Below are 68,487 nucleotides of genomic sequence, written 5' to 3'. Positions count from 1 at the left end.
AATTTTACTATAACTCATATTTTGAGGTTTAGCAAATTAGTATAGATTTAAAATGTGATAATTTGATTTTTAGCAAATTAGGTCTATTTTAGCAGGAGCAAAAAGTGCTAAATTCATGCAGATCAGTTATGAGTTATATATGTGATGTTCGGGGTCTTAGGCTAAGTATAATATTTATATAGAAAAGCCTATTTTTTATAACGGTAATAACTTTTAAATTTTTCACTTTTTTGTTTATAACTTCAGAGCGTAATTACACCACTTTGGTTAAATGAAACGACTTTCTAAATTAATTGATAGTTGTTCAACAAGGTCGAAACTACTTATATATTAATTTTCATAAGTGTGAGTATAATACTTATGGAGAAAAGTGCATTTTTCATAATAGTACTAATTTCCAAATTTTTTATTTCTCCGTTTACAACTTCAGAACGTAATTACACCCATTTGGTCAAATGAAATTGACTTTCTAAATTCATTAAAAATTGTTGTTTAGTAAGGTTGAAACTACCTACATATTAATTTTTATAGATGTAAATATAATACTTTATACTTATGAAGAAATTTACATTTTTTGTAATAGTATTAATTTTGCATATGTGCCAATTTTTGGAATTAGTCTAAATTAAGATTTTTATAAAAATTTAATATTTTAGTAAAATTAACATTACACAAATCTAAATTAAATATGTGTTACATATTTACGTAACTCAGATTTAATAAAAAATAAAAAAAAATTTTTTAATCGATATTTAAAAATAACGGTAATAACCACTTCTTTTTCCCCATCACTGCCCATTACTTTTCCATCATTTTTCTATTCACTTTTATTAAATATGACAAAAAAGTTTATAAGCAAATATAGCAGTTATTTTTAAGTGGTAAGTAAAAAAAAAAATTTAATATTTTATGTACATAAATAAGACATATTTTTTTATAATTTTTAGCTTTAATTTATTGTTTTTTCTTTGTAAAAAATACATGCAAATAAAAAATAATTATGATGTAAAATAGTTGTAAAATGAATAATAAGATATTCTTTTTTTTTCAAAATAACTAATTATATATTTGTTTTTTGAAGTTTGCTATTTATCACCGGCGGTGATCATCACCAGTATCACGTGATTATAATTAGCAAGTGAATTTATCGCAAAACATTCATTTTTATTTATTAAGTTTATAATCATGTTTATAATTGACAATAAAATATGGCTAGACGTTTAAAATTACGAACCTTAACCTCCAAAACCTAACTAAAGTTTGCACCCATTCGTTTTTTATTCTACAATCTCGTTAATCTCTAAACCTGCTAATATTAAACCAATCAAATGTTGTATAACGTACAGTACATCATTTATTCCCACAACGAGTGCATATATTCCCACAATGAAAGAAGTATCAGATGTGTTTTTTATCTAGCTACCATACCGAAGAAACACATTTACTGAACAGAAACTTTGTTTTTTGTGCAGCTTCTAATATTATGACCTTTTTCTAAGCAATAACTACATGTCTTAGAAAATGAAGTTATGTTTTGTTTACTGGTCATTTCCATTTGTGACTTATAACGTTTTGAAGGACGCCCTTTTGGCTTGTGATACTTGGGATTTGATATCTCTGAAATACTATTATTATCCACTATAACCAACGGTTCTAATGATTGCTGTTGGCAGTTATTCTTCGTAACATTATAAGAAAAGGTCTCTTGGACTTCATTGATATTTAGTCCTGTGTTGTTTCGATATTTCATTATAAATTAAGAGAGAAGTCCAGTCAGTTCTCCCGTTGCACTTTCCATTACAGCAATTTGAACACTAGTCTTCGCAACAGATATCGTATTACTGAATTCGATTCTTTTATCAACCTTTTTTTTAACAGTTGATGTATAAACATTTCCGCTTCGAATTTGATCAATGTAATACACCGGTTTGCTTGAGTAAGTCTTATTTCCTTGAGCAATTGTAACGTAATTTGATGTTTCAGGTGGCGTAGATTCAAATCAATGCGTATGAATGAAACCTATATGGAATAACACTTTATCAGATTGAAGTAGAACTCGATACTGATGTCGACATGTAGTGTTTAGAATCGAATATATTCGAATATACTCGAGTATTCATTTAAATTTATAAAGTGTATTCGAATAATATTCGAATAAGTTAAATTTCCTTTTATAGTAATGATTTACATAATTTTTAGCCTGAATTATGATTTTAACTCAGTCAAATTTAAAGATTTAATGCCCAATTAGAATTTTAACTATACTATATCTGGCTAAATGAATACTCGAATAACCACTATGCTTATTCAAATACTCAAATATACTCGAGTTATTCGAATAACTGTTACATGATTCCAAACACTATCGACATGGCATCCCTTGGTTAATAATGTACATGCATGTACAAAATGATGTTGAATCTGCAAGAATTGCTATGTAGTGTGGCTTAGCTGTTGAGGATGTCATTATTATATAGTAGACTTCCCATATTTCCTGGATTTTATTATTATCTATATTTGATAGAAGTTCTTGCAATCTGATTTGCGGAATGTTATACATATGTTCAACAATATCCTTCAGAATATCAGGTTCACTAATCTTTAATAAGTATATCAATTGGATTAGTATACTACTGAACATCATACTAAAAGTTTAAAAATTTGTTTTATAGCCACTCACCTGATCTATTGTGATTAATGTTCCTTGGTATAATAACGTCTGTTTTATTTATGCTCTCTGAAGTGACAATATATAGGCATTAAACACTCTTTTAATATAGAATCAATGTCTTTAAAGATGGTTTTGTATGTTGATGGAAGACCGATTGACGGATTTGACCCATAATAATTATTAAGACGGCTGTAATGTGCTTCTTTGTTTAATTCTCGTTCAACTTCTTTTACTAGCTTCTTTAAAAGTGTACTTCGGTCAAGGTGCTTTTTAAGAACACCATTAATGGATTCAACCTGTTGAGTTGACTCAACCCCTGCTGTAAATATCTTTCCAATGGAATACCTTGCCCATGACTCTCGACTTGGATAAAGTTTATTTTCAAGGTAAGCTTGACATGGCTCATATTTTGTGAGCATTTCTTTGTATCTTGATTCGAATTGACACTGCGTATAGCTATTGCGCATGTGGTAAAAATCCTCAATAAAATTATTGATTATCTCCCCACGCAATTTAGACTTGGCTTTCTTGAGTTTCTTCTTTACATTTTCTGTAATATGGTAGATACATCATAGCAAGTGTCAAGTTTGTGGATAAGTCATCTGGACAGCACCTAACATTGCCAGATCTCCATCTGTAAATAGTACAACAGGTGAGAGATTACTTGTGGCTTCTAATGTGCATTGCAATATCCATTTATAATCAGCCAAAGTTTCATATTTTATTAATGCTTGAGCGAGAATCTTTGTTTTAAAGTTGCTATCAATATCAACAAATAAGCTAATGGCCATTTCGTATCGATTTGTCTTGGCTGTATTGTCATGTATGACAACATCATGATATTTAGGCCAAAGCTCGTTACGTTGCTAACTTGTCATCCAGAACAGTTCAGTTAGTTCATTTGAAAGTCCTTCCAATTGTGTTTTAACAATAAAATCAGGATTCTTGTTATGTTGTTCTATAAGATATGAGAACATCATTTTTGCATCAGATTCATCATGAATTCTAACCCCTCAGAACTTTTGAATTGCATTATATAGATTCTTTTTCTTTATATGATGTTGAGGAAATTCTTTTAGAAGAAGATCATACTGTTAACCAGCACTTAAATGTCCATTGACGGTATAATGTTCAATTTTATCCAGCATTACTTGCAAAAAACGTTGATTCTTAGGTGCGAGCTCTATAGTTACTGGATCACATTGATGATTATGAACATTGTTGAATTTGCTAAAATGTATAGTAGCTGCGTATTTTCCAAAATAGAATGATGCTTGCCATAGACATTTTGTTTTGGTTGTAGTAGCATCATGATGTAAAGTAATATCCTCTACGTTCTTCGGTTTATTGGTTCTTGATTTCCAACAAGTATAGACACATCACCGAACAATCGTTTTGTCAACATCATCAAGGTCTTTACAGATTTTAATAGCAACAAAACCAGTTTGTCTTGCATGCTGATTGACAATTACATCAACTTTATTCCAGTCTTTAAAGGTATCGTTAACTTTTAGTATTGCTTTGTTAACATTCATATCATTGATATAATCTCCATTTGTAATACTTTCAAATTCGGGTGGTATATTTTCGTTCATATCATCTATAACTACCATGTTTGTAGTTCGGGATGATGACTGGACTTGATATTCAGACTCTATAAGCGGCATAAGGTAGAAATTTCTAAGTTTATCAAATATCAAACGCGTTTAATACTCCTTTACCTAAGTCTTTTCTTATTGATGTAGGTTAGGAAGGTAAAGAAAATTCAGACATCTATCAAACACGACACTCTTCCCTTCAAAAGTCCTATCAAACTTACAAGAAACTAGCAATAATAGACCTGCCAAGAGGCTGAGTGGAAAAAATCAATTGCGAACAATACTACAATAAACAATAACGCAAATTATGTGATAAGAGTAAAATAGGGAGAAATCAATTACGTGCACATGTAACACATGTTTGTATAACAATTATAATAAGAAGTTTGCTATTTACCACCACTGGTGGTCAGCACCGGTGTCACGTGATCGTATATATCACGTGACTTCGAAATTTCTTAATGCGCAGAAATGAAATTTTTACTATTGTTTCTAATGTAATAAATTTATACATTTAATAAAGAAATTGATACAAAAGCTAAATCTTTGTTTATTTTTTATTTGAGTGCAAGTGTACAACAATTAACTATTACACTATTAACCGCCTTACCCAACTAAACTAAGTATTCGTTTTCTTTATTGGCGGATGATTCAGCTTTGTATTTTGGACATCCACGGATATTATGACCTTTTCCGGAGCAATAACTGCATGTTTTCTGTACTGTTACATCATCGGGTTTTCCTGATGTAATACGATTATTTTCTACCGTCGATTTATACCGCTTTGGAGGTCGTCCTTTTGGTTTGTGATACTCAGGATTTGATATATCAGGAAGAACGGATAAAGGTTGAAGATTATCTTGAATAGAAGATCCTTGCGAATCCTGTAATGATTCGGTACCTGAAAAAAAACAAAGTTTTTAGTATTTTTGAAGCTTAAACCTATGCTATACAATATATGGTATCTATAGTATCCGAGAAAGAAATAATACTTACTCTTTTCAATGCTTAACCCGGTACTTCTACGATATTTCATAATAAATTGCGTCAAAATTCCGATTAATTCAGCTGTAACATCTTCCGTAACAGCGATTTGAATACTCGTTTTAGCTATAGACATCGCGGCGCCATATTGAATTTTTTTATTGACCTTTTCTCTGATCGTCGGAGTATATACATTATCTGTTCTTAATTGATTTATGTAACTCAATGGTATCGTTGTATGATTTTTTTCACCATTTACAATCGTAATAAAACCCGTTGAGTTGGTAGGCGGATCTGAACTTAAATTAAACCAACGTGTATGAATGTGTGAAATATGAAATATCGCGTTGTCTGACTGAATAAGCACCCTGAATTGATGACGGCATATCATTTCTTGATTGACAATAAACATACAGGTGCAAAGTAACGTCGCGTCTTTAAGTATAACAACGTAGTGTGATTTGGAAGTTTCGATGCAATATACGATACTTCCCAAATTTCAGTAATATCATTGTAAGATATACCATTAAGGAGTTCCCGCAAACGAATTTGAGGTATATCATGTGAATGTCCTAATATACCTAATACGCTGTTATTAAAATTGGTTTCTTCGTCTTCAACCTGATTAATTGAAACCAAATTAGCTTGATAAAGCAACGATTGGTTCATTTGAGCTCTATGAATTGACAAGGGAATAGCCAATAAATTCGCTTCCAATACAGAATCAAGTTCTTTGAAAATGGTGTTATAGGTTGACGAAAGCCCAACCGACGGATTTGATCCATAAAAATCATTAATTCGGGTATAGTGAGATTCCTTGTCTAATTCGCGTTCAATAGCCATTACTAGCTCTTTTAACAACGTGCCTCGGTCAACAAGCTTTTTTATAACACCATTTATCGATTCTACACGCTGTGTGCTTTCTATGCCCGCAGTAAATATTTTTGAAATACAATATTGAGCCCAAGATTCTCGACTAGGATAAATTCGTTTTTCAAGATATGGACGACATGGCTCATACTTGTTCAACATTTCTTGATATTTCGTATTGAATTGTTCTTCGCTGTAGCTATTCCTCATAGTGTAAAAATCTTCAACGAAACTCGACGCCATGTCACCTCGAAGCTTAGACTTGGCTTTTTTTTTTACATTTTCAAGGAGATGGTAAATGCATAATAAGTGGCGTGTTTGCGGATAAACTACCTGAACAGCTGCTATTATGGCCGGGTCACTGTCAGTAAATAAAACCTTAGGTGCAAGGTTGTTGGATGCTTGCAATGTACATTGGAGAATCCAATTAAAATCGGCCTGATTTTCATATTTAGTCAATGCTTGTGCTACAATTCTTGTTTTATAATTATTGTCTACAGCAACAAATAGACTGAGCGCCATTTCATATCGATTTGTTTTTGAGGTTGTATCATATACAATAACATCATGATATTTGGGCCATAGATCGTTACATTGATAGCTAGTCATCCAAAATAGCCCAGTCAACTCATTAGCCGGTCCTTCTAATCGTGGTATGACAACATAATCTGGATCGTCTTCTCGTTGCTTTAATAAAGACAAAAGCATCGTGGCGGCATCAGTTTTATCGTGAATTCTAACCCCCCGGAACTTTTGAATTGCATTATACAAGTTTTTTTTTGCAATATTATACTGGGGAAATTCTTGAACAAGCAGTTTATACTGCTGTTCAGCACCTAGATTTCCATTTGTGGTGTAGTGTTCGATTTTGTTGATGATCTGTTGTGGAAGCCGTAGATTTTTTGGTGCCAATTCGATGGTTTCTGGATCACATTGATGATTATATTCCTGTACAAATTTGGTAAGACGTATAAGATTCGACTTTTTCCCAAGATAAAAACTAGCTTGCCACGGACAATTTGTCTTGTACGATGAACAATCCCGGTGTAAACTAATATCTTCAACTTTCTTTGATTGATGAGTTCCAAATTTCCAGCAAATATATTCACGCTGTCGGATAATAGATTTATCAATAGGATCAACATCTTTGCGACTTTTAACTACTACAAACCCATTTTGTTTTGCATACGAATCAATAATCACTTGGACTGATTCCCAATCATTGAATAAATCGTCGATCGTTAATGCAACTTCATTTACGTTGACTATCTCACCATCCGTATCACTTTCATTATAACCGGATAATTGATTTTCCGACGCGTTATTGGTTTCTTTGGGCCAGGCTATTTCGTCTATTTCATTATCCATAAGTAGAGGTAATACAATATGGACGAGAGGGCTGGCTATTACTATTTTTTGATGAGAATTATATAAGGGAGTTGGACAGAGAGGGCTATTACTATTTTTTGACGAAAATTATATAAGGAAGTGTATTAGTGTGTATTTTAACCGATAGGGCTATATGATATTCACTGCAACCTAATAGAACAGTCACCTAATAAAGAACTACCGGACAGAGATAGAGAAAAAAAATGAGAAGGCCCGTGGGTATATGACAGAATACAAGCCGCAGCGATGATACAATACGATACGAAGCTACCATTGTTTATAGCGAAGTAACGCGCAGCAATTTTTTATTGTATATGATGTAACAATATGGTAAATGATGACGCGTCTAATGAATACTAACGCGTTTAATCAAGGGGCTAGACGGGCTAGACTAAATTGTTAATAAACAAATAAGCCGCATCCAGGGGCTATAATTTAATAGATAAATAATAAACACGTGACACCGGTGGTGAACACCAGTGGTGATACGTAGTAAATTTCTTATAATAATTATAATTTTACGCGATATATAATAACACATGATACCAGTGATGATCACCGCTGGTGATTTATAGTAAAATTATTGTTTTTTATCTTTTAAAATTATTTTATTAGATTTATTCTACTAAAATCCTTAAATGGCAAATAAAATCTTTTAAATAAAGTAAAAGAATTTGGGATTCTCTTATGAAAGCATTTTTTGGTAAGAAATAAAATTTTCAGATCAGACTTTATGCAGGTGACAAAATCGTGCATTATTATTCCTGGAGATATGCTAACGTCATCATTTTACATTCATTTGAAAGCTGAGAATTTGCTCTATCGTAAGAATCAAAGATCAAGAAAATTGGATCACTGGATGAGGCGTAATTAATGATCAAAGTCAAATCAAATTTAAAAATTAAAAATAAATATATTAGACATAATTATTCACAATCCAGTGATTCAATTCATTTGATTTTAGGCTTATTAGATAGACCTCAATTTTCTCTTTCAAATGAATATAATTTCATTCGTGTAGCTTGCATCTACAGGTATTTAATAAATTTTTTTATATCAGATTTTATCAAACTTATAAAATTTTATATTAATAATATAATTGATGATTCCTAAACATCTACATATATTAAACGAATTATTTTAAATTTATTTTAAAGATAAAAGTTGGCATCACCTTAGGGAGCAAAGATCATTCAAATTGAATCACTACATGTGAAGTAATTAATGATCAAATTTAGATAAAATTCAATAAATATACTGAACGTGATTACTGAACAACTAGTGATTCAATTCACTTGATTTTAGATTCATTAGATAGATCTCGATTTTCTCTTTCAAATGAATGTAAATTTATTTGTATAGCTTATTTCTACGAAGAATTATCAATGATTTTGTCATGAGAGTTATATTTGATCTTTTAAATTTTAATGATATCTTATATTAAAAAAAATTAAAAATTATATAATTAATTAGTTTTTTTTGCATTATCTAGTATAAATTTATTATTTTTATATAAATAATAATTTATATTTGCTTTAATAAAATTATTTTTGTATAAAAAAATTAGATTCCAAGAATCGGTCCATATGGAATTTTTCTTTTATTATTTATTATTAACTTTATTAATTGAATATTATTAATCTACTTGTATATTATGTTTAGTTTAGCTTCACAATGTATTGATTATATTTAAAATTGGATTTAATAAAATATATTTAATTAATAAATATATTTTATAAATTAAAATAAATGTATATCTAACGGGGGGTGATCCAATTAAATCTAGCATGATATATAAAGTGTAATCTAATTGGTTGAAAATACATGATAACACATGACACAAATTTTTTATGCAAAGTGAGATTTAAGATGCATCGCATTTCTGAAAAAATATTATAAATAAACTTCTCGAAGTGTTCTAATAAAGCCCTTATATTTTTATGAAAATTTTTATTGCAATGCGAAATCTAAGATATATCGCATTTCCTAATGTAAACTAAAACATATGATATAATTAACCCCTTATACGTTTATGAAAGATTTTTATGCAAAGCGAAACTTAAGATATATCGCATTTCCTAATGTAAATCAAAAAAAATATGCCATAAACAAACCCGTATCTCTAGTAAAGTCATCGTTAATAAAAACAAACAAACAACTTCATTTCTCTCTCTCATTTTTAATACCAACCGAAAAAAACTCAAACCAAACTATTATTCAGAAAGAATTTTTTTGTATCTTCCTTTTTAATAGATACTATAAGTCTAATGGATATGTATCCAGTTGCCATTAATATTGATAATATTGTACAAGAAATGGAAGGCGTTGAATATATTAATGTAGATGAATATATTAACGTAGATAAGGAAAACAGTGATAATTTAACAAGTATTAACTACATCTTAAATACGTATGTATCTTTACTATATTTATACATATTAACTAATAATAGTAAATATCCGATACTTACAGTTGAGACTGAGGATATTCCTAAAGATATCAAATTTAATACATGGGACGAAGTTCGATAGCTACTTTGATGATTATGGTGCTAGAAATAGATTTGCAATTGTTAAATATAGAATGGAACGAAATAGTAAAAGACAAGTTCATAAAAGAACCTTAGTTTGTGAATTCAGCGGAAAATATAAGTCCAAAAAATCGGTAAAAGCAGCATCAAAGGGAACGCAACGGAATACCAAAACAAAAAAATTAAATTGTCTATGGCATATAAATCTCACCTTTCCTAAACAAGCAACGCAAATAGGGGTTACAACATTTGTTAATCAACATAATCATAAACTTGTACCTAAAACTCAAGAATTTTCAACAAAATATCGAGCATTTACTAATGAAGCACTTAATGAAATTTTGTTAATGACAAAGTATGGAAGTTTAACACTTACAGCACAAAGGAATCTCTTAAAAGCCCGATTTTTAGATTTGCATTTTCAAGATCAAGACCTAGCCAACGTAATTTATAAATACAAAATTGCTGATAAAGTTAATAATGATGCATCTGCATTACTTATAACATTAATGCAAAAGAAGGCTGAAGACTTACGTTGGATTGTTGATTTTGAATTAGATAAAGACAATAGATTAACTCGTCTTCTTTGGATGTCTTCAGATCAGGTGGATCTGTGGCTTAGATATTATGATATAGTTATCAACGATAATACAGCTCGAACAAATCAGTATCAAATGCCATTGGGAGTTTTCATAATAATCAATAATAAATGTAAATCTCGTCTAGTTTGTCAAGTATTAGTAAGTGATGAATCTCTTAATATACATGTGTGGATACTTGAATGCATCAAAAAAGCAACTGACACTGGTCGAATGACAACATATCAGAGAAAATTCAGGTACCCGATTCTTCACTAATTCTTCACAGATATATATATTATACAATCCCGATACTTATTCCCGATTGGGCTCAGGTTCTTGTTGCATTTCTGGATACAACCGGGCATAAATACTTCATAAGTATTGGATTTCTATTGGTGAAGAATCGGGTTTCTGTTATTTTACAAATAAACGCCCAATATTTACCAAATTAATAACTGAATCTTTTGAAGTTTTAATAAACTATAAGGTGCAAATCGGATAAATATTATGTTAATATCGGATTTCTGATATTTTACTTATATTTATATAATATTTAAGTATTTATTTGGGTTATCATAAAGTATCGTTAAACGATACAATACACGCCGGGCAGTAATTGAAATCACGATATTTCAAATTGTTTTAATCAATTTATTACTATTCGTTGCAATATATTATATAGCAATATACTAATCAATTTTACAGTAATACATTTGCTTGCTATATTTAATCGTTGTTATATAGAAATAAACTACAAATCATTCTTGCGTAATAAAAATATAAACTACAAATTATTATTAATATACGTGCTCTTTTAAATCTAACATTGCATTAATGCATTAATTAAACCTGTTCATCAAGTTCGTTAGGTTCATCATTAATATTATCGATATTATCGATCTCATCTTGTGGTTGTACGTCGGATCCGTACGACTGCGATATCGACCAATCAGGGGCACCTTCAGGCGGTTTCGACTCGTCGATCCACGTTTTATCATCATACCAACGATGTCGTGAAAGTTTTACATGACTTATTTTCTCACCAACTCGGTCAGCCAAGCGAAGTAATTTACGTCCCTATAAAAATGAAAAAGAGATAATAAGCAAATGTATACAATAACTATACAATTGTTTTATTTGATACTTACACGACGTGACCTCCAGGGCTTGTCATAAACATGAAGAACATGTTTATCCGTTTCAATTTTATTCTTAGGACGAACATGATCTTCGATTTCTTTTTTGGTGAGCTCTTCATCAGTTTCAGAAACTTCATCACTGTGGAATCCTCCTTCATTAAATATGGTTTCACAGTCTTCCTTGAATTCTTCCCAAGATAATGATGACGGTTGAAATTAAGCTTTGCGAGGCATCATTAATATTGAACATATGCTCGATGCCTTTCTGACGTCGCTCTTTTTTCTATTGCAATCAGATATTAGTGATTAGGATAGAAAGGAACAAGATCAAGGATTTTAATTTCATATTTCGGATGTCTTCAGTACTTACATCTTTTCTTCGAGAATTCGTTCCTTTTCTCTTCTTTTCAAATCTAGTCTTATCCGGATCAAGGCTAACCATCCAGCTTTCTCTACGATGGCGGTGTAGATTCTGTAAGACCCATTTCAATTCTATATCTTTGTATTGAAACCTTCCGGCCAAGACTCTAGCGATCTCCTTCATGATGTGTTTTGAAACGTGTGGTGCAATTTCTACCCATTTTTTGGTATGATCCAATTGCAATGAATTATCGAGACCGCTAAGTATCTGCACGACCTCATCCTTAATTTTATAAAAAAATATCGATTAAAAAATTTTGCTGAATAACCAATAGTTACTTGATACTCACATGGAACAACTTATATTGATCTTCGTCCATATCTTCAAGCAAAACCCGAGCACGTCGACGATATCCAGTTTCTGGTTCTGGCGTGAGTGATGTATTTTGTCTACTCCTTGGAACTGGTGTTGTCTGAGGGGTTGATGGCCATTCAGCTTGTAGGTCGTTCCTTGTTTGAGATTTCTTGAGGGTCCGAACTTCTTCCGTAAGTGCAGTGATAGCTCTGCTTAGGGCTTCGATATCTGTAAATTGAAATCATGACATTATATTCAAAATATGTAAAATAAAAAACATAATTATTATATTATAACCATACCATCATTCCTATTATATCTTGTAGTTGAACACCCTCCTTGTTGACTTGGTGAACGACTATCTGAATAATTAGTCCTATTATGTCTTGTAGTCGAACGTCCTCTTTGTTGACTTGGTGAACGACTATCTGAATAATTAGAATAAGAAGAACGTCTAGACTTGTTCCTTCTTGAACGATAACGGTGACGACGATGTGGTGACATTGAGTTTGTTTGATGATGGTTGTAAGAGGTTAAATTTGTTGTAGATAAGCGTCTTAAGCTTATTTTCTTAATTTTGAAAGGTCTTCTTCCACGCATTTTTACCAAAATTTGTTAAAGGATAAAAAAAAAACAATACAATAAGGTAAAAGACGTTCTTTTATACCTTTATTTATTTCCACAATTAAAATATTATGATTATTAATAATATTTTTTTTTTCCTATAATTAGATTAAATGTAATGATTACGATTTTTTTTTTAATGATTTAGATCAAAGTATAATGATATGGCAGAGAAAAAAAATCAGTTCGTGGGAAGAAAGGGGTCTTTATATATATTTTTTTTTTGTCATATGAGGACCGATAGGTCTGTCGAAAGTAACGAAATAGTCTATTAAATAAGCTTTTTTTGATTGAATTTTTTTTTCCTTTTTTTCATGCCGATAAGTCTATTGAAAATAACGAAATAGTCTATTGAAGTATAAGCTTTTTTTGATTCAAATAAAGGAACTTATATTGATTTAAATACAATAAATACAATAAATTGATAGTAACCTAATATGGTCAACAATGTCAATTATCAATCATACTAATATATCCGTTCATCGAAGAACCGGAAATTCATTTTTAATAAAATTTTTTTATATTATTATTTACAATGACGAGAAAATACCGAAGAACAAAAGCTGTCTTTGTAAAGAAATCCTATAATTTTAAACAGAAAACATCAAATAAAGTTCCGTGTCATTGCAATAAATGTAAAGGTAACATGGTTGATCCACGTACAAAAAATAGTCATAGTTTAAAAAGGGATATTAGACCAAGAGGAGTTATTGAAGAAATTATAGATTTAAATCAAGTTTCATCTGATGACCTAAACCAAGATACATCGGTAGACCTCTTGAATGATCCAATGGAAATAGAATCACATAATTCAGATGATGGTCATCATGAACCTATTGTTGATGAGGAAAATTATTCGTTTCTTCCCAAAAAATCGAAATCATCAAAAGCCAAATCGAAAGATAAACGAAAACATATCGGTAGTGGAAATTCCAAGAATGTATCATACCCTATTGTTGTTATTGAACAAAGTATTTCAGATGATGATACTAGTGATGCTGATGATGAAGAAAACGATCAAGTTGATAATGACTTTGATCCTATCGAAGAAATACCAAATGAATCTTCATCCGGCTGGTTTGACGCACCGGAAAATACATACGGCGATGATCCAGAAGCCTCCTTCATTGATTTTACTGAAGACTTTCATTGGATTGTTTTATGGATCTTATTATATCAAGAGAGATATAAGTTATCCGATGTCACTACCGATTCTTTAGTCAAATTTTTTAGATATCTTTTGGTTCTTTTGGATGCAAACACGTACAATTCTTTTCCTACATCTTTGTATATGGCACGTAAAAAACTTGGCGTCTGTGCTCATATTGTCAAATTCGCATCGTGTGAAAAGTGTTGCAAATTGTATAATGTAACAGAAGTATCAACTAACGACCCTTACCAAGTTCCAGCCACAATTCATTGTACCTACGTAGATTTTCCGGATCATCCGATGGCAAATCAAAGAAAAAAGTGCAATGCTACACTTGCTAAGAAAGTTCCGGTTACTAACGGAACAATCTATCAACCTTCTTTAACGTTCCCTACTGTTAGTTTAAAACACCAATTACAATTAATGTATAATCGAAAAGGATTTGAGAAATTATGTAGAAAATGGGCGGACCGTAACGATTCTCAATTTTTGAATGATATTTATGACGGAAAGATCTGGAAAACCTTTCAGGATCATCGTCAAAATATACCATTTTTCCGGAAAGATGTCTCAGACCGCCACTTGCGCATCATGTTAAATATCGAACTTTGGTTCCAACCATTCGATAATTCAACTTATAGTATAGGAGCTCTATATGGTGTAATATGTAACCTGCCTCGAAATGAAAGATTCAAGCCATCAAATATTTTGACAATGGCTTTAATTCCGGGGCCAAATGAGCCTAGTTTACATCAACTAAACCATTATATAGCCCCATCATCGATCAATTAATCGAGTTATGGAATGGGATTGAACTATCGAAAACATACGAAAGCTCTACCGGAAAATCTATTCGAGCCGCAGTAATATGCTGCTCATGTGATATTCCAGCCGCGAGAAAACTCTGCGGTCATATCTCTGCGCGAGTGGCTTGTCATAGATGCTTAAAAAAGGCTCAATATGATGATCGAAATCAACCGAATTTTGGCGGATTTGATGATATTGATGAATGGTTTGTCGAAAGAGATATCAACCAGGTTCGAAGGGATGCGCGAGAATGGTTGAATTGCAATACTAAAGATGCTAGAAATAGTCACGTCCATAATACTTTAGTACGGTGGTCAGAAATGTATCGACTTCCGTACTTTGATTCAGTGCGATTTCTCACAGTGGATCCAATGCATTGTTTGTTCTTGGGTATTGCTAAGTGGATCGTGACCAGACTGTGGATCGAGGAGGGCCGATTGACACAAAAAGATTTAGAAACAATGCAAAAAAGGGCAAATGCAATAAAAGTTCCAGCAGATATCGGTAGAATTCCCTACAAAATTGCTACAGGTGAAGGCTTTTCAAGGTTCGCCGCTGATCAATGGAAGACTTTTATCTTAATTTATGCCACTTCCATAACATGGGATCTGCTTCAAGAATCGGATAAATTGATACTCGCCAATTTTGTCCGTGCATGCAATATTCTTGTATGCAGATCTATAACAACGAATGGGTTAGAAGAAGCTCGTAAAAATCTTCTAGAAGTGGCAAAGCTCATTGAAGAAAATTACGGCGCAGAAAAAATTACGCCGAATTTACATTTATGCTTACATATTTGCCATTGTGCGTTAGACTATGGACCATTATACGCGTTCTGGTGTTTCAGTTACGAACGCACGAACGGTCTATTAGGTAATTCCAGATTTCCGAACTTATCAATATAATTAAATCAATTTATTAAATAGTCTATATTTATAGGATCGTATCATAGCAGTAATAGAAGAATCGAACCAGAATTATTAAAAACCATTCAATTCAATTTCTCTTCGATCAGTTTTCTTCATGCGCCCAAGACCATCAACATTTATCGACTTGTATCACACTAATTACACCGAAAGAAACTACCGGCAGTCTTGTAATTCATGATGAAATTAATGGAATAGATTACCGGGAATTTTTATCAATGTCTAGAAACGTGGAAGAAATGGCCGGGAACAGGTTCGAACCTTTTCCAGGTACTTTTCTTAATCCTAAAAGGATAGACACCAACCTTTCAAAAGAAGTATTAGATTTGTTGGTTGAATATTACCGCAATGCCTATGGAAAAGATTTCGCAGCACTATCAGATATCCATGCTGCTCCTTCTGCTATACCGGTATTACCAAAAGTGAACACTTATGGACGACTAAAAATTGGATCCGAAGTTTTTGGGTCAATGTATTCTAAAAGGCACGTCACATCGGCCAAAATATTATCCCAATTTCTCCATGATAATACTAAAGATACTTATCCCGGTATTGTTCAATTTTATTTTGAACATATTATACATTTTCCGGAAGGTTCTGTAAATCATTCCCTAGCATTTGTAAAGTGGTACCTTCCGGCAGAAAATCACAAGACTAGATTTCATTGCACAATTAATGGCGATGAAAATTTGTGCAATATAGAACTATGGAAAAAAGAATTTTATGATCTTAGCAGGGATTGTATTATCCCTACATGTAGCAGTATCTTGGGTCGGTTTGTTGAAGGTTCTTTTTCAATAGGACGAAAAGAAACCCGGAAATATGTGTCAGTAATACCGATCAATAGAAAGTTTCATATTTAAAATTTATAATAATACTGTAATATCAATCATGTTTTATATTATGAATATTATAAATATACAAATAAATAAATATATAATAATTATTATTAAACCTTTAAATTTCTCGCCGTCTAATATCAATGTTCTATCGTATTATTATCGTACTACGTTGATGCTTTTACCGATGCTTTATTTATAAATTAAATGACAGACATGATAGATCGGGTGTTTATTTATTAGTCATCGGGAAATCCGAAGGTAATCAATTTGTTACTTATTATCAGCTGATCAAATTTGATATACGTTTAGAATCTATCGGCTTCTTATATAATAGAATCAATAGGCCTATCGGGATACTGATTATTTAATGATAAAAAAATAAGAGCCGGTTAAGAACCGAAACCTGATTGGTCCCGATTCTTAACTGGCTCTTAATACACCGATTCTTCATCATTTGAATTCCGTTGTGTAAACTCTCCAATTGTTATGTTTACTGATGCTGATCCAGCTCTTGATGCAGCAATTCCAATCATTTTTCCTGAAACATATCCAGCTTACTGTATTTTTCATATTGCGCAAAATTTACCTAAAAATTTGAAAGCAAAATTAGGTGAGAAATGGGACGATTTCATCAAACAGTTCTATCAATGCCGCAATAGTTTATGTAAACCACTATTTAAGCAAAAATGGAACAAATTACTTATTGATTATCCAATAGCAAAAGACTATCTTTTACGTATATTAGATCAAAATTCTAGATCATGAGCTCAAGCATACCTTCATAAAATTTTCACGGCTGGTATTGAAAGTACTGCAAGAGTTGAAGGTTATAATTGAATTATAAAGCAACAATTAAAAGCTAATAGTACCTTATATGAGATTGCTGATCGACTTAATTTAAGGCTAAAAGATGAAGAGCGATGGAATCAGTTTTACAAATACAAAGCAAGCCATTATAACAAATACTTCTTCTATGGCTGAGCAAGATTTGTTTCCTATAGTAACAAAAATTCTTGATAAATATCTTACTGAACCTATTAATAATACAATTAAGACAGAAATATCTCAATATTTATTTGTTACTGCAAATATGATTGAACTCAATAACGAAGAATTAAATTGTGAGCAGGTATGTTGTTACTAAATAATTGAGTTGCAATATACTTTAGTGTTAAATAATACCTTGCTATTATTAAAGGAAAATCCTCATAAATTATCAGATGGTTTTATTGAAGATCAATTTGACGCACATTTTATTACACTTCAGGCTATGATCGAAGAAATAGGACAAGAAGAAGTATTAGAAATATGGAAAGTTGTAGATATACGAAGTGAAAGAAAAAATCATGTACATTTCGTTATTATTGTCAATGCAATATTCTACCTGTGTTCTTGTCTCAAGTCTATCTCAAAGGGAATAATATATCGTCACTATTTTCGTGTTATGATGAATTTCAAAATCGCAGCATTTCACATCAGCATGATACCTCAGAGATGGTATAAAAATCTTTACCAAGATGAGACAAACCTGCAAGAAAAAGTAATATTTAACAATAAAAAAGATATTTATGATGATGAAACTATGAACAATAATACATTACCTGTACGAAAGCCTGTCACGATCCCAATAACTGTTCCTGTTCTTAAAAAGGCTGTTCATAAAAGAAATTTATATGGTCGTGTATGGGGATTAGCACGAACAGTCACTTTACTTGCAGTTGAGCAAGAAGATGATGAAATAACTCTTATTCTTCTAGATTATATTAGAAGAAAATCCAATCGAAATATGCCTGAAAGACTTCCAATAATAATTAATGAAAGATCCACTATTGATGAAGTATCTGATAATCCTCAAGAAATTCAAAGGAACTATAATGATACTAATTCTAGAATAGAGAATAGGAGTCAGATAGAAGAAGATGAAACTGAAAAAGACCGAGAAATTATAGATACAAACCTTCAAAATATGAAAATCTGAACAGAGTTATTACTAAAGATTGGCCGTCCAAGTGAAGGTATTTGAGTAGTGTAGAAAAGGAACAGGGTGCTCGAGAAAAGCCCAAAACTAGAGGCTCTTATAAGTGTCGTGTTTGCAATGGAATAGGACATAATGCCACTTTTCATAAAAATGCGAGTAATAAATAACAAGCCTAAGGGATAGGGGAAACGATTTTAGTTGTAGATTTACGTTATGTGATATGTTTGGCATTTTTTTTTCAATTTAGAATAATAAATGTAACGTGATTACTTATAAACTAATAAAAATCGTTAAATATTCATAAAATATGAATTGTCTTAAAAGAATAAATTTATTTTTTTTAAAAAAAATAGCCTACTCTGGAGTTCGGAGTTGTTCAGCAATTTTTTTACTTCACGTGAGAATTATATAAATTGCATCTCAAGGGTTAGATTTAAGCATTTTACAGGGTTGCTAGATATAAATTTACCCTATAAATTATATGTGTTATAATAAAAATTTAATTTGGTTAGAAGATTAATTTGCTTATTTTTATATAATTTTTAAGGTTAGATATCAACCATACTTAGCGATCATAGTAAAAACCTATGCTTAGAGCTACTAATAAAAATATTTTTAGAACCTTACTTATATAAGTATTTTCCAGGGGTTTTTATTTTATAATGTCAATATTTTTAAGTAAGAATTTTTTGTCAGGGTTATATGTAAGTCATGTAATATTATACTAGTAGTGCCATATTGCTATAGCGCTAAATTACAAATTTATATTAATATATTTTTTAAAAAAAATTAATTGAAAAAATATGGATTTTTTTTTATATTTGATTTAATAATAACTAAAAATTACCTAATAATTTTAAGCAATTATTAATTTTTTTGTGATTTTTTCAAATTTTTCAGTTTTTTAAGTTAAATAACTTTGCAAAAATAAATTTGATACTTTAAAATGGTTCGCACTATTTTTTAAATCACATATTCTAAATATATATATATTATCCTTTTAATCACATATTCTGAATGTTTATTTTTTGATTATTAAGTAGAATTAGACTTTAATTAGTTTATTGTTTATATATGACTAGCAATTAAAATTTAAAAAAAATGCAAAACTTGATGTTTTTTATTAATTTATGATTATATAAAAAGCCTATTTAATTCTAATTATTTGAATTTTGAGTTGATAATTATTGGCTAATGAAATTGTATAATCTGATCAATAACTCAAATATTATTTTGATCACTTTTTTTTTAATATATCTAGTCTTAATAAACTTTTAAAATATTTTATTATATAAAAATAAGGTGATCAAGGTTAACTGTTATTGGAAAAAATTTGCCATCCAACTTTTTATAATTAATAATTAGTAGTAAAATAATAATTATATGCTTAGTTTATTAATTAATAATATAAATTAATACAAAATATATAAAAATAAATTAAAATATAGAATAATTATACAATACTAAACATTGTATATACCCAGTTTATTCTCATATGATAGGAGTATAAAAATAATAACGAATTACAAGATAATAATTCATATGCTATTAATATATCACGTGACCAAATGATTCCTAATGATTTACATTGCCATCTAATTAATTATTAACTAGTACGTCCCGTAGGGGATTAATTCTCAAAATTCTATACACGTCTATTAGTTACCATCATGTAAATGTTGTTTTACTTTTATTTTGTAATAGTTTTGGGAGTACTACTCTTCTAGTAATAAAATAAAATAAATTATTAACTAGTACTCAATTTTGATTTCGATCACATGTAATGAATTTTTGATCAAAAACCTGAACGATCAGAATTGAACAGGCCTAGATAAATTAAAGCTCATTTGTTTTACTTTTGTGGTGAAAAAATTCACATTGTAACTGATCATACGGAAGTGAAATTTTATAAACTTTGGGACAATATTGTCTAACCATTACCGTTCATGTAACTGTATCATTTGCGTTGTTTCAGCAAACTTGTCGGCCTTCGGGTATGATCCTCTGTAAAATCAAATTTGGGTTGCCAAGATAACAGTCGGTTCAATTGATATTTCCCAGTACTATTCCAGTTGATTTGCGCCATATACACTAAAGAAACATAGTTGGCGTAACCTAGTACAAACTTCAATTTTTTAACGTGTTAATCTTATGAAAATTCTTTGACATGTGACGTCCATGTTTCTATATAAAAAAAAGGAGACTAATTTTTTTTGATTTTAATTTCCTTCTATTGACTATTTTTCGAAGGATCTGTTGAACATATTGAAAGATAAATTTCCTTCTATTGGACGTTTTTGAAGCTATTCTATTGGGATATTAATCATTTTTGAAGGAAAATTTTCTAGGAAAAATTGTCTATTGAGTATTATCTATTTTGAAGGAAAATTTATCTATTGGGTATTATTCATTTTTGAGAAGTTGTCTATTGCTAACCTAAAATGGCAACAGCAACAGAATTAACAGTAGATGCAAGATGTGAGATACAAGGAAAGATGGGAACAATTCGGTTTGTTGGACCTACTGAATTTGCTACAGGAAAATGGGTTGGTGTGGAGCTGGATGAAGCCTCGGGTAAAAACAACGGCTCGGTTAAGGGCAAACATTATTTTGATTGTAAGCCAAATCACGGAGTTTTTGTTAGAGCTTCACAGATAAAATTTTTAAATAGTGCTGTTAATTCACCACAAAGTCAAGTAAGCACCCCTTTTAAAGAATTATATAATTAAATAAAACTCGAGTGTTTTTTTTATTAATTAAATAAAATACTTCCATTGATTGAAATCTTTTAGAGCTTTAACTAATTATAATACTTTTTACATTTCCAGGTTCCGAGCTTTGCTCCACCAAATGACCCAAATATTAGTAATGGACGCTCAATTCTTCGTCCGCCCTCAATTGTAGGGAATATGCGAATAAACACTTCAGGTATACCAAACCATAATCGAAAAGGACCAAATTCACCAACAATGGGAAGATTTAGTTCTCGTGGATTAAATAGTCCTACGTTTTCTAGAAACTCTGATGCAAGTGGCATTGATATTAAGAGAAACGATACTGAGTTAGGATTTTCATCTACTGAGATAGAAGATGAAGTTGAAATGAATGATGAAATTTATGAAGAACCTTTAGAACATGATATATTGAATGAGTCAACTACTCCTGCACAAAAATCAGAAATACAAAAGTATGAAACTCCTAGAAGTGATATAACGAGACATGACATGATTTCTACGGCAAATCCTTTTTCTTTACAGGAAACATCAGCTGCCCGTGAACAAGTATGATATTCTAGTTGTTTCTGTAATATAATAGGACAAATAAATCGTATTTATTGATTAATTATGTAATTTAGACCGTACCTCTAAAAGAATATGAAGAGTTAAGATTAAAACTTAAGATATTAGAAAATAAACGCCAAGAAGATAGGGAAAAAATTAGGGAAACTGAAAAGTCGAGAGTTGAAGCGGAGCAATTTTTAAGTATAAAACCAAAGCTTCAAGGTAATCCTTTTATTAATATTATACGCTAATGTTATTTATCTAGTCATTGACACATGAAATATTTATTTATTATTAGCCAAAATGGGCGATATGCAGCAGGAATTAAAAGAACTTCGAAAACAATTGAAAGAGGTTAATATGGAGAAAGAAATGTTTGAAAGCAAATACAATGAAGCTGTTGAATCTATGGAAATGATGACTCTCGATAAAGAAATGGCCGAAGAAAAGGCCGAAAATTTACAACATGAAGTAAATTTATTGAAAGAAAAAGTAGAGGAAATTAGCGTAGATCTAAACGTTTTTAAACAAGAAGGCGGTAAGTCCTTTTATTCTCCAATAATTACTATTATGTAATTTACTAATTTTTAACTAACTCATCAGACATGATAAATGGTGAGGCAAGGCCCGCAGTAGAAATTATTCAATTAGAAAAGCATAATGAACGGCTAAAGGAGGCTCTTGTGAGGTATTACTATATATAAAACGATAAATTAATTTATGGTTTAGTTGCTAATTGGTATTTTACATATAGACTTCGAGATGTATCGAGTGAACAAGAAGCTGAGCTTGCCAAAAAAATCAAGAATTTAGAAAAAGAACTAGTTTCTCTTCAAGATATCCAAGGTTATTTTATTTGTTTTATTTATTTTGTTTTATTTTATTTTTTTAACCTCGAAATAATTGGATTTTTTGTTATCAAATTTTCACTTTTATAATTTATATTATTTTCTTATAGTTCAACATGATCAAATGAAAAATCAATTAAAATTATCCGAAAGTGCAATAGAAGATTTAAAGAATCGACTTGACGATGCTATGAATGCTGAAGATATGCTTGAGCAACTTACGGAAAAAAATTTAGCGCAAGGGGAGGTAATTAAATCATGTTATGTAATAGAAATAAAATTTTTATAGTTAACGTTTAAAAAACCATTTAGAGACTTGAAGAGATGAGAATTGCAATTGAAGATCTTGAAGCTTTAAAAGAGTTAAATGACGAGCTTGAAGAAAATCATATTGAGAACGAGAAACAGCTTCAAGCTGAAATCGGTAAATGATTCATTTTATATAAAGATTGTTTTTTAAGTAACTTTTTCAACTATTATTATTTTCAATTTATATTTCGCAGATCATAAAGATATTCTTATTCGTGAATATCTGAAACGTCTTGAGATGTCGGATGAGACTAATGCAGATTATGAAAATACAATACATCAATTCCGTGAATTGGTTGCTAATTTACAAAGGTACTATTTGATAAAGACGTTCTTTTTTATACACGTTATTTTAATTAATTTCCCTTATAATAGTGATCTAGAACAATTCCGACAAAAAGAAGAAAGTCAATACTCGGAATCAAAGAACCTCAGTAGTCAATCACAATCTATGCTTGATCTAAATATCAAGTTGCAATCTAGAGTTCTGAAAGCTCAAGCAAAACAGATTGATTTAGAACTTCGAAAATTGGACGCAACTCAAGCATCAGAGAATTTGGCATTTGTACAGGTATACGAGAGTGATTTTGTTATTGGCTAATCGTTCTTGCTTTGTTTTACTTATTATTTATTTTTATTATTAAAGCCGTACTTGCCAGACTCTTACTTTCGCTCGGAGCATGATTCTATTCGTTGCTTGCTTCTGTTAAAACGTCTTGTTTTCAAATCTGAATTAATTATCAAGCAAGTCGACCAAATTCATAATATTCCAGAAAAATTAAATACAACGGTTCCCGAAGAATTAATTGCTGTTTGCGAAGTAAGTTACTTCTCTCTTTAATAATTTAATTATGATCAGTCATATTTACGTCTGGATTTATAATAATAGTTCCGACAAAAACTTGCCTGGTTTTCCGATATAGCTAAACGTCTTGTTTCATTCGTTAATGCTTGCCCTGTTGATACTTTCCTTAAAATGGGTCAAGTTTATCATGATTTAGTCGGAACGGAGCGTCGGTAATTATTTTTGAACTATGGATAAATTAAAATAAAATGTCATTCCTATTAATTAATAATGGTTATTATAATTTGTTAGACTTAATGGAATAGTCGATCTTTTGAGAAAAGAAGACCTCAAAGAAGCTGATTGTATTGAAGATATTCAAAGGTCCGGGGAGTTTTTTTTTTCGTTTTATTTATTTATTTTAAAATTTTACTGTTGACATTATTTTTCGTAAAGATCCATCGCCCAACTTGAGCACCTTGCAGAAATATACCTTTCCAACACTAAAATTGACGAGGCAGATAAATTATATGCTTATAGTAGAGGTTTAGACTTGAATGCAGATACCATTGCGGTTTCTCTTGGTCATCTTAAACAAGCTGTTGCCCTTGCTTGTAAAGACGAAGGTAAGTTTATGTTTCGTTTGTTTGTAATTATTATATTTTTCTCATATTATTTAATTAATTCTATAGAAATTAACGTAACCGAAGAAATCGATAAATTTAATTCCGATTTCTTCTTACCGCTTCAGAGTTTAGTTTCGCAATCTAGAAGTAGTAAAGTTATGGCAAGGTAAAAAGCTTGATTATATTTAAATTCAAGGGAGGAAATAATTAGTCTGACTGTTATTTTTTATAGAAAATTAATCCGTAGACTGGATGACATGGCGGATCAAAATGCAGGATTAAAATCCGATCTTCTTACACAATTCAAGATTTGTTTTACATTAAGTACAAAGTTGACTACTTTCTGTCAGGAGGTTGGTTAAATCATTATTCTGACATTTCGATAGGAATATGGTTTTAAGCATTTTTATCTGTAGGTTCGAAAGGGCATCTTCGCATATATTAATGAGAAGAAAGATACAAAAGAGGAATTGTTACTTAGTGGCTTACAAAAAACTATTCATCAAGTTACCGAGAATATGTTAGGAACCAATGAATTAAATATGTGGGACGGATGCACTAAGTCGCTGCTTTCGATATGTCAAGAAATTAGTAATTTAAATAATGCAATTAATGACCCAGAAAATACTACTTATGGTATGTTGATAAGAATTTTAATATTCGGTATATAATTAGATTAAATAATAAAAATTATGGTTGAATGTAGTTGTAAAGGGAGAAGCTCCTTGGAATATCAGAGCAAAAGAAATAAAAGCCGAAGCGCTTGTCAATGCCGAAATGGAACGTAAAGCTCAACAGCAACAGGAGGAGATACGTGAATTAATCAAAGAGAAGAAATTAAAAGTAAGAACTAATACAATAATAAATTTTCTGTTCTAACTAATAACTTCTAATTTTATTAGGATCAACTCTTGCAAGAAGCTAATGTCAAAATAGAGCTATTAGAGAAACGTATGGAAAACGTAAAGAAACAGGTAATTGTAGCATACAGTTCAGATACTGCAAATTGGCAGTCGGGGCTAAAATATTAGTTAACAGTGCTGTAGTATCAAAGTACCTGAGTGCTATTCAGTTTAACTTGGTTTTGAATAAGAACGGGGGTTATCTGTATGCCAACTTTTTTCTTTTTACTTTACAGGCCGATATGATTACTGCCTTGGAACAAGAACTTCAAAATTCAAGAAAACAGGAGACAGACTTTGAAGAAGCTATGGAAAATCTTCAACAAGAAATTGATTCTTTGGAGCAACAAAATAAAAATTTTATATTACTTGCTGGAAATATTGAAGACGGAGGTATTTGTAGTTTCATATATATGTAATTTATTATAATTTAAAAATAATAAGAGTCTTAATTTTTTCTTTAGCTGTTCCTTCTCGTAATACTGAATTAAAGGACGAAGACAATGAAGACGATTTAAGAATGTATGCAGATGCTAATCCATTAGAAAATCAAAGATTGGCTAGTCAGGTATTTAAATAGTTTTATTTTTCATAATTCATTAATTTAATTTATACTAATTAGCATAAACTTTTAGATCGAATCTTTGAAATTCGCTATTCGTTATCTTAGAGCAGAAAATTCTCATTTGAAAGGCAAAGATGCATTAAACGCGTTAGATTGGCATTTGCAACCTAGACGACGTCGAGCTCTTCGAGATCAAAGTGAAGGAGAGTTGTTGAAATCGGTGGCCTCAGAAGCTAAATCATTACTCAAGGTACTGCATTGTATTTATATTTGTCTATTTACTTCAAGTACAACTGATTCTGAAATTATTATCTTCAGGATTTCCGAACTGTAAGTGCGTCACCTCGAATTATTGATCTTACCAAAACGTTAGAAAATCAAAAACAATGGAGACCTTTAAAGAAGACTTCAGAATATCAGTATCAGGTACAACAATCGGTCATGTATACTTTACAACAACGAAGCAACGAATTAAAATTAAAGCTTCGACAACTTGGAAAAAACAATTTACATAAGCCTTTAAAGGTTTGTCTTTTTTTTTTATAATTATACTATAAATAATAAATTTTTTATTAATAACTGATTATATTGTACTACAGAATGATGGCAATGTGATAAAACCTTCAATTGTAGGACGAATTCGTTTACCTGTTTTAAGTAGTAATACTGTTTCAAGTCATCCTCTTTCACATAATATAAAACTTAAGAATCCGTCTGATTTTGAAAAAATTCACACTATTTTTGTTAACTAATATATTTATTAAATTTGCATGAGATTACGGGCTTCATAATATTACAGAATGTTATAAGTTTGCATTTTTTAATTTACGATCAATAGTTAGACGTCAAAAATTCATAGTATAGTTTTATTGTCACGTGATTCGTGATTTTTTAATTAGGAATCATATTTAAGTAAAATTACATAAATAAACTCACTTTTTTTCTAAACAAAAAAAAAATGGTATGGCAATAAAGTTTTTGAAATAGTTTTTACATATTATAGGTTCGTTAATCGCTCATTTCTTTTCTAGTCGGCATTATTTAATTTCCAAAGTTTGCTACTTGTGATTTTATTAGCCATTTGTACCTGTACTTTTGTTAAAGCTCAAGCGCCTACTCTTCTCGATAGAAATAAGACTGGGTATTATTCTTAAATTAATTTTTAGGTTTTTTTTTAATAAAAAAATTGTTAAAACGCTTTATATAATTTTAGAATACTGGGTTTATTTTGGAAGGCTGCAAGAATTGGTAGATGTCTTTTCAATGAAATTTAATCAAATTTCTTTTTACTCAATATGCTTTTTACTATTAGGAGAGCGGTTGAGTCCATATGTCTCATTGGCCTGTATTGCCATGGCAATTAGTATACTTTTGGAATAAATTAGCAACCATTGTAAATTTAAATAATTTATTGCAATAATTGTTATATCTTAAAGGCATAATGCAGTAAACCAAATTCAATATTTTCTATTATTTGTATTAAATTCGTGAGATTTTTGTTTTATCCTTATGTTTCTTCCTGAGGTGGAGCCTTTGCACGAGACTAAAAAAAAATCGAATTACAATAAAATATTCGAATTTTTGACAAAAAATGATAAACCGAATTTGAAGAAATACCTCATCAAGATCATATTTTGTTTTATCTTCATATGCTCGAATATCATCCATGGTCATACCGTACCATTTGTCAGTCCAACAGAAAAGTTGTCTGTGAAAATTTGTGAATAGCGATCGCATAACATTTTGAATGAAACTTTCAATTTTATTTTGAAGGCCAAACCATTTAAATTCGACAGTGACTAGTTTATAACAAGTCATGGTAGGTGTAGCTTTTTTAATCCAATCGTCTTTCAATGGACCTCGACCCGTTTTCTCGGAATGATATAAAGTTGGATCTTGATCTTTTTTATAGTCTTTCGGCTCGATAGGATCATTTGCAATATCAATGATCACAACTTCACGTTTTTCAAGTAAATCTTGCGAAATGTTCAAAGCGTTATCAATTTCACCACGACTGTTGTCAACATGCATCGTCTCTGTAACTAATTTAAAATTATCCTTCATGTATCCATTCTATCAAATGTTAAAAATTATTAATTCAGATTTAATAATTTATAGATGTTAATATTAAATACCTACAGTTAAAACAGTCTTACAATGAGGATAAGCATTCCATGCCTCTTCGTATAATTCAAGTGCTCCACTCGGTGCTATCGCACGAATAATGGCAGGTACTTTACTAAGCATAAAGAAATAAATTAATATAAAATTCTTAAAAAGGTTTGTACATGTAAAACACATACCTAGAAAGGTGATATATCTTATACGTGTATTGTCCTTTGCCCTCAGCATTTTCATATGGTTCATTCTTAAGTACTTCCACACCTTCCCCTCCACCAGTTTCTGCTTTTGAAGCTTCTGCAACAGCATACAATTGACCCACCTGAAAATTATAATACTGAAAATGAAAATTTCTTGTTGTAAAGAAAAAAAGATAAGAGTTTAATAGGCACAACATACTTGATACTCGTCGCGCGTGCAGTTATTTATTACTCTATATTCCTTGATGATCATTTTATTTTTATTTGAAAAAAGTTTCCTTGACAAAATAATTCAAATGAATTTAGGGAAAAAGAAAGCCTTTCGTAATGCTATTTTACTAAAGATAGTAATATTCTGTGTTTTGTGCACAATGATCACGTGTTTATTTTTGTTATTTATATTTTTATTACATTGTCAATTATGTTTTGCATTTCATTAACTGGAATTTCCGTAGCAACTTCCACCACCTTAATAAAGTAATTTGGAATTATTCATAGTACTGGGAAAATATAAAATTAGTGAATTTGTTATACCGTGAATTTGTTATACCTTATCATTTTCGGTTATTATTTCTTGAATCGATTGGGACAAACAATCTATCTGTTTTTTCTTGATTCTAACTTCTGACATTAAAGATTCATTTTCTTGGTTGATCTGTTAAAATCATGAAGTCAACAAGTTTTGCAGAATTAATTTTTTAGCGCATGTTCAAAATTTACCTTTAAAAATTCGCGTTCTAAATTTTTCTTTTCTTCGAATTTAATCGGTAATGTTTTAGCGCGTATGATTGTTTTTGGATCAACATTAATCCTAATATTACAATATCAATTATTATGGTATATCTTTTTTCGTTGATCATAATAGAATTTTTACTTTACTACATAGGTTGAATCGGACTGTGCCCATCCTTTTGACACTTTTTAGCCTTTGCAATTATATCATCAAGTTCATCAAGTTTCTCCAGTATATTCCGCTGTTCCAAAATGGCTTCAAATTCTTCCTTTTATTTAAAAGTTTAATCAATATGAATTAAAATAGTAATAAAAATTGACGCAATTTCCAACCTCAGTATTTGTTTTCAAAAATTCTTTAACTTGACTGAGAGCTTGTTGGAGTCGTTCGGGTTGTTCCTTAGCTAATGTCGGATAGCATTGTGCAACTTTTTCATAACTTTATAATTTGCACGTTAATATAAGCAAAAAAAAAAAATTTTTCTGTATTAAAGACAAAAACACACCTGAAATTGTCCAATGTCTCGCCTAAACAGCTTCCTAGCATTTGCTTAACCTTTTTTGAACGTGATGTTGAGGAAATTTCTGAAGGACTACCGCGCTTTGACATTAGGGACCAATTAACTAATCCCAACTAAAAATAAATTATTTAAAAAAAATGTCGTGGTTTTCCTGTAATAAAGACGCGTCACTGCGTCAGCTACGTTTTTGTGTAACATTAATGAATGATTTTCCAATTTAGTATATTATTTTTTTTTTATTTTTTTTATCCTCACTGGAAGCAGCAGCTTTCTTAGGAAATAAAATTTTACTATACATAAACATTTCTATATCAGCACCCCCATCCAACCAGCAGATGCGGAGAGCATCAATTTAGTATTTTATTAAACTCGTCATTTTATTATATTTATTACGTATATATTTACAAGAAAAAAAGAGAAAATGCAACTAGTTTCCATATCAGAGAATATTTAAAGTAATAAAGTATTTCTGCAAACTTAAGTGACTCGTTAATCAGCTGCTGACAAACAATTCCATTCTATTTCTTGTTTGCCGTGAGATTTCAAGTATGCATTGGCTTTAGACCAATGACAACACACCAAAAATCCACGATGGGCAGACAATGGTGACGGATGGACTGTTTGCAGAACGAGATGTTTGTTCTTAAATATACGAAAGAAGTTTAGCTTTAAATGCATATAACAATCCTTGACAATAAAAAAATTATTACCTCGTTAATATTTTTTCCTTTTTTAATAGCATGATTTCCCCATAACATGAAAACTAATCCATTCTCTTTCTCGTTTAAATATTGTATCACAGCATCAGTAAATTTCTCCCATCCTTTTCCACTATGACTTGCTGCCTCATGGGCTCGTACAGTGAGAGAGGTATTTAAAAGGAGGACTCCAGCCTTGGCCCAATTGATAAGATTACCGTGTTTCGGAATCTGAAATGACGGAATATCCTTTTTCAAGGAGTTATATATATTGATCAACGATGGTGGTGGTGGGACGCCATGTGGAACACTAAAACACAAGCCATGAGCCTGACCGACATTGTGATAAGGATCTTGTCCTATAATGACAACTTTGACTGAAGATGGTGGGGTAAATCTTGACCAGCTATATATTTCCGGTTCTATTATAATAGGTAAATACGTAAATTTGTTATAAAATAATGTATGATTAATAATTAACTTGGTTAACTAATTTTGCCACTGACGTAGAACCAATCAGACATTGACCAAATCCTAAATACAATTATTATACCAGGTGGAAAAATTTTCTTATTATTAGCTTTCTCATTCTGAAGGTATTTCTTTAGCTAAAAAAAAAACTCAAAACGCGTCAACATCGCGTAATATATGTAAATGTTTCATAAACGCGCTTTTAGTCTACCTCTATAAAGTAGGGTTTCTGCATTTCGCCGCTTAAAACTTTCAGCCACTCGCTATTCATAGTCTTAATTTCCAAGCTCAACAATTCTTTATTTTCATTTCCTATTTTATTGAATAAGGTTTCTGAATTAATAGTACTAAGGGTTTGTGGCTGAGGGTTGACCCAAGAAGAAAGAGAACTTTGTGTTAAAGTGGTTGCTTTTTGTTTTTTATTATTGTTAAAAGTAGAGGTTATTTTACGTTTGAGCATTTTGGTGATAAATATTTTTGAAAATTAAGAGAGAATTTTCATTCCAATCAACTTTCTCGACAAAAACTATGCCATTTTTACGGAATTATGGCACGTGATAGAGCTAACGTTAACTATCTTCAGTATCGCCTAGGGGTTAGATAAATATACGGGGGGGACAACTCATAGGTTACACAGGCTGATTAGTGATCGCTAGAACTGTCACCATATGTAAATTACTATGTGTTACTAGTAAAATGTAACGATACCCCATGTTTAAAGTGAAAGATCTGCCGATAATCAACCCATCACAAAATAAAAACTATTTTTCGGAAATGACGAAATGCTCAAGTTTATCGTTACGTATTTTTTTTCGTTAGTTTATTTTCTGTATTTTTCAAAAAATAGGATCGGCTATTTGAAATACCTCAAAACTATATGAAAAATTATTACACACTTGAAAATAATACATAATAAAAGAAGAAAGCACTATTTTTAAATGTTTTAAGCAAAAATATTTTATAACTTTTTATTGGAATCTCTAAAAAAAAAAAAGTATAATTCTAGCTTTCTAATATAAAAGTAACAAATACATATAAAATTAAGAACGAAGCAACCAGTGGTTCAATTTTGATAAAAAAACTACACTTACATAGAGCTAACATATACAACCTTAACTTTTAAGATCGGCTGCTTCTCTATCTATACGCATCGAAAAAATCAAAAAAAAGTAAAATTTTTGCGCGATTTAATATGAAAATTCATTTGTGTAACCAATTTATAGTGGCGACAGTTCGGGTTTTTATTGATCAGCCTGTGTAACCTATGAGTTGTCCCCCCGTATATTTATCTAACCCCTAGGTATCGCCACAAAATTCTTCCACCTCACGTGACCTAAAAATTTGTCACCGGCGTCACACCTTCACGCCTTATTTGTCACATGCTTAATGCCAGACGAGACATATAAGCCCTGTTCATTTCCGGTCGGTTGCATTTTTCGGTCGGATTTTGTTGTACAAAAATTATCAAATAAAATTTTTTTATTTTCGATCGCAAATTGAACTGCTTTAGATTGAAATTTAGTTCGAACTCCTTATATTTGATATATATTTTTTTCTTAAATGTCACGTGAACAGAAATTATCTAATTTTGGTTGGTTATTTTTTGGCGTTCAACCAAAAAACCCCCAAAAAAAATTGGGCTAAAAAGTTCAGAAAATGGTTGCGTCGTATAAACTGATCAGCCCAATCAAAATTAACTTAAATCTGACCGAAAAATACGACTGACCGGAAATGAACAGGGCTATAATGTTGGCCAAAATTCACGTAGAGTGGAAATTTTTTATGGCGTTACTGGGGTAAATAACGTTAACTCCGGCTATTCGTACTAGCGTTTTGCAAATGCCTATGCCAAGTACTGATGCTGGTGCCCATTTGTCCATCAATTTTTTAATTGGCATCATCCAGTATATCTTATCTGTAGTACAAAAATTACCTTTTTTGATATTACTTTCTTGATCTGGGGGACCGTTAAAGTAGGGTAGAATCACGTGACTTTCAAAATTTTTCTTTTTTTTAAATAAAACTCTTTATTATATATAAAACCTTTCAAATAAACATATACTAAATGCATTTTGACCTGTTCTGCAAGTTTACTTAGAGCACAAAATGAGGTTTAGAACACCGTTTTCGATTTATTCAACTTTTTCAATTTCGTTAAAATTGATCTATCCTTTTTTGGGTATGATCGGCAAAATTCGTTTGCTCATATGTAAAGTCAAAAACATTGTTCAAAATCAACTTTTTCTCCCTAAGTAAACTTGTGGAGCAGGCCGAAATACACTTATTTAATGATTTTCAAGTTTACTTTAATTTTAGTTTATAAAAAATTTATCAAATCATAATAATTTTAAATCACGTGATTCTACCCGCTTTAACGGGCCCCTTGATCTGGTTAAAATATGCATGATTATGTATGACAAACATATTCTTTTTTTAACTGAAATTAAAAACATTAACACATTGTTATTTTGTTTTACCAGAGTGCAGATACAAAGAATTTTTTGCAAAACATTAATATTAATAAATAGATTTGTAATATTTAATGAAAAAATAATATGGTATTTATTTTTTAAAAAATTTTATTTTAATACTTTATACCAAAACATTATCATAATTATATTGTAAAACTTAAAATAATTATTTTTTTGATGCCATTTTATTTATATTTTACTGTGATAATTATGTATACAAATTTTTACATATGAATATATGCTAAATATATTTATTATAATTTGGTAATAACAAGTTATTATTATTTTTATTAAATATTCTTTTTTGTTTATCACAGTATTAGTTATTGTGTTTTAAGTCAAAGAATGTTTATCATATATAATCTGTATATTTTAACTGAATCAAGAAAGTAATACTAAGAGGATCAAAAAGGTAATTTTTGCACCTATAGCATATATAATGTACCTCATCTTAATACAAATATATAAATCTTAATTCACGTCATATATGCAAGTTGATGTATCTCTTTTTTTGTATTAATTTTAACCCAAACATATGATATTTAAGTGTGATATTTGTAATATTTGTAATGCGATATACTGATATTTATTCAAAAAAATATTTTTTTTTTTATAAAAATGAAAAAACACAAAATTTTCTTTTAAGTATCAATATTATAAAACTTTACCTACTACTAAAATATATTACTGATAGAAATTTTATCTTCATATAAAATCTTATCTTAGAATTTACTTAAATTCTATTGGTTAATTAACTAAAAAGAAAAAAAATTACCTATTTTAGTACTTAATAGATGTAAATAATATCAAAATAGAATTTTCCTATTTAAAATAAATGTAAAATATCATTTCAGATACCAGTAAATTTATTATACATGTTATCCAAATTATTTTGGGCTGCCATAATTATAAATAAAATTTCAAATTCAATTATGAAATCCCAAATTATTTTGGTACTTTATATATATAATAAATTATACATAAACTGAATAAATTATGGCATCCCAAAATAATTTAAGCAATATGTATAAAATTTATGCAAATTAAATTCTGTATCAGTGATCTTATTCAAATTCACCTATAATTTAAAGTATATGGTTAATTTGCATTTTTGTATTTAAATCTTACCTTAAGCTATAGGATGACTTATTTTAATAATAAGTGGGATCTTAATACTGTACAAAAAAAATTGTAGTTTTATTTCATAAAATAAATTTTGTTGAGATGCTTGAAAAATTTTTAAAGGTTTTTGTAACTTTATTTTAAGTTTAGGTAATTTTTCAAAGTTTATTATTTTATAATTATTTGGTATGATTAAATGAAAAGGATCATTATTAATATTCAATTATATTTTATTAGCTTAAAAAATTGCTCCATCTTTTTACAATAGTAAAGAATTAGTAATTTTACTATTAAAAAATAATTAAAAAGTAATTTACTTTGAATTTCAAATATTTTTACAATCTCTTTAAATGGAGACACTTTTAGTAACCAATCTATTATTGTTATTAAAGAAAAAATCCTATTGGGAAGCTATACTTTATTCGTATCTGATCAGATCTTTTTGTGAGACGGTTCTATATAATAAGACTAAAGGGGGAGATAGGCCAAAAAATTCAAATTTGAGATTTTATTATAATTATATATTTATTGGTCTAATTTTTAAAAAAATATGATTTTTTATTAATAATATATTAGTAAAAAAAATTTAATTTTAAAATTTTCTTATTATTTGCATTTTACTTTTATAAAATTAATAATAAAATTGCTACGAATCACCGGCGGTGATCATCACCGGTGTCACGTGATTTTTAAAATTTTGGCCGGAATTAGGTGATCTACATAAAAATTTCCTTTTTTGGAATCTCGTGCAACGCATTTTCTCATTTTTGATGAGAAACAAAATTGCCTTTTTTGGATTGTGTAGCGTTACTCAAACTCCATAAAAGGAAATTTATATGTCAATTCCTTAATTCCGGCCAAATTTATAAAATCACGTGACACCGATGATGATCACCGCCGGTGATAAATAGCAAACTCCAATTAATAAACAACATAAACTTATTAAAAGAAAATCAATACTCTTAATAAATTGCCTGTAAAATTTAATTTTAGATAAAAAAAAAAGGTCTAAAAGTCAATTTATTTCACAATTAAGTGATGATTTGCCAAATTTATTACATGATTTAAATTGCGATTTTTTAAAAATTACGGAATTATCACATTTCCTTTTGCTACAGGCATTTCCAAATACTGTTTTTATATTATTATTATAAATTAATTTATTTTTCTTTTTTGTTGGAAGTACTCTATATTTATTTTTAAAATAATTTATTAAATTGGCTTTTATTTATTGAAATAATAAATTATTTGTTTATAATTATTAATAAATTTTTATTGCATAATTATGCTTACAAATATTATTAAACAGACCATTCCAGATATAAATATATAATTATAACATATTAAATATTCACCAGTTAATATTCTTATTAAATAATATCCTTCTTATTTTAGTACAATATTAATATAAGATTTTATAAACTTATTATAAAATGGAGTTAAATAATTTATTATTAAATTATCTAATTCTATTAAATTGTCATTACCAGTAGAAATTTTACTTTTATATGAAATCTTATTTTAGAATTTTCTTAAATTTGATTGGTTAATTAATTAAAAAGGAAAAAAATCATAACTATAATGTAATATAAAATTTCTTTTATAATAAGATCATCAGTAAATTTTTTGGAACATGAATTCTTAGGAATTCTAAAAATCCCATAATTAGTAAAAATTCCTAAAGAACCTTTTCCACTAGCAATAATTCCCTATCAAAAGAATTCTATAAAATCCTTAAGGATCCTAAATTTACTAATAAAAAATCCTTAAGGGAAATCAACTACATTTCTCACCCGCTAATCACTTGGCTATTTTTCCAGTAGAAATTACTGAAGGAAAATTTGGTTTTTCTCACTTGAGTGATTGTAGAGTGCTTTTATTATTTGTTTTAGACTTCTTGGTTATTCTTTCAAGACTCGAATGGGCCTTTAACTCAAAGTTTTGGTAGAGTTACAAAACTATGGAGTGGTTTTCACCAAAAGTAATTTTCTTCTGCAAAACTTTTTTTCCCACCAGGTTCCTGAAAGTTGTAACAGTTACGCATTAGGCAGCTAGGCTTTGAACTCTGCATTAGTGTGAAGTTTTCCTGTTAATTTCTTTACTTTTGAAAGTGTTGCGAAAGTTTTTCCTACGGAATATTAGTTGAAGTAGAGGTGGCCATTTGGGAAGTGGGCTTTTTCTTGTTATTAGTTGTTGTTTAAGAGGTTTGAAGTGGTAGACGGAGTCTTGGTGTTTATTACCCTTTTTACTCAGTTTTTCCCTTAGGGGTTTTCTGAAGTTATGACTTTTCTTTTTGTTTTTTAGTTTTTTCATTTTCCTGGAATTTCAGCATTTTCACTCTTAATTTTCTTTTGGGGGTAGTAGGGACTTGGAATGTTGATCATCTGGGCTGGAGGTTTGGTGTTACTTAACTTTTTAGATTTATGTAGATTGATCTTTTAGGAGGACTGATAGGATTGGTGAATTTTAGTTTTTAATTTTTACTAATCAAAGTTGATCAGCAGTGGAATTGTCGAAATTAGATTCGTTAGATTACGTTAAAGCATAACAGTTGGACCACCTGGATATGATGAAGGCTAAGATTATGTAATGTGACCTATGGTTTTCATCTCAGAATGTGCTAACTCTTTGTAGGACTGCACCATGGTGAATTAGTATGTACAGCAAGGCTGCACATTTTAACAAAGGTCGTGGTGTCCTTTGAAGGAACCCACTTGTGGGATGATAGGGGGGTTTGATTTTTACATTACTTTTTTGTATTTAATGTATTTATAATGGTAATACAGTTATACATGAAGTTGAAATTAAAGCCCAAAAGTAGAAATATTTCGACTTGGAAAGGTCAAAAGTCGAAATTAAAGTCGAAATGGTCAAAATTACATCATAGTCATGTGATTTTTATAATTATAATTTAATATAAAATTTTAAACGTGAATAACTCTGTCAATATTAATGCTACAGATATGAAATACATATCATTGGAATCCTCTCGATGAGCTGAATCCAACCGCGTAAAGATCATAAACCTCGAATCACTGGATGCGGAGTTCGTTAACTTTGAATTTTAAAATTATTGTTTACTATAAAAATTTTAAGACTATTTAATACCAAATTTTAAACGTGAATAACTCCGTCAATATTAATGCTACAAATATGAAATATATATCATTGGAATCCTCTCGATGAGCTGAATCCAACCGTGTAAAGATCATAAAAATCGAATCACTGGATGCGGAGTTCGTCAACTTTGAATTTTAAAATTATTGTTTACTATAAAATCATATGACTATGATGTAATTTCGACCATTTTGACTTTTGGAGGGGCTCAAGTCAAAACCATTTCGACCATTTCGACCATTTCGGAGGTCAAAATTAACTAATTTTGGTTTCATGTATAAATACAGTTCATATTGGGGTAATTTCAACTCAAAGGTCTACCTGCATGCGGGTATGGTCCTATTTATTTTATGTAAATGTGTTGTGATTATTGTAATTACACCTTAAATAAAGATGGCTGACCTCCTTTGAGTATAAAGGAAAAATAATAATAATAATAATAATAATAAATCCTTAAGAATATTTATTGTTATATTTGTTTATTTATTTATTAATAGATTTATACTTATTTATTATTAATTACTGATCCGTTTAAAATCGGCACTTTTTTCAGGGTTAATTAACAATTAAATTTAAGCAAAAATCGCACAATTGTAAGAAAACTACATAATATTAGAGAAGGGAATAATTCATTATATATAATAAAATTATATAATATATGTAAAAAAACCCAAGGAAAAATAATATGCTAAAATATTTGTACCTTTATTATTGAAAAAAACAACTTTACATTTCACGCGCGTCAGATTTAACTTTTATATGCGAATTTTGATAACTTTTTATTATATTATTATATTTAAATATCAACAAATGGCTTATAGTAATAATCAACCAACTTTAAATTACTAAAAAAAACCATTTATTAATTATTTAATTGTCAATTCGTTTAATATTGGCACAATTTTTACTTTTTTAGCATTATATGTGCAGGGTGAAATTTAACGAAAATTGCATAGTTGGCAATAAATTCACAAATACTAAAACTGCGATAACTCAATATTTTTTAATAAAAATCATATAATATATGTAAAAAACCCAAGGAAAAATAATATGTTAAAAAAATTATAACTTTACTATGGAAAAGAATGACTTTACATTGTACGCGCGTCAGATTTAAAAGCTATATATATTTTATATATACGATAGTGCTGTTCTTAAACGGATCGGCAATTAATTTATTTATTTAATTTATTAACATATTATTAATTAATTTATTTATCTATACTATTATATATTTTTCCAAATTAATAATAAATTAGAAAAAAATCTATTTCAATTACAAAGAAAATTTCAAATAAAAAAAAATTGAAAAAATGAAAATAAAAAATATTATTAAACTTCTATTAAAAAAGAAAACAAACAGAAAGTTTTTAAATAAAACCTCTTTTATTGATATTCAGACAACCTATAAAAAAAAACAAGTAAGAAATATAAGCAAAAGTTTTACTTTAAAAAAAATAAATTAAAAAAATTGACTTTTAGCTTACTGTTAATATAAAAAAAATACCTAAAAATAAAAAATAATAAACAGTTATTAGTAAGTTTATTAAAATTAAGAAAAAAAAAAATAAAAAATTTTTTTTACTTACTAGCTTATTATTATTTTCACATTGCTACAAATAATATGGCAAAAATTAATTTATATTTCCTATTTATATGCTTTGTTATCTATTTTTCTACTTTTCTATTTTTGCTAGATATACATTTTATAATATTCAGAAAGATTTGAAAAATCGTTTAAAAAATAAAAACAAAATGAATAATTAGTTAATATAAAAAAATAATAAAAAATTTTTTTACCAATTAACATATATTCTAAGTTCAAAAAGACTCAAAAAAATACCTAAAGAAAAAAAATGAATAGTTAGTAATATTTTTTAATAAAAAAAACTTTAGAAAATTTTTATTATATAACTTGTTAATATTACATCTACAGTGACTTGAAAAACCCATCTAAAAAAGAAAAAAATAAAAAAATAAATAGTTAGTAAAGCTCATTAAAAATAAGTAAAAGAAAAAACATTTTTTTTTCTTTTTTACTTGCTAGTATTCCATATCTAGAAAGACTTAAACCTGCCTAAAAAAAAATAAATAATGAATAGTTAGTAATATTTATCAATATAAACAAAAAAAAAAAAGTTTTTTTTTTAGATTTACAATTGTTTCATTTTTTTGTTCCAGAAAATATTAAATGCATTTAAGAAATTATTCTTCTATTTATCAATAAGAAAAAAATCAAGATATTAATAAAAAAAACCTGAAAATAAATAAACTTTTTTTGTTTTTTTGCCAGTATTCTACATCTAAAAAGATTCAAAAATTGCCTAAAAAAAAGAAAATAAATGAACAATTAGTAATGTTCATTAATATATAAAAAATTGAAAAAAAATTTTTATATTACTTGCTGGTATTCCATATCTGAAAATACTCGTTAAATAAAAATTAATTTAAAATTAATTTTTACTTACCAGTATACATCTATAGTAACTTAAAAAATCTGTCTAAAAAAAAGAAGAAAATAAACAATTAGTAATGTTCATTACAATAAAAAAAAATTGAAAATTTTCTTTACTTATTAGTCTCATCATATTTAAAGACTTGAAGAACCACTTAAAAAAAAAGAAAAATGAATAGTTAGAAATGTTCGTTAGTATAAAAAAAATTGAAAAAAAAATGGTTTATTTATCAGCCCAAAATCATCTAAAAAAAAAGAAAACAAAATATTCATTAGTTAACATTTTGTCTAAAGTTTTATTGAAATCTTTATTTATATATATTCTGTATATCTACATATAAATTGAAAAAAAAAGGAATAAGAAATGAAAAAAAGAAGGCAAAGGAGAAAAAGAGAGATAATAGAAAAAGAAAAAAATGAAAGTTTATTTGAAAAAAAAAATTAACAGTTATAGTTATATTTGTGTAGCACATAATATATAATTTTATATCATACTTTAGTTTGATATACTGTTAATTGATAAATGCAATTTTAATAAAATAATTCTAAAAATTCCTTAAAGAATTTTTTATTGAAAATTTTTAAGAATCTAATAATTTATAAAAATCTTAAAGAACTTTATAATTCATTGAAAGATTTTTAAGAAATCTGCAAATTATCAGATTTTTAAGAATTCTAGAAAAATCTAAGGAATTCTTATAGATTCATATGCCAAAAAATTTACTAATAAAAATAATAAAAAAACCAAGATTTATATTTACTTATGAATCTTAATCTTTTATTCTTTAGAACTTAGAAATTGAGATGGACTCTTTCCGCTAAACGTTTGGACCATAATTTTTCAATAATATTTTTTATTATTTTTTTTTTATTTTTTCGCTTATAGTTTATATACTTTTATTTTATTTTAAATACTTCAAGTAAAACCTTGACAGCAAAGAACCTGTAACAGTTTATTTTAGTATTAAATACAATTTTTTTCTTTATTTTTTTTCTATCTTACACGGTTTTCTTCTTTGTGGGTTCCTGAACTCAAGATGGTCTGGAAAGGTATATCGCCTAGAACAAGCAAGCTTTGGACTACGACGAGATGAAGATAATATTAAGCTACCTTTTATAAGTGAAATATCCAAACCTTGAACATGGAAAGAGCGACCAACAAACTCCTGAATAACAAGGACTTTATGGACTTTCTCTACAGTAATTTTCTTTACACTAACAGACCATCATTTTTTAAGATACTTGACCAAACTATCAAGAAACACGTGACGGTTCTACAACACTATAAGCACTTCACACAAAAATACCTCTGGAAAACTTTAACTAGCCTACTTGAATGATACGAACAAATTTTGCCTTTACCTTCTTCTACAACACCTATTGTTTATTCATACTCACTGGCATTTTCTATTCGTCAAGTTACAAGACTTCTGATTAGGATACTACCTGAAGCATTTTGAATTAAAACACGTCGCAAACTTGACGCGTTCTTGGATATTTTCTGAAAACTGCCGGTATAACAACAAATAATTCAAAACTCAGAAGAAAACTTCCATTTGGGATAACTCATAGAGCGGATTATCTCTTATGGAATATCAATAGCTTTTTTGGTGTAATGTTCAGTCTAACCTTTATCTGATATTATAGAACTAACCGCCTCTGGTTTCTCTTTAAACAACCTTCAATAAAGACCCTAGACCTCATCTTCGACTGTGCTTACACACCCAGAGAAAGAAGGATAAAGACAAAATTCGATGTTATAGCGCCCAGATTTTCTTATTTGCTTCTACATTTCATATATATTTTTTATTTTTTTTTATTTTTTATATATGTTTAGTTATTTTTTTTAGATTTAGTTATAGTGTTATCTTTTTACGTTTTCTTAAAAATTTGGATAGAGCTTACCTTGACTGGTTAGATGAGGTTAATGATGGGTGGCAGTCTACAGTGTTTAAGAAATTAAGTTGTGATAATGAACATCTGATGTTAAAATCTACCTCTCTTTACACCTTGCAACATTCAAATGGTAAATAAGACCTTACACTAGTTGACTTCAAGAATGGAAAATGTTTTGCTTTATCTACAACTGGTCAGTTCTAGTTTTGTAATGCGTTCCTTGGATCCTATGACTTGAATAGAAGAAACTTCTCTTTCCTTACACTTTCAGGACATTTGTGGAAGGATCGATCTGGATGGAATTTATATATTAGAGTTTTATTCTTTATCAATATAATCTTTTTTTTATTCGCAATGTAGTAGGTCCTGTGAATGCCTTGTGAAGAAAGAGGGGCATTTATGCTAAGAATGGCCATTTCACATGAACTATACCCTCTGAGCAAAAACTTTACCTGACAGTCGCAGATCGAAAAGTGAAAAATCAGGCACCAATCGTCGCCAATCAGATAGCTGATTGGTGACGATTGATGCCTGATTTTTCGCTTTTGCTGTGAGTGCGCGTAATGTGCTTTCAATGTAGCATGACGAGTGGTTTGGTAGTTAAATTATATTAGATGGTTAAATTAGGTTTTTTATTTACTATATGTAATATCTGAAGTCATTTTACTATTTAATAAACTATCAAATGCATTGCAGAAAAAAAAAAAAAAAAAAAGAACTTAGAAATTTACTGAACTTAAAAAAAAAAAGAACAGTTAGTAACTGTTTATAATATTAAAAAAAAATGAAAAATTTGTATTTATGAATCTTTGGGATTTGTATTTCAAAAATCCACCTGAGAACTGGATTTAAAAAAAAGTAAAAAAAGAACAATTAGTAACTATTCATATAATAAAAAAATAAAAAAAAAGATTTATATTTGTACTTATGAATCTTTAGGTTTTCTATACTTTAAAAGTCCACTTAAGCTTTCTAAATGGATGTTTTGAATAAGGTTGCTTGTCTAAATCTCTTCAAAATCCTACGATTAGTTTCATCAAAATTTTACTATAGATTTATTATAGTTTCGGCAGAGTTTCGGCAGTTTTGGCATTTATAATAAGTTTTGGCAGTTTCATCTTTTTCCAAAATTTTGCCAGTTTTTTAATATAACTTTAATATAGTTTCAGCAGAATTTTGCTTTTTGGCGAAACACCATCTTGCCTAAACCCCTAGGTTTCGGCAAGCAACCTTAGTCTTGAACCTACAAAAAGAAAAAAAAATAAAAACATTAATGAAACGTTTTATTAAAAAAAGTAAAAATTTGAAGGTATATATCTTCAAAATACTATAAACCATATATTTATAGATTACGAGTTATACAAAAAAAAAGTTAAAATAATAAATTATTAGATAAATCATGATCTATCATACCTAAAAAGATGATCTTATTACCATTCGATTCGTCTCAATTAGACGATTCTAAAGAACTATTAATTATCCTTTTATAATCACTGGATGCTAAAATATTAATAAAAATGTTTAGCGGCGCAGTAAACATAAATCAAGAAATATTAAAATGCCAATTTTTGACATTTCGCTAAATATCTTATCAGCCAGTAATCGTAGAAAGATGAAACTACTACCATTCGATTTGTCTCAATGAGATGATTCTAACAAATTGTATTGCATTTTTCTATGATTATTGGTTGCTGATTTAATAATATATATATATATATTTTAATAAAATATAATAAAATGTATTAAAAATTTAATTTTTATGTATGTTTTGTATATAGTTACACTTCTTTATAATCACAAAAAATGGCTATTCCAAATGTGTGACTATAAAGAGAGTTGACTGTACAGTATTCTAGATTTTATTTAAAAAGTTTGTCTAATTTAAATAGCATTTTAAAAAGAATTATATAAAGAAAAAGATATTATACTAGGACTTTATTTATTTATAATAAAGATCACAATAGTTCTTTATTGATGATTTTTACCTTAATTTTTCTTAAATTCTATTGGTTAATTAGCTAAGTTGGAGAATTTTTTTTAAAAAATTGAGATTTTTATTGTCTGTTTTATAAATGTATAAGTTATATTAAAATAAAAGTGTTTATATTGATTAACTGCAATTTATACTTAAATTACAATATAATTGCCACTATTTTAAAATAATAAATATAAAGGTACCTCCTACAGTCACATGCTATAGTTGTGAAATATCTACACTATATATATAAATAATGAATAAATCAAATGTATTATACTTTTTAATATGACTAGATTAAAATACAATAACTTAAATTTTAACCAAAACATTCCATATGATTTTTATATTAGACCTGGAATGACCCATTTTATAAGTAAATGAAACCTTAGTATTATATATAAAATAACTGATTAAATATTGAATTTTGGATAAAATTAACACAAGGTATTTTTAAGAATATTATATACTTCAGTAATCAGTACTATATAAGGGGTATCAACTTGTTATATATATATTATATATATATATTTATTTATTTAAATACTTTTCATATAACATAATTTACCTTATAATAAACTTTTGAAAAAATATAAAATATACCCTTTATAATAAGATATTCTTTGAAAAAATTTAATTATATGGCTTAAAAATTATAAAAAACCAAATTTAATTAATAAAAAGCATACAATTAAATTACTATCAGCGATTAGCAAAATTGATTGGCAAGGTGCATTTGACTAATATCAAAAAAAAAAAAATTTCGTCTTTCGTTATTCTAAGTAATGACAACCATGTGTTAAAAGATAAAACAATCTGGAGACATTCTAATTCAAATTTAAGTAAAAAAATAGTGAAAGTAATCGTATACATATATTAATTAATATGAAATTATTGAAGTCTGAATTAATACTAAATTTAGTTTTTATTGTGTTTTTTAAATGTAAATTATCGGAAACTAAATTTTTTCCATTACAATAATTTAACTAGAAATTCTTATTATTGAGACTATTAACTCTTTATACTTTATGTGCACTGTTAGACAAAATAGTAACGAGCTAACTGATAAACTATATTACATATAGCTTGCTTTTTACTAAAAAATGACACAACTTGGACTTTTGATTTCATGACAATAAAAATTGCCGATGATTTCAAAGGTGGTGTTATCAAAAAACACTGAATTTCATTCATTAATCTTATGTTTCAAATACTTTTTTCTGCCTGGTTAAATTACAAAGTTTTATATTAATGTATCAAGCGAAACGCAATGTTTATCATATGAAAAGTTTGAGTTAGGAATGTTGTAATAAGGATTAGCATTATTAAAATAAAACCGGTAAATTCGCATGCATTTCTTACGTACTAATGTCTCTTGACAATTATGGCAGTAAATCCGGCAAACCCTCCACGACCTGCTCTTCAAGCAACAGATAAAAATACTTTCGCATATATTACCGCAAAAAAACGATGGCCTGAAATTTTAGAAAAAGTTATTGATGATATATATAAAACTATTAATTCACTTGGCCCTTTGGAAGTTGATAAAATTCAAGAAGGAAAAAGAATTGCGGATTCCCTAACAGAACTTAAATACCAAATACAGCAAAAAAAACCATTGATGTATGTTTGCTTGAAAGTTTACAGATATTTTCCTTTAATCTTTATTATTTTCATCTATATTAAACACTTATTGTTTGTAAAAGCCCAATTGAAGCTAGTGAAGCGCCAGATATCGACACATACAACTATGTTTTAAATACTTATTTCAATGGTGAAGACTGGTACTCTGCAACTTGGTTATTTGCAGAATGCTACTTATACCGTATAATTCATTCAACGCTTGCAGAAACCAAACAATGGCGCAGCTATGATCCTTATTTTCGTCAAAAAGAAGATTCTTTCAGAGCCTCCTTTGCTACAATTATCGAAATTGCTAAACGCATTGATGAATTAATTTCTGCTCCAAAAGTGAACGCAGATAACAGAGACATAGAGACCGATGAAATAATCTTCCATGAACTTGCACAAATATCACTTTGGGGAAATGCAACAGATTTATCTATGTTGACTAATTTTAGTTTTGATGAAGTTAAGAAATTGCAAAGTGCCGGAACAAAACGTATGGAGGAATCAGAGAAAAATATTTTGGTGAATGATTTGGCGAAAGTATGGGAATGGATCTTAAAATGCCGTTATGCTAGGATGGACCTCATTCTAGATAATGCTGGTACGTCTCATACTTAAGTCTAAAATGAATATGGAAATTTATCATTTATTTTTTCAATTTAGGATTTGAACTCTACGGAGATTTAGTTTTTGCAGATTGGCTAATCCAATCCGGTTATGCACGAGAGATCCACTTACATGCCAAACCAATTCCATGGTTTGTTTCAGACACAACGCGGTATGATTTCGACTGGCTCTTCCAAACACTTCAAAGTGATGATTTCTTTTCATTCGCCTCTGAACTAGAAAAATTGTCTCTCAAAAAGCTTGCTAGTCGTTGGCAATCTTACATTGTAAATTTCCAATGGATCTTTACTGAGGACTATTTCTGGACATCACCGTATTCATATTGGCACCTAGCAGAGCAGGCACCAGACTTATATGCTGACTTATGTAAGTCTCAGCTTGTGATATTTAAAGGCGATTTGAATTATAGAAAGTTGGTATATGATTGTAAGTGGGAAACTACTGCGCCTTTTAAAGAAGCCATCGGGCCGTTGGCAAGTGCGAAAGGCGCACCACCAGTATTAACTATGAGAACTGGTAAGTCTGATCTTTTCGTTGGTCTTGAAAAAGGAGTTGAAGAAAGGTTGAACGCTGTGGAAGAAGGCTGGATGTATTCTGGGAAATATGCCGTGGTACAATTTAGCGAAGGAACTTAGTCAATTTTATAGGGAGAGAAATCACTAACTAGTCATATCTTATATTTTCTTTATATAAAAATTGGATTAATAGATGATATAAGGTTTGACTTATCAATTATATTAAATAAACTTGAATGTTATGTCTTGTTATTCTTGATTATTGAATAAACTTAATATATTATAATCAACAATATTTATTAATTGTATCAAAACATAAATGGATAATCTATTTAAATATCCTTTAACTATCAAAAGGTGGTAACTCATATTTTGCTGGATCAAAATCTTCTAGAGAAGAAAGGATTTCGTCTGTATCATTATTACCTGGATGTAGTAGTGCTATATTAGGGTCTGGGACCCAAACCACCTAAAAAAAAGCAAAAACTGGATCAAGGTTTAAAACTTTCTTACTCTTTAATAAAATGTAAACCTACGTGCATTCCTGCATTCTTTGCAGCCTGGATCCCATTAATTGCATCCTCAAATACCAAGCACTGATCTAAAGGTGGACTACCCATACTTTTCCAAGCAGAAAGAAACAAGTCTGGTGCAGGTTTCCCATTCTTGACATCCGGATCATCCCCACAAGTGATACTATCAAACATACTGAAAAGTTCTTGATTATTGAGAGATTTGACGGCGAAATTATCACGACTTGAACTCGTTGCAACCTATTTCATTATTTATAAATTTAATATTTCATGTGTACACTCTTGTGTATCATATCAGAACACTTACTGCTATGGGAATATTATGGGCTTTCAAATGCTTTATAAGCCTCTTATTTGAATGATTAAAATGTGTTATTTAATAATATAGTAACTTATTAAACGATTTATAATAACTAACCATGACACCGGGCATAGGTCTGGCATTAGGAAATCTTTCAATCTTTACAATTAAGGAAATAACTCGATTAAATTAAAATCATAAAACAAGTATCTTTAAATGAAATGAAACAAATCATACGTTTTTTTCATTTCGTTCCTTCATGAGCTCTTCCACCGACATGGGAATACCGGTTTCCCTTACCAAGAGATCGGCAGACTAAATAAATTATAATTATAGTATAAGATTTACTTTCTAGATTGTAACCACTAGATATAAGTGACGAAATTTACATCATATTGTCGAAGTCCCAATGAGAGTGACCTAAGCTCCCATGTATAAGTTTTCCCGTATCTTCCCAGAATTTCAGCTGATAAAAAATTTGAACACGCATATTAGATATGCGTTTGAAGTAGCAACACTCAATAGTAGACTAATTTATTACGATTATTACATGTCACTTCATAATAGATTCGTTCCGTATCCTGTAAAGTTATGAGTTAGCAGTAGGACTTATTTATTCTAAGTGAATGAACGATTAAACATACCAGTAGTAAACCTAGGTCAAAAGAACAGAAATATAATGTATAAATAAAGAAGTGAGAAACCGACTAAAGTATATATCACGAAAGAAAAAGTACTAACCATCCATATCAAAGATGCAATGAGTTATTTTCATTTTTAAATATGAAAAAAAAAACGAATTAACAGAAAAGGGACAGGAATAGATTTGTTTTGTAAGACACTGTGTAATTTTTTGCCTCCCTATATGTAGTAGCACGATGATAGTCATTCCTTTCAGCAAGCACCATGCTTTTTTACACTTGTGAAGAATGTGGAGAGCAATGTCCTAGTGAAGATATCTGGATTTGGTGCAAACCTTGTAACGCACGTCATTTTCAACAACACTTCAACAGTTGGACAAGCGGAAATAGTATTATTGATAAGTTTATTCAAGAAACACAGCTCAACGCTTTGGACCATTTTCAAAAATTGGAGTGGATTCCCTATGAACTATTTACCGACGTTGAATATCTATCACAAGGAGGATATGGTAAAGTATATAAAGCTACGTGGAAAAATGGATATATTTATAAATGGAATGTTGAAAAAAAAGACTGGTCAAGGCGCGGTGAACTTCTTGGTGACACTAAAGTTGTTTTAAAAAGTTTATTCAATTCAAAGGAAATTCCTCCTGAATTTTTCGACGAGGTAAAAATATTATATCATGTATTTAATAATCACTTATGAATACTTATATTATCCAATATCCATTGAAACCTTTAGATTAAACATCAAATACAATCAATCGGTACGAAAGGAGGATACAAAATCATTCCATGTTACGGAATAACTAAGGATCCAGCAACCGAAGATTTTATGATGGTAATGAGATTTGCAGAAGAGGGGAGTCTTCGGAATTATTTAAATAAAAATTTTTTTTCAATGGACTGGTATCAGAAACTTAAAATATTGTATGGAATACTTAAAGGACTTGATGATATCCACAATGCTGGGTTGACTCACCGTGATTTCCATAGTGGAAATATAGTATTATTCAACTTTGAGGATACATGTATTACAGACTTTGGTTTATGCAAACCCATAAATCATGAGTCTTCCAAAAAAGAACGACCAGTCTTTGGAGTCTTACCTTATGTCTCGCCCGAAGTGTTGTGTAAACATGAATATACACAATCGGCAGATATCTATTCATTTGGAATTCTCATGAATGAAATGTCATCAGGTTTACCACCTTACAAAGATATTCCTCATGATATTCATCTTGCGATGAATGTCTGTCAAGGTCTCCGTCCACACATTAACGCTGATATTACACCTAAATTGTTCATCCAATTAACTAAACGATGCTGGGATGCCAAGCCCGAAAATCGACCAACTTCTCATGATTTAAAGTATCAAATTGGTAAATGGTTTGGAGTTTTTGAATCGGAAGAATATGATGAATTTTGGAGTCAGGTTAGAGAAATTGAACAACGACAAAAAATTGATTCATCAGGATCTAGTCCTCCAACATCAGAAATTACTTACACAACGCATCCTCAGGCCATTTATAAAAGTCGTCTTTTACCACTTTTACCAAATCATCCTTCTCAATTTGAAAATGCTGGTAAGCATCAACTACGATATCAATTTTAATTCTAATATTCTAATTCGATTTGCTGATTTTATTTTTTATTATATTCAAAGATTCGAGATTAATTGATTTGGAGATTCCAGATTTATAACCTTCTATCCTGTTGGCATTTTATAAATATTCTTGAAATTTTTAATTTTCATGTATCAAAACTCTACGATATTAATCCCTCAAATTTCTAATAAACTAATAAGCTTTTTTATATAATACTAGAGGTTCCTTTAATGCTCCGTCATCTTGAAAGGGCAATAAAATGAGTGCAGTAAAAAGTTTTGGTTTTTCGATGGCAAATAGAAGATATACATGTATAAAACACATCAATTTCATATATTATATGTATCGAATTTTTTTTTTCTGTCTAAATTCTTGTGTATGTATGTATCGAATTTTTCAAATTCAATAAATTATCAAACAATAAGTTCTCTTTTAACACTTATTCACACGTATAATAATTATATCATTATTAGATCAAATATTTTAGTCAAAATTCGAAAAGAAATTCTAGACCGGTGACGATCACCACACAATAATTTCTTGAACAATATTCTATGAACGTTCGGCTTTCATTATTGAACAAACCTTTTAAAAAGATGATTTTTTTATGACGAATTTTCAATAAAATAAATAAATGAGTCCCCAGTAATAAATTAAAAAAACAAAATACCAAAAAGGTCAATTTAGCACAGCTCAGACGAATAGAGCATGGATCTACATTTAAAGATCTTGAAGGAGAAAATAGCATTTGGATAATTAATATTTATTTAAAACCAAAGAACCTTATACTAAGTATAGAAGAGATTACCAAATGTCATTTTAAACGCTGTAATATGTGGATATAAATCATTTTATATAGCAACAGGCACAAATATTGCAAATCACGTGTAATTTGCCTTCGTGCCAGTTTGTGGCGCAGCCAGCCGACTGTGGCGCAACAAAATCATAAAAAAAGAAAGTTTTTTAGTCTTTAAAGTTTATGGTAGATGTCGACTGCTCTGCAAGTTTACTTGGAGCGACAAAAGCGATTCATTTGACAAATTTTTCTTCGCTAAATCCATTTTTGGTAATGATTGGCAAAGAGGTAAATCAATCGTTTATATGTAAAGTCAAAATCGCCATTTGAATCCTAAGTAAACTTGCAGAGTAGGTGAAATTTATAACTATATTATAGTTTTTAATAAAAGCTAGTAAATAGATCCTTTTAAATGATCTTTTTAAAAATTTGCTTTGCCTGCCAAAAATTACGTCATATGCCACGTGCAAGTGCATAACTCCTAAACTCTGGCCAGTTCATACGTTAATATGTTAATATTGTAGTAATTGTACTCTTGAAATTGATCGGCAATGATCAACAATAAAATTCTCCCAAAATTAATCAAGATTTTTTATCATCTTTTCTTCGCTCATAATGACGACCACTGAAGAACTTCAAACTCTCGTTCTTACCACTCTTGATTCCAAAGGTTCAATTGAAAATACCAAAGAATTTAAAGCTTCTGATGGCAAGGAAGTGGACCAGTTAGTATTATTAGGTGCCTTAAAAAGTTTGGTTGACAAAGAGGTGATATTCTTTATATTTATTATTTCTTATATTACTATATCTAATTTATATCTTTGATTTAGATGGTTGAATACGATACTATCGAGGATGAAATCTGGGTACTTACAGATGAAGGGGATGAAATTGTGGACAAGGGTAGTCATGAAGCTAATGTCTTTGAAGCCATTCCTGCTGGCGATGAGGGATTATCCATCCCAGAATTGCAGGTTTCGGATACTTCGTTTTTTATTTATTATGTATGAAAAAATTTTTAATAGAGCTCCATAATGTAGAAACTTTTGGGAAACGCTGCTAAAATTGGACAAGGAAAAGCTTTTAAAAATAAGTGGATCACTAAAAAAGGAGACAATCTGATTCGTGCAGTATGGTTTAAATTATGCATATTTTTTTATTAATTAGTAAATTACTAAAATAAATGCATGAAATTGCAAAGGTAAACTCGATTATAGATCAAACGCGCATTGATTTAGATATAATTTGCTCGACAGGAAAACATTCTGATCCAAATGTTATTGCTGATTTGAAAAGAAGGAGATTATGCGATAAACAGTATGTTATCATATTTTATTTGGTATTCATTTTTGATTTTATTTACATCCTTTTAGCAAAATTATTTCTTATTCAGTTACGAAAGGGCCAAAATTTTCTTTAACTATTGAGAAGCAAGCACGTGATATAACCTTTGAAATGCTTCAAAGGTATTGTAAATAATATATTTCAATCCATTACGTTTATTACAGTATTGATTTTTATTTTTATTTTTAGTGGAGAATGGAAGAAAGCAAATTTCAAGAAATATAATTTTGATGCTCTTGGTATACCTCCTTCAGGTGGTCATTTACACCCGTTGATGAAAATCCGAGAAGAATTGAGACAAATCTTCTTTGAAATGGGGTAATTTTCTCACATCTTTTAAATTATTTTAATATATATTTTAATAATCTGAATGTTTGAATATGTTGTATTAGCTTCGAAGAAATGCCAACTAATAGATTTGTAGAATCATCCTTTTGGAATTTTGACGCGCTCTTCCAGCCTCAACAACATCCTGCACGGGATGCACATGATACTTTTTTCATAAAAGGTAAATAATATAGGGCCGAAAATTTTTATGTATCAGTAATCAATTTTTGGATTATTCAATTTTTTCGCACAATATTTCAAACTTAGATCCCGCAGTTGGTACACAATTTCCCACAGATTACCTTGAACGTGTAAAAAAGGTACATTCTGTTGGGGGGTACGGTTCCACTGGATATGGCTATGACTGGAAAATTGAAGAAGCGCAAAAATTACTTTTGAGAACACACACTACTGCTGTATCATCTTTTATGTTGTATAATCTTGCTCAAAAAGAATTCAAACCGGTGAAATATTTTTCTATTGATCGTGTTTTCAGAAATGAGACTGTTGATGCTACACATTTAGCTGAATTTCACCAAGTGGAAGGTGTTATTGCTGATAAAGGTTTAACGCTCGGAGACTTGATTGGGTTTATGGAAACTTTTTATGAAAAGATGGGTAATTCCTTCTTTAAATAATACATTCAATTCTTTGATTCATTGTATATATATTTTTCATATAAAAAACCAATTAATCTTACAATAGGAATTAAGAATCTCCGTTTCAAACCTGCTTACAATCCGTACACCGAACCAAGTATGGAAATTTTTTCATATCATGAAGGTATAAAAGACTTATTGTACTTACTATATATTAAATTACACGAAAATCTACAAGGAATTATTTACAGCTTGTTTTAAAATTAGGCTTGGGTAAATGGGTAGAAATCGGGAATTCGGGTATGTTTCGCCCCGAAATGCTGGAACCTATGGGCCTTGATCCAGAAATACGCGTTATTGCTTGGGGATTAGGTTTAGAACGACCTGCTATGATTAAATACGGATTAGAAAATATCCGAGAGGTAAAATTACCTTCGTAATGCTCTTATTAATTATTATGAATGATATGTATTTAAATTATTCATTTTTTATTTAGTTACTTGGTCATAAAGTAAATTTGACCATGATTGAAAATAATCCTATTTGCGCTTTTGATTTAATTTAATAAAATAATTTATCAAATTAATTTTGTTCAGATCTTCAATTAAATTTCTGTTAGCATTTGATGCAAAATCATTTTTAGTTGGAATGTTAATAGTTTCGATAAACGTATCCATTCGTTAATAATGGTGAACATTAACTACATTAAGTATATATTTTCCTAGATTTTTTTTACATTTTATTTCAATGAAAACTGCTCTTATTTTGCAGTCAACTCTCTATAAGTGCACTCTCTCTAAGTGCGCGTATTATATATTTTTTCTCTAAATGCACCCTCTTACTCAGTCAAGAGATCATATAAAATTTCTCTCTCTAATGCACACCCTCCCTAAATGCACGTTTTTTCAAATTTTCATAATTTTCATTATGGTCGGTGCGCACTTAGAGAGAGTTGACTGTATAACGATCCGTGGATCGTGATGTCATGATTGTAACCACGAGTTTTCAAAATAGTTTTCAACATGATCGAAACTTCTTAGTATGATAGTAACCTTGGTATCATATTCCAATCCTTTTATTTTCACGGATTAATAAACTTTTTTCTAGAAAAAATGTCAACAAATTCTCTTTCAACAGTTATTTACACGCGTTCTCCTCCTTCGTTAAAGATTCTAAATCAACTTTTACTTCCACACAAAACAGTATATGAATCAATAACAAGTGCTCAAGAAGGTTATGAACAAATTAAACAGATGAAAGTTCGTGGTGCACCAGCTATAGGAATAGTAGCGGCTTTATCATTAGCAGTAGATCTTCTTTTACAATATTCAAATCCGACTTGTCCAATGTTTAAGGATCAAGAATCTTTAAAGGGTTACGTTAAATCTTCTCTTGACCATTTAAAGTCTTCTCGACCAACAGCAGTTAATTTATTTCGTGCCTCAGATATTTTATGGAACATCACAGAAAAAGAAAATGACGTTAAAATTATTATTGAGAAAATAGTTAAAGAAGCCGAGAAAATGTTAATTGATGATATACAAGATAATAAAAACATTGGAAAATTTGGAGCAGAATTTATCGCAAAAGAAAGTCAAATTGAAAAATTTAGCGTTGTTACTCATTGCAATACTGGGTAAGTAAATGGAAAAAAGTTAAATTTTTTTTACAGTGCTAAGTTATTCTTTAATCCTTTATTATTATTATTATTGTTGTTATTATTAGATCTTTAGCAACAGCAGGGTATGGAACAGCACTTGGAATTATTCGGTCTTTATATTCTCAGAATAAGCTTTCTCACGCTTATTTCACAGAAACTCGTCCATATAATCAGGGGGCCAGGTTGACCGCTTATGAATTAATTCACGATAAGATAACAAGCACTTTAATCTGTGATTCAATGGTTTCTGCTCTTTTATCTTTAAATAAAGATAATATTGAAGCTATAATTGTTGGAGCTGATAGAGTAGCTTCAAATGGAGATACCGCAAATAAAATTGGCACTTATCAGTTGGCTATCACTGCAAAATACCATAATAAAATGTTTATAGTTGCTGCTCCAAGTACAAGTATTGATCTTAATATTAAAAGTGGAAAAGATATAATTATTGAAGAAAGAGACGGTAATGAGATTATTTATGTGAAAGGGATTGTTGAAAATGAGTTAGAAATTAAAAAAGTAAGATTGCCTCCAGAAGGTGTTAAAGTATGGAATCCAAGTTTTGATGTTACACCTGCTGAATTAATTACTGCTATAGTTACTGAAAAAGGTGTTTTCATGAAAGATAATGAAACTAATGAATTTAATTTATCAGAGCTTTTAAAATAATTTTAAATATTTAAAATTATAATTATTTTTTTTTTTAAAAAAAAAAATTATACATGTATATATGTATATAAATTAAGTTAATTTTCGATCTAATTTCCAACACGCAGCAGAAACTTGCCCCAATCGATTGAAAACTTCTTTTGTGCCTTCCATAAATGTAGTTTTATGATAAGGTATTTCATATTTCTCGCATAATGTTTGAACAATAGGTTGGACTTTATGAAAGACGTGACGCGGAAGAGTAGGAAAGATCTACAAGTATAAAATAAAATTATATATTTAAATCATTATTATAAGTTATACACAAAAGATTAATTCTTTCTTCTTACATGATGTTCAATTTGATAATTTAATCCTCCACAAAACCAATCTACGATAAATTGTAATTCTGGATTTGAAGCAATTACATTTCTTCCAGTAATAACTTGTTTAATAAAAAAATCCATTTCTTGGGCTTCCTCTTCCGTGAGAATCTTCATACCATTATGATTCAACGCAAATACCAAAGCCAATAATAAACCACATATTGCTTGCGATGTGATGAAAAATATGAAAACCAAATTCCAAGTGCTTATAAAAGATAATATATAAAAATACCAAATATAATGTATTCCAAGTGAAAGTTGTTCCGTCAAAGAAATTGGCATGCGAGCATCTGCAGGTTTTCCATTTTGTCCGTTAGGAAGAACAAAAAGAATGCTTTGTATGCACCATGAGACCCTTGCCACGCATAAAATTGGGAAATAACTTAAAGTTTGATATTTAATCATGAATCTTACAATCCACTGTGGGAGTAGTTTAGCATTTATTTCAGCCATTTCTGGATCAAATATATCAAGGAGTGCATGCTCTGACCAAGTCAAAATTGGATGCGTATTAATATCCGGATCTTGTCCATGAACATTTGGTTCTGCATGATGGGTGTTATGCTTATCTTTCCACCTTTATAAAATATTAAATAAAGAATTATTTATAAATATCAAATACTTAATTTTTAATTTAAATATCATTCATACCAGGATGGATCAAATCCTTGACAAATTCCGCCAAGAAAATCACCCATCAAGTCATTATATTTTCTGTTATCAAATACTTGATGATGGAGAAAATCATGAGATAGCCAACCACATTGTTGCCAGAATAAGCCCATTATTGCAGCTGATAGAAGAACACCGAAAAGATTATCCCCAAATTTAGCCAAAATTGTAACTGAAGTCGCCCAAATGATGATGTTGTGAATTACTTTTTGAGCATAATATAATTTTGATGACTTAAAGTAATTCTTTTTTTTAAAGATTTCCTTATATTTTCGCAATTCTTGTGCAAAACCTTCTTTTGAGGTAATAATATCTTCTTGAGCAATATCACCGACATAATAGTTTGCCAAAATTTCAATAACCTCATTTGGGTGAAAATTATAAAACGCATCTAGAAATTAATTAATATATGTCACGCATTAAATTAGATCACGATATTAAATATCACATTACACATGCATACCAGTTGAATCTTTGCCGATTTGAGTCAAAATCACTGCCCCTCCGGGATGGTCAGACACAAAATCCTTGATGTCATATACTTTATTATCAACAACAATATACCAAGGATCTTGGTCGTTGCCTTTTTTTTCAAATGTTCTGATAACATCTGCTCTTCTAAAGTTTTTAGGCCCTATTTTCAACAATTAAAATATAAATATAAAGAAAAATAGAGCCAAAAACTGAGAGTATCATTAGATTACAAAAGTAGTAATAAAGTTATTACGGCGTTTTGCTACGCGCTTTTCGATACTAACCGTCTATGAGCTCTTCAAGTTTTGCACGAGGAGGCATGGTTTTTTTATTGAGAAAAAAAAATATATCAAAAGTGTTTGGGGCTTTGTCTTATATCCTTATATCTTATCCAATATCAATTGAGATTGGTTAAATTTTTTGACTTACACAAAGATTTTTGGGGAAGCTTTTAATACCCCAACTGTACCTCGGCAATTGACATATGAAATATTCCAAAGGCGGTAATAAAATTTTATGAACGCAGTTTTTGGGGTATTTAATATTGTTTAGAAGCAAGGATATACCAGTGGTGTTATGGTGTTATACTAATAAAGGTTTCAAAGGGGATCGAACGCCAGATAAGCGTGTTAATGGTGTTAATGTTAATATGTAAATTGTTACTTATCACATGATATTGTAGCTACGTGATCATAAAGTATATCATCAAATGATCGACATTCTATGTAATGTAGCAAACAATGAAACGTCTCCAACAATACGAAAGGGAAAAAGACTTTAACACGAACGAAACAAAAAAAAGGGTTAAAGCAAATTCGCTTTCTACTTTTGTTCAACTTGATATACCTCAAGCAGAAGTTATATATTATTGCTCCATATTTTCACCAGAAGTATGTTCTAAATATTATCAAGAACTAATTTCTCTCTCATACTGGACGCGACCTACCTTTAAAGTATTTGGTCGTCCCGTAAAAGCTGCTCGTCTAACTTGCTCTTTTGGTTCTGATCCAAATAAAGTTTACAAATATTCTGGAACCATAGCTGGTGTTGACTCTATTGAATATCCTCCTTCGATCAAAGAAATTAAAGAAAAAATTGAAGATATTTTAAATACTCAATTTAATTTTGTTTTGTTAAATTGGTATAAAGATGGACAAGATTCTATTGGTGAACATTCTGATAATGAAAAAGGTTTAGTAAAATTTGGGGCTATTGCTTGTGTTAGTTTAGGTGCTGAAAGAACTTTTATATTTAGGAATAAAAAAAATAAAAAAATTACACATAAAATTTCTTTAGAAAATGGTTCTTTGATAATTATGAAGGGAACAACTCAACAATACTGGAAACATTCAATTCCAAAAGAAAAATTAGTCAAAGAAGGGAGAATAAGTTTAACTTTTAGACAACTTGAATGAATAAACATATTCTTTTATTTTGTTTTAATAATTCTTAATTTTCCTGGTGAATATTTGAAATTATCAGCATAAACTTTTTTACGAAATTTTGGTTCTATATGATCTTGAACATAATAATCCCACCCTAAAAAAAAGAAAAAAATTTATATGTGTATATTTAAAAGTGATAATTATGTTGTAAACTCACCTTGTTTTTCAGCGAAATAAATTGCATCTTCCTTGGACTTGAATTTAAGTCGTAGTGCTTGCATATAATCTGAACTATAAAAAAAAAAGATATCATTTTTTTTATTAATTTTATTAATGTAAAAATCTAATGTTAATCTCGCAAGTTTTTACCTGCTAGCCCAACCTATAAGAGGATTTTCCCATCTGCCGCCTCCTTCCAAAATATCAAAATCTAACCTCCAATGTTTAGTATTATGTTCTCCCGATTGCATTGCCGTTCTAGTAGGTTTGTAAATTCTAACTGTTCTATACCGAAGTTCCTCTAAAATCAAATTACTTAGCAGTAATCCTTAAACTGAATTGAATGAACCATTTTTCTTACTTGGTGCTCCTGAAATAATATCGGCAGTTATTATTCGAGATTTTTCCGGTGCTGTTTCAACGACTTCATTCTTGGACTCCTTTATTGCAAGAGCAGAAGAATCGGAATCCAAATCTCTAGAACTGAACCTTTTTAGTACCGTTACACTAGGAACTACCTGAAGTCGTGAAAATGGAAATGTTCGTTTGAAAAGTAAAGCCATGTTGATCGTTCGGATTTTTTTTTTTTGATTGCAAAATCCATTAATCAATCCAAACATGTGATCATTGATTTTGATTTTTGATCGCCTAATTTTTCCCCCAAAATATGGTGCTGAAAGGTTCGTGATCTACTATAAAAAATATAATTAATTAAACTTGATTAATAATTAGCAATTATTCGGTTGCTGACTTTCTTCAATGTTAGAATTTTTTTTAAACTATATGCCACTGACCAAAATAATGGTTTTTATTGGCTAAGTTTGGTTCACATGCATTACCATAAAAAATTGTTACACATGTTCTGTGCACATGATCCGGATGTATAAAACAAATATAGGAAAATTTTTGGGCCTGTTAACTAAAAAAATTTTCTGTGTTAATTATATTTCGATCGTGATCATCAGGAAAAGATGTTAAACCTTATTTAATCATTTATTATAATTATAATAACTATTAAGGTACTACTGATAGATTTAATAGATTGCGTATTTTATTGTCAATATGTGATTTTCGCTTAAACATGCAGTGTCCTTTTTCTTATTCTTAATATGGTAAACCATATGTAACCATCACATTCCGATAAGAGATGCCCAATTTGCCCAATTTCACAATTAATATTTTCAACATACTTAGAAGTGGTTCTGTGTAACAAAATCGGGTTCTTAAACAATCATTTCTAAAGCAATATAACAAAGTTCAATAATACTTAATTGATGCACGTAATCAATTTTGTTGATGCTTGATGGACAGTTCAATATTAATGTAAAAATTATTGATAGAGTAGCATTTATTCTAAGGACTAAGGTCCGTCAGTATAACGGTCACTAATCGTACGATCTCTATTTTAACACACCTGATAAAAATAAAGAAAAATTATATGATAGATTGAATTAAAGGAAAGTAACTTTTAAATTTAATAATGCATTAAATGGGAATACTTTCTCAGTAAACATCATTACTTTCTGAGTTAGTTCCACCTTTCTCTTTATTCTTTAATATAAATAAAGCATTTCTCATCAATTTGCAAATTTTCAATCTTTATTCGTATTTATACAATTAAAGTTGTAGCAGATCTGATAAATCGAAAGTAAAACTTGTGTTATTTTAAAATTCTACCCTAAAAATATGGACGATTGCCCGAGTGTCAACACCTGTAATTGCAGGAACGCCGTAACTTGAGCACCATTCACCTAAAGATTGCACTGCCGTCCAATATGAAACGACACTATTAAGATCATGTCATATCATATGGTCCATATTCAAAATGTTTAAACACCCGGTAGAGTTTCCGTTAGACCCGAAAATAAACATATTTTGGAGTATTAATTTATTAAATGAAATTTTTTTAGAGGTATCTCCTCAATACACAATATAAAAAATTTAATAAAAGTAAAGAAGAATAAAGAAGAATTGGACAAATAATAAATTGAGTCCATTTTTTTTTGTGCTAATGAAACGCAATATGGTGGTACAAGGTCAATCCGCGGATTGACGGATCGTAATTCTACTAAGGTTGTTTACAAGACGAATTGAATCCGAACTTATACATTCTCTGAACATTCTTTGAAATTATTATTTTTAATTTATCAATGGTCCACGAATAACTATCTGGAAAAATAATAAAGCATCACCAATACAAAAAGAAAATATGTGATGGCTTATATTTTCTCCCAAAGAATAATGGAAACCAAGTAACAGCATTGGAGACATCATTATTGGATCTAGAGATCTATCCGTAACATAAACTACAATCATACGTTTATTTTTCGTGTTTCGAAAACTTTATAAACATTGTTCTTAAGCAGCGTGCTCAAAGATATCTAATAAATTAAATAAAATATCTTTATATAATGTCACAAAAATAAAATACCTATTAAAACTTTTCACTACGTTTACCGTTTCTTTTCCAAACCTCGTAAGCACACTTCTGGAAGGATTTCAAAGTCAAATGCATCTAAGCTTTTACTTTTATAGCATTATCTGCATTCTTATCTATTGGGACAGTTTTCATTGTAAACTTCACATAAATTACTAGAACTCTTTGAAAACCCTATGTTGGAATATATCCATGTTATAAAATTAAATCATTGTCGTTGATTTGAATTTGCAATTGGGTTGTGAACAAATAAATTTACAATAATATAAATATTTATTATTAAATAACCAAGCAAATTTTTAAGTTATACATACTTTCTAAGTAGACAGTTCTACCCAGAGATGGCTTATTTCTTTGTTTTCTATAATTTCTATAAATTAAATCTTTATTATTCTTTGATAAATGTAATTTTAAAAGGAAAAAATCATTTTATGAATCGAGCATTACCTTCTGTTGTGACGGCTTATTCTTGATAACAAAAAAAATATCGAGAATATCAAGGTCATATAAATGAAATAATTGTCTCAAACAAAAATATGAAGGAAACCAGGTGAAGAAATTCTTCAATTTTACAACACTTTTAGTCGTTTAGATTTATCTTTAGCGTGGGCGTGCGCATAGATGTCAGTTATCTTTGCCGCTTCAAATGCTTTGAAAACCATTCTTGGTCATTAGTTGACGCTCCTGGTATACACTTCAGAAAAATAATGCACCTAAAAGATTATCACCAATATTTTTTGATGGCGTCACCGGACATGCCGGTCTGCTCAAATGACTTCTCATATTGATTTTTTACACACAAATTATTATCGTTACGCAAAAAGACATCTCTTCGTCCTAAACATTTTACATATTGTCCTAATACAAAGGACTTTTATCCACCCCTCATTAATTTCCTGTCAATATAACCCTAGATAAAGCCACCTCGTCAAGATGATGTTATATAAGCTTGTTGTACTGGGAGATGGTGGCGTTGGGAAGGTACCAACCATATTTTAAGCTAATTCAGTGATTTCTAAAAGTAATTTTATTCTTTTGATTAAATATGTATACACATATATATTTTTTTTGTTAACTAGACCGCTCTCACAATTCAGGTTTGTCTTTAAAATAATTGACCAGAGAATCTGTTTTTAGTTTATTTCTTCAAAGCTGTAGTTACGTATAAAACTTTTTTAACTCTGAACACAAATAATAATAATGTTACTTTATTCAACAGCTGTGCTTAAACCATTTTGTTGGTAAGTTTAACAGCTTGAATTAATTTAACTACAGAAACATTTGTATTTAATTAATTCTAATCAAAAGTTTATATTTAAATCCTCAAACTTTTTTAATACGTTAATACTGATTAATAGAGGTGTGTGTGATTTTGTCTCACTTATGCATTTTTAATTCTTCAAAAAATTAAAATTCGTAATATTGATTTGATAGACATACGATCCAACAATTGAAGATTCATATCGGAAACAAGTTGTAATAGATGACCAGCCTTGTGTATTAGAGGTACTGGACACTGCTGGACAAGGTTTGTATCCTATCTGTTTTCATACTTCAATTGTTAAAATGTTTATATAAAATATTATAGTTAATTCAAAATTGTTAATTAACAAAAATCTTTTATTATTGATATATGCTTTTTATCTCTTAACTAAAATTAATAGAGGAGTATACTGCCCTTCGTGATCAGTGGATTAGGTAAATTATTAAGATGTTATAACTATTTTTTAATGCAACAATGAATCTTGATCTCTTTGTTATATGTATATTGATGATAAACAGCATTTAATGAAGCAAGATTCTTATTTTTTGATTTTTAATGAGTTTGACATAAGCATTTTATATATATATTGCTACTTTATAAGTGTCAAATTTCATGGAATAATCAGCTTATATCACTTATCAATTACTTCACATATTTCTCCTGGTATTCAATCAATTTTATTGATTATATTTTAAATGATAGAGACGGAGAAGGTTTTCTTTTAGTCTATTCTATATCTTCACGTTCAACATTTGAACGGGTTGAACGATTTCGAGATCAAATTACTCGTGTAAAAGACACTGACAATGTTCCTCTTATGCTTGTTGGTAATAAGTGTGATAAAATCACTGAACGCGAGGTTTCAAGAGAAGAAGGAATGAATATGGCAAGAAAACTCAGATGTGAATTTATTGAAAGTTCAGCAAAAACATGTGTAAACGTTGAGCGAGCATTTTATACAGTAGTAAGGATGATACGTGCAAATAGAGATGGTGGTCGAGGAGAAAAAAAGAAGAGCAAAAAACCAAGATGCATAATCCTATAATTTTTTACCTTAAAAAAAATTATTTGAAAATTATCGAGGTAAGTCAAAGGAAAAATGCAAGGTTTTAATAATTGGTATTTTAGGATTTGTAGTTATGTAAAAAGCAAAAAATGAATTTCTATTATTATGGGGCATTTTGATTTTATACACATTAGTGAGATGGGTCATATTATACACCGAAGTATAAATTTTGTATTTCATGATTTTTATATTTTAAACAAACATCATATTATACACCATAAAAAAGTTGATATACCCTTTTGAATTACTGTCATTTTCCGAATTATGTTATGTTTTTAATACATGCAGTTATTTTTTATTTAAACCCTGACCTTCTCTTGAACTTTTATATATTTTCTTATTTTGATTATTATATTCCTTTATTAAATTAGGGGATTTTTTTTTTCTAATCAAGATTGTAATTATTATGTTATTTAACAAAAAAAGCTAAAAAAAAATGAGATTTGTTTAAAGAAAAATTATTAAAAAGATTTGTATTTATTAAATTTATTAAATTTATTATTTTAAATGTAAGAAATTAAAAATTAAATATTTTTTAATTAAATTATATAAAAAAAAATATATAAATTAAGTTATATATCTTTACTTATCTGTAATTTACTAATTTTTTCTTTTACTTGGTTTTTTACTTTTAGTAATTTTTCCATTAACTGATTATTTTTATCTATTGGTAATTTTACTTCTCTTATATAAACCAAATAAATAGTTTTATTTTCATTGATTTTTGCTTTTTATTTCAAAACTAATGCTATTTTTTTATTCTAATTTTAGTTTTCCTTCAATTTTACTAATAATTCATATAAAGGGTATTGCTAAATATCACCAGTGGTGACGTCACCACACCACTTAATTCTGGCCAAAAATTATAATTTTGGCCAGAGTTAAAAAAACACACCATAAATTTTCTTTCAAAAATTTCAATTTAAATAATAAATGTGTAAAACAAACCTGGGTAGATACTAATCACACTAAAATTTTGAAAATTTGACTAAAAAAAATCTTTTTTAAAACAAAAAATTGTATTTTACTTTTAAATCAAACTTTCCTATTTTTCTATCTAAACAATAGCCTTTATAATCTAAGGGAAACTTATTCTACTCATAAATTTACATATAGTGTTAAAATAGAAATGTGGCGCAGTAATTTTATGTAGATCAAATTTTGTAGATCATTTCGTAGATCCCTTGATTTTTTCGATTTTCTTGATTTTCTTGATTTATTTGATAAATCTGACATATTTGATTAATTTGATATATTTGATTTATTTATTTTATTAATTTTATTTATTTTATTTGTTATATTTTATTTATTTGATATATTTATTTTATCTTATTTATTTATTTTATTTTATTTATTTTATTTATTTATTATATTTGTTTTATTTATTTTATCAAATATTCTTGATTTTTATTTTATTATAAATAGTGATAGGATTTTACCAAGTAGGAGGGGAGGTCAGTTAGTTAGTTAAAAATTGTATTGTAGTTTTTGAATTATATGAAAAGAGTATTATTCCCAGTAGTATAATTCAAGATAGTTAATTTTGCAACTAAGAGATTATCTATATTTTTGTCGTATTCAAAATCTTACATTATTTTAATAAAAACCTATTTTCTTTACCTGAACATCCAACGTTATTTCACGTGATTATTTGTGATCAACTTAAGACTTTCCTATTAAGTTAAATTCCAGTTAACCTGTTAAAGCGTTAAAGTTTTTCAGTCAGCTTTAATCATTGACAGGATAACAATAATAATGATATTTATATTTTAATTAGAAGAATATCTCAGTCAAAAATTTTTGAAAATTCAAAAAATATTTTACATGTGGTGACGAGTACTACTGGTAATATTTAGCAATACTCTTCATATAATATTTTTATTAAATCTTCTATTAATCTATTTATTTTATATGATAACTAATTGAAAATCTATATTTAATCTTGAATTTCTTTATTAACTTTTCCATTATTTTATTATTAAAATATATTTAAATGGAAAATGCAAATCCTGATGATATTTAAAGAAATTTCATATTGTAAGATTTGGGATTTCAATAAAATATATAATTTGTTTATGTTAGCAAAAGGTTTTATACATATAGATTTAGTTAACTTATTTAAAAGTTATAGAATATTAGATAAAAACAGAATAAGGTTATTAGATGATTTGATTAACAAATTGATTTTTGATTTCAAAATTTTTATATGGAAGTATAGGAATATTAAACTAGCTGATTTAGAATATCAGAAAAGGATTAATGTAAAGATGAAAAAGTTGGCCAACAAATCTAAATTAACGGTCAATAAATTAGATAAAATAGTAAATTTACGTTAGAAGTTATGAAATAGCTTAATATTCGATAAAGAAGGTTATTGGTCAAATTTTTAAGTCTTTCATAATGAGTCACTTTTGATTCCTTTAGGAGAGGCAGTATGTTGATAATATTTAAATTTATTTAGAATACCTTATTTTATTTTACTTTTGTAAATATATTGTATTACTTTAATATTATTATTAATAAATATAGTGGAATATCACCATCTACTATATAATAATTGTTTTCCTATATGACAGTTACATTTACTTCTTGACATGATAGATTAAGCTATATTCAAATTCAATTAATGTAATTAATAAAAACTGTTGTAAAATTTAAAGTATTGAAATAAACTAATAAAGTTTTCTTGAAAACTGATGAAATTTTTTACTTCTGATATTTTCTGTGTATTATGAAATTTGTGTTAATGATGATGTTGATGTATATTCGCGTCCTAATTTTTTTACAAAATGAGATCCTTTTCCAAAATGCATAACTAATTCAATATCCATCTAAAGCTAAGATGCCATCTAAATAAGAAGCAAGTGAATCTCTTAAACTACGTCAAACTGAAGAGATTAGCTAAAGAGACAAGCCCATTTCAGAAAAAGACAAAAAATCTATTATGAAAAGATAATGTCAAAAAAGAGTAGCTAAAAAGAAATTAGCTAAAGAAAGACAAGCCCATTTGATAAGAAGACATAACATCAAGAATATCAATTACCCATCTGAAACTCAGATTCCATCTGGACAAGAAGCATATGAACCATTAGATTTATGTCAAAAGAGGTTAGTGAAAGAGAGAAAAATCCAATTTAAAAAAAGTAATAATAATGAAAGAATATCAGATAAATTAGAGTGTATACCATATCATGACTTATGATGAATTGATCAGATCTGTGTCCATTGTGATGTGAAATTTTAGATGGAGAAAAAAGATTATAGTAGCAACCATACATTTTCAACTTTTTCAGTTTGCTGTGCATATGGCAAAGTTCTTTTGCCACCTTTGATTGAACCACCATCGTATTTGCTGAACTATATACTTCATCTGAATCTGATGCAATCTCATTTTGCAAAAATATTAGGCACTATAATAATGTTTTGACTTGCACTTTTTTTATCACAAATATAAATACATTTCAAGGCTAAGGTATTTCTAATTTCCATATTCATGGCTAGGTTTATCATCAGATTGGACTATTGCTACCAGAAGAAGGTCACCAGCCAGCATTTGCTCAATTATACATTTATAACTCTATGCATGAAGTTGAAAACTGCCATAATATTATGCAGGAATTAGATGAGGAAATTCTACAGAATCTGCTGAACATAATGGATGAATGCAACCCTTACATCCAAAATTTTTGTCATGTAAGAGACCTTATTCAGACAAATACATCTAATGAAATTTTTATGGTCATTTATGCTGATATTTACATTGTTACAATACCTTTACAGTTTCTGAAGTTGCTGCAATTATGATTAGTGATGGTCATAAGTTACATACAGCTAATTGTGATATTCTTCTTAAAATGCGTGATGGGAATCTACAAAGAATATCCAAAATTCATCTATCATATGATCTCCTTCATTATGTACTATTATTTCCAAACGGCGATAATAGTTGCCATATGGATATTTCCCTAATAGATTCTGTAAACTGAAAAAGAATATCAGCAATGCAATTTTACTCTTATAGATTACAGATTAAAGATGGAAATTAGATTCAAAATGCTGGCCATTTGTATCAGCAATACATTGTTAATCAATATGCAGAGATTGAGCAGAATCGTTTAAATTACCTTAAATATAATCAAGTTACACTTCAGACTGATTTGTATAATGATGTTATGGATGCAATACATACTAATGACAATACCAATGTTGGTCGTCGTATTATTCTTCCATCCTCATTTGCTGGTAGTCCATGCCAAATGTATCAACTCTATTAGAATGTAATGGCCATTGTGAGTCACTGCAGAAACCCTAATCTCTTTGTAACTTTCACATGTAACTCCAAATGGCCTGAAATTACAAGAGAACTATTACCTCATCAAAGTGCTGTTGATAGGCAAGACTTGACAGCTCACATTTTTCATATGAAATTATAGGAATTATTAAAAAATCTATTGCATAACCATTGTCTTGGTAAAGTTATTGCATATATATATGTGATAAAGTTTCAAAAATGTGGTCTGCTTCATGCTCACTTCTTACTAATACTAGCTTCAGAAAGTAAATTATAATTCACAGAGAATTATGACTCTATTGTTTCTGCTAAATTTCCAAATCCTGTAACATATCCACTTGCTTATAAGACTGTATTAACTATGATGTTACATGATCCATGCGGTGTATTGAATCTAACTGCACCATGTATAAAAGATAGTGTATGTCAAAAATATTACTCCAAGAAGATAACAATGAATATCCTATTTATTGCAGACGTGATAATAGCCGTATTATTAATACTAAAGATGTGTCTTTAGATAATAGATGAGTTATACCGCATAATGTTAATTTAATTACAAAGTATAATACTCTCATTAATGTAGAAATTTGTAGTTCTATATTGTTCATTAAATACCTGTATAAATATGGTTATAAGGTCATGATCGAGCAATAATAACCCTTTCTTAATCTGATTACAATAGGCCAGTTCATAATTGATTGAACGGAATATTTGGTCAGTTGCACTAAAAATTTAGACCAATAAATTTAACTGTAGAATGATCAACTGACTGTTTAACGTGAATTACCAAAAATGTACAGTTAACTTTTGTTATAATAAACCCTAGGTTCCAGACCTCAACTTCGCTATAGCCTATAGGGCTATAGTAAAGATTTTAAGAGATTTGATTGGTTAATTCGTTATAGCAAAGGGAAATTTATTATAGTTGTCTGAAAAATTCACTATATCAAAATTTCACTATATCAAGGTTTGACTGTAGATCATTTTGGTCGAGTTGACAAAAATATTAACAAAAATAAACAAAGCAGGACCCCAGATATCTAATATAAAGGTCATAATGAACTTTTGGCCAAAAACACCCCTTTTTGCTGAAACTCAAAAAATCGTTTTTTGTAAATATCTCAGCATCCAGTGATTCAATTTTAATGAACATATTTTTATTTTG

The 68,487-nt window shown here is 29.1% G+C and overlaps 17 protein-coding genes across 20 annotated transcripts; 10 read left to right on the top strand and 7 right to left on the bottom strand.

The window, feature by feature from the left end:
• Positions 1-8,245: 8,245 nt before the first annotated feature.
• On the top strand, positions 8,246-8,673 carry OCT59_016754 (uncharacterized protein; the record flags this gene model as incomplete). The annotated part of the gene is made up of 3 exons (XM_066145887.1): positions 8,246-8,378; positions 8,477-8,546; positions 8,670-8,673. 3 exons carry the CDS (start codon positions 8,246-8,248, stop codon positions 8,671-8,673), a joined length of 207 nt encoding a protein of 68 aa, XP_066003625.1.
• Positions 8,674-11,466: 2,793 nt separating this feature from the next.
• OCT59_016753 (uncharacterized protein) lies at positions 11,467-13,077 on the bottom strand (the record flags this gene model as incomplete). Its single annotated transcript, XM_066145886.1, has 5 exons — positions 11,467-11,700; positions 11,772-11,942; positions 12,133-12,405; positions 12,473-12,705; positions 12,780-13,077. 5 exons carry the CDS (start codon positions 13,075-13,077, stop codon positions 11,467-11,469), a joined length of 1,209 nt encoding a protein of 402 aa, XP_066003624.1.
• A 559-nt stretch (positions 13,078-13,636) lies between these two features.
• Positions 13,637-14,727, top strand: OCT59_016752 (uncharacterized protein; the record flags this gene model as incomplete). Its single annotated transcript, XM_066145885.1, has 2 exons — positions 13,637-14,647; positions 14,710-14,727. 2 exons carry the CDS (start codon positions 13,637-13,639, stop codon positions 14,725-14,727), a joined length of 1,029 nt encoding a protein of 342 aa, XP_066003623.1.
• A 1,475-nt stretch (positions 14,728-16,202) lies between these two features.
• On the top strand, positions 16,203-16,785 carry OCT59_016751 (uncharacterized protein; the record flags this gene model as incomplete). The annotated part of the gene is made up of 2 exons (XM_066145884.1): positions 16,203-16,533; positions 16,718-16,785. The coding sequence occupies 2 exons, from the start codon at positions 16,203-16,205 to the stop codon at positions 16,783-16,785; spliced, it is 399 nt and encodes a 132-aa protein (XP_066003622.1).
• Positions 16,786-20,969: 4,184 nt separating this feature from the next.
• OCT59_016750 (uncharacterized protein) lies at positions 20,970-27,720 on the top strand (the record flags this gene model as incomplete). 3 transcript variants are annotated; one of them, XM_066145883.1, is made up of 28 exons in its annotated part: positions 20,970-21,500; positions 21,633-22,085; positions 22,160-22,307; positions 22,384-22,623; positions 22,689-22,773; positions 22,840-22,931; positions 23,044-23,180; positions 23,246-23,357; positions 23,437-23,554; positions 23,618-23,813; positions 23,889-24,062; positions 24,132-24,259; positions 24,339-24,410; positions 24,483-24,652; positions 24,719-24,818; positions 24,885-25,005; positions 25,069-25,288; positions 25,359-25,495; positions 25,555-25,626; positions 25,791-25,947; positions 26,019-26,122; positions 26,190-26,369; positions 26,438-26,644; positions 26,719-26,862; positions 27,107-27,122; positions 27,197-27,260; positions 27,333-27,367; positions 27,432-27,705. In XM_066145883.1, 28 exons carry the CDS (start codon positions 21,246-21,248, stop codon positions 27,497-27,499), a joined length of 4,005 nt encoding a protein of 1,334 aa, XP_066003621.1. In that variant the 3' UTR covers positions 27,500-27,705. The 3 variants fall into 3 exon arrangements, with proteins under 3 accessions (XP_066003621.1, XP_025167989.2, XP_025167991.2); XM_025321760.2 differs by having other exon boundaries at positions 21,246-21,500; positions 27,107-27,260; positions 27,435-27,707; XM_025309591.2 differs by lacking the exons at positions 20,970-21,500; positions 21,633-22,085; positions 22,160-22,307; ... (20 more) ...; positions 26,719-26,862; positions 27,107-27,122 and adding an exon at positions 27,078-27,080 and having other exon boundaries at positions 27,151-27,260; positions 27,432-27,720.
• Positions 27,331-28,772, bottom strand: OCT59_016749 (uncharacterized protein). Its single transcript, XM_066145882.1, has 5 exons — positions 28,640-28,772; positions 28,423-28,562; positions 28,259-28,358; positions 27,737-28,192; positions 27,331-27,662 (listed from the first exon to the last, which is right to left on the bottom strand). Exons 1-5 carry the CDS (start codon positions 28,691-28,693, stop codon positions 27,627-27,629), a joined length of 786 nt encoding a protein of 261 aa, XP_066003620.1. The 5' UTR covers positions 28,694-28,772; the 3' UTR covers positions 27,331-27,626.
• A 32-nt stretch (positions 28,773-28,804) lies between these two features.
• OCT59_016748 (uncharacterized protein) lies at positions 28,805-29,804 on the bottom strand. The gene is made up of 6 exons (XM_025321762.2): positions 29,679-29,804; positions 29,506-29,611; positions 29,323-29,441; positions 29,161-29,251; positions 28,991-29,095; positions 28,805-28,908 (listed from the first exon to the last, which is right to left on the bottom strand). The coding sequence occupies exons 1-6, from the start codon at positions 29,780-29,782 to the stop codon at positions 28,837-28,839; spliced, it is 597 nt and encodes a 198-aa protein (XP_025167992.2). The 5' UTR covers positions 29,783-29,804; the 3' UTR covers positions 28,805-28,836.
• A 240-nt stretch (positions 29,805-30,044) lies between these two features.
• OCT59_016747 (uncharacterized protein) lies at positions 30,045-31,371 on the bottom strand. The gene is made up of 4 exons (XM_025321763.2): positions 31,074-31,371; positions 30,945-30,999; positions 30,404-30,813; positions 30,045-30,335 (listed from the first exon to the last, which is right to left on the bottom strand). Exons 1-4 carry the CDS (start codon positions 31,320-31,322, stop codon positions 30,183-30,185), a joined length of 867 nt encoding a protein of 288 aa, XP_025167993.1. The 5' UTR covers positions 31,323-31,371; the 3' UTR covers positions 30,045-30,182.
• A 13,889-nt stretch (positions 31,372-45,260) lies between these two features.
• On the top strand, positions 45,261-46,976 carry OCT59_016746 (uncharacterized protein). The gene is made up of 3 exons (XM_025321764.2): positions 45,261-45,521; positions 45,605-46,128; positions 46,191-46,976. The coding sequence occupies exons 1-3, from the start codon at positions 45,283-45,285 to the stop codon at positions 46,787-46,789; spliced, it is 1,362 nt and encodes a 453-aa protein (XP_025167994.1). The 5' UTR covers positions 45,261-45,282; the 3' UTR covers positions 46,790-46,976.
• On the bottom strand, positions 46,953-48,278 carry OCT59_016745 (uncharacterized protein; the record flags this gene model as incomplete). Its single annotated transcript, XM_066145881.1, has 9 exons — positions 46,953-47,138; positions 47,206-47,442; positions 47,510-47,551; positions 47,621-47,662; positions 47,741-47,818; positions 47,893-47,969; positions 48,045-48,084; positions 48,148-48,158; positions 48,245-48,278. The coding sequence occupies 9 exons, from the start codon at positions 48,276-48,278 to the stop codon at positions 47,013-47,015; spliced, it is 687 nt and encodes a 228-aa protein (XP_066003619.1). The 3' UTR covers positions 46,953-47,012.
• A 121-nt stretch (positions 48,279-48,399) lies between these two features.
• OCT59_016744 (uncharacterized protein) lies at positions 48,400-50,192 on the top strand. Its single transcript, XM_025328136.2, has 3 exons — positions 48,400-48,811; positions 48,887-49,730; positions 49,811-50,192. The coding sequence occupies exons 1-3, from the start codon at positions 48,410-48,412 to the stop codon at positions 49,846-49,848; spliced, it is 1,284 nt and encodes a 427-aa protein (XP_025167996.1). The 5' UTR covers positions 48,400-48,409; the 3' UTR covers positions 49,849-50,192.
• Positions 50,193-51,162: 970 nt separating this feature from the next.
• OCT59_016743 (uncharacterized protein) lies at positions 51,163-53,746 on the top strand (the record flags this gene model as incomplete). Its single annotated transcript, XM_025321765.2, has 11 exons — positions 51,163-51,315; positions 51,378-51,521; positions 51,588-51,677; positions 51,749-51,864; positions 51,921-52,013; positions 52,081-52,209; positions 52,284-52,399; positions 52,486-52,836; positions 52,924-53,001; positions 53,085-53,239; positions 53,314-53,746. 11 exons carry the CDS (start codon positions 51,163-51,165, stop codon positions 53,380-53,382), a joined length of 1,494 nt encoding a protein of 497 aa, XP_025167997.1. The 3' UTR covers positions 53,383-53,746.
• Positions 53,747-53,864: 118 nt separating this feature from the next.
• Positions 53,865-55,627, top strand: OCT59_016742 (uncharacterized protein). Its single transcript, XM_025321766.2, has 2 exons — positions 53,865-54,453; positions 54,543-55,627. The coding sequence occupies exons 1-2, from the start codon at positions 53,930-53,932 to the stop codon at positions 55,144-55,146; spliced, it is 1,128 nt and encodes a 375-aa protein (XP_025167998.1). The 5' UTR covers positions 53,865-53,929; the 3' UTR covers positions 55,147-55,627.
• On the bottom strand, positions 55,151-56,978 carry OCT59_016741 (uncharacterized protein; the record flags this gene model as incomplete). The annotated part of the gene is made up of 5 exons (XM_025311825.2): positions 55,151-55,398; positions 55,476-56,088; positions 56,163-56,574; positions 56,647-56,817; positions 56,942-56,978. 5 exons carry the CDS (start codon positions 56,976-56,978, stop codon positions 55,219-55,221), a joined length of 1,413 nt encoding a protein of 470 aa, XP_025167999.1. The 3' UTR covers positions 55,151-55,218.
• Positions 56,979-57,397: 419 nt separating this feature from the next.
• On the top strand, positions 57,398-58,168 carry OCT59_016740 (uncharacterized protein; the record flags this gene model as incomplete). The annotated part of the gene is made up of 1 exon (XM_025323651.2): positions 57,398-58,168. One exon carries the CDS (start codon positions 57,398-57,400, stop codon positions 58,070-58,072), a length of 675 nt encoding a protein of 224 aa, XP_025168000.1. The 3' UTR covers positions 58,073-58,168.
• On the bottom strand, positions 57,884-58,835 carry OCT59_016739 (uncharacterized protein). 2 transcript variants are annotated; one of them, XM_066145879.1, is made up of 4 exons: positions 58,623-58,835; positions 58,412-58,562; positions 58,260-58,333; positions 57,884-58,196 (listed from the first exon to the last, which is right to left on the bottom strand). In XM_066145879.1, exons 1-4 carry the CDS (start codon positions 58,822-58,824, stop codon positions 58,087-58,089), a joined length of 537 nt encoding a protein of 178 aa, XP_066003617.1. In that variant the 5' UTR covers positions 58,825-58,835; the 3' UTR covers positions 57,884-58,086. The 2 variants fall into 2 exon arrangements, with proteins under 2 accessions (XP_066003617.1, XP_066003618.1); XM_066145880.1 differs by having other exon boundaries at positions 58,260-58,328.
• Positions 58,836-61,631: 2,796 nt separating this feature from the next.
• OCT59_016738 (Ras GTPase) lies at positions 61,632-63,539 on the top strand (the record flags this gene model as incomplete). The annotated part of the gene is made up of 7 exons (XM_066145878.1): positions 61,632-61,679; positions 61,778-61,795; positions 61,918-61,939; positions 62,057-62,064; positions 62,133-62,226; positions 62,363-62,396; positions 62,665-63,539. 7 exons carry the CDS (start codon positions 61,632-61,634, stop codon positions 63,005-63,007), a joined length of 567 nt encoding a protein of 188 aa, XP_066003616.1. The 3' UTR covers positions 63,008-63,539.
• Between the last annotated feature and the right edge of the window lie 4,948 nt (positions 63,540-68,487).

The sequence above is a fragment of the Rhizophagus irregularis genome, chromosome 25 (genome assembly GCF_026210795.1).
Source record: "Rhizophagus irregularis chromosome 25, complete sequence".
Taxonomy (NCBI): domain Eukaryota; kingdom Fungi; phylum Glomeromycota; class Glomeromycetes; order Glomerales; family Glomeraceae; genus Rhizophagus; species Rhizophagus irregularis.
The sequence above is the reverse complement of the archived record's forward strand: the minus strand, read 5'-3'. Positions and strand labels throughout refer to the sequence as shown.

What these genes read in the sequence shown, in the direction of transcription:
- OCT59_016739 (XM_066145879.1), bottom strand. Translation starts at nt 58,824, where the DNA reads ATGGCTTTACTTTTCAAACGAACATTTCCATTTTCACGACTTCAGGTA. An exon ending in TATTATTTCAGGAGCACCAA is followed by an intron (nt 58,563 to 58,622) that starts GTAAGAAAAATG and finishes ATTTGATTTTAG; the next exon opens with AGGAACTTCGGTATAGAACA. An exon ending in CTTATAGGTTGGGCTAGCAG is followed by an intron (nt 58,334 to 58,411) that starts GTAAAAACTTGC and finishes TTTTTTTTATAG; the next exon opens with TTCAGATTATATGCAAGCAC.
- OCT59_016749 (XM_066145882.1), bottom strand. Translation starts at nt 28,693, where the DNA reads ATGATCATCAAGGAATATAGAGTAATAAATAACTGCACGCGCGACGAG. An exon ending in AAGATATATCACCTTTCTAG is followed by an intron (nt 28,359 to 28,422) that starts GTATGTGTTTTA and finishes CTTTATGCTTAG; the next exon opens with TAAAGTACCTGCCATTATTC. An exon ending in ATTGTAAGACTGTTTTAACT is followed by an intron (nt 28,193 to 28,258) that starts GTAGGTATTTAA and finishes AACATTTGATAG; the next exon opens with AATGGATACATGAAGGATAA.
- OCT59_016748 (XM_025321762.2), bottom strand. Translation starts at nt 29,782, where the DNA reads ATGTCAAAGCGCGGTAGTCCTTCAGAAATTTCCTCAACATCACGTTCA. An exon ending in GAGACATTGGACAATTTCAG is followed by an intron (nt 29,612 to 29,678) that starts GTGTGTTTTTGT and finishes CAAATTATAAAG; the next exon opens with TTATGAAAAAGTTGCACAAT. An exon ending in TAGAACGCGAATTTTTAAAG is followed by an intron (nt 29,096 to 29,160) that starts GTAAATTTTGAA and finishes TGATTTTAACAG; the next exon opens with ATCAACCAAGAAAATGAATC.
- OCT59_016747 (XM_025321763.2), bottom strand. Translation starts at nt 31,322, where the DNA reads ATGCTCAAACGTAAAATAACCTCTACTTTTAACAATAATAAAAAACAA. An exon ending in TAAGAAAATTTTTCCACCTG is followed by an intron (nt 30,814 to 30,944) that starts GTATAATAATTG and finishes CTATTATAATAG; the next exon opens with AACCGGAAATATATAGCTGG. An exon ending in AAGGAAAAAATATTAACGAG is followed by an intron (nt 30,336 to 30,403) that starts GTAATAATTTTT and finishes CGTATATTTAAG; the next exon opens with AACAAACATCTCGTTCTGCA.
- OCT59_016746 (XM_025321764.2), top strand. Translation starts at nt 45,283, where the DNA reads ATGGCAGTAAATCCGGCAAACCCTCCACGACCTGCTCTTCAAGCAACA. An exon ending in CAGCAAAAAAAACCATTGAT is followed by an intron (nt 45,522 to 45,604) that starts GTATGTTTGCTT and finishes TGTTTGTAAAAG; the next exon opens with CCCAATTGAAGCTAGTGAAG. An exon ending in CCTCATTCTAGATAATGCTG is followed by an intron (nt 46,129 to 46,190) that starts GTACGTCTCATA and finishes TTTTCAATTTAG; the next exon opens with GATTTGAACTCTACGGAGAT.
- OCT59_016744 (XM_025328136.2), top strand. Translation starts at nt 48,410, where the DNA reads ATGCTTTTTTACACTTGTGAAGAATGTGGAGAGCAATGTCCTAGTGAA. An exon ending in CTCCTGAATTTTTCGACGAG is followed by an intron (nt 48,812 to 48,886) that starts GTAAAAATATTA and finishes TGAAACCTTTAG; the next exon opens with ATTAAACATCAAATACAATC. An exon ending in TTCTCAATTTGAAAATGCTG is followed by an intron (nt 49,731 to 49,810) that starts GTAAGCATCAAC and finishes TTATATTCAAAG; the next exon opens with ATTCGAGATTAATTGATTTG.
- OCT59_016742 (XM_025321766.2), top strand. Translation starts at nt 53,930, where the DNA reads ATGTCAACAAATTCTCTTTCAACAGTTATTTACACGCGTTCTCCTCCT. An exon ending in GTTACTCATTGCAATACTGG is followed by an intron (nt 54,454 to 54,542) that starts GTAAGTAAATGG and finishes TGTTATTATTAG; the next exon opens with ATCTTTAGCAACAGCAGGGT.